We start from the raw sequence: 72,089 nt of genomic DNA on the forward strand, positions 1-72,089 counted from the left end.
ATCCAAAATAAGGAGGTCACCAACAAAGGTTAGTATCATCTGGGGTGGAGACTTCAATTTGGGCCCATGCCAGGATAGTAATAGAAATATTTGTGGTATCCATGACGAGAGTAATAGTCCCATTGTATATTTAGTCATACGACTCTGGGGAACCGATTAAATGAAACTATGTTTGAACTGGATCTGGCAGTAGCGAACAAATCCACTACTACAGATATAGTGATGGCTGCCACCTTCCTCGGGCGGGGTCTTCAAAGCTCTATAGATTATATCCTTGTCTCTAACGGAGTGAGGAATATAGACTCACTACTCACTATACACACAACTGCGCTGAGCGACCATTACCCCCTTAGCGTTAGCCTGCAGACGACACAAAATTCTAACTTTAGCCTCGCTAGCACTTTAACACAAAACAACCTGCCGTTGGCTAGGCTCAACGGATATTCGCTAAACTGGGGAAAGATTGACGCCCTAGAAATAACTAAAATAGTGATAGCAAGCACCCTCCTCCCCATCCAGAAATGCCAGGACATGGACACACCAGACAACTTCGGAGTGGTGCTAAAAGCCATAAATAAAGCACTCTGGGTAAAAGCTAATCAATCATCTAAGAAGAGGAAGGGCTGGTTTGACCACAGCTGCACGGCAGCCTATTCAAAGTTAAAACAGGCTTTGCGGAGGACAGTTAGGGTTCCTCACGAGATTACCACCCTAAGAAAATTATATAACTCCACAATAAAGACTAGAAAAACCCAGTTAAACCAGCAACTCTGGGACCAATTACACAAGAGTTCCACTCATAAAAACAGTGCTGCCTTTTGGCTAGTGGTCAAGTCCCCCTTTTTGAATAATGATGCAGATTCACCAAGAATAGAGGTTGCTATCGATGAAAAAGAATGGGTTGAGCACTTCTCCAAGATCTTTTCAAATGTGATTGGGGTCGCAATCACTCATGAAGCGAAGCCTTATGCCCAGGCTTGCACCCCTTATCCCATTAACTTGGTGTTCACAGTAGATCAGGTTGCTCATGCCTTGAAAGCTAGTAAAAGTGGGAAGGCACTCTTTTGACTAGGGTTTTGAATGCATCATGTGCGGTAGGCCTTATGGAGTCATGGTCCAAGTCAATATTGGTCCCTATTTTTAAAAAAGGGGACCGGGGGTCGGTAACCTGTTATCGTCCAATCTCCCTTTTAGACTCCTTTGGCAAAATGGCGGCCCGTCTAATCCTCGAGCAACTACAGGATTGGGCGGATGAGGGCAGGATTATATATGATCTCCAATACGGTTTCCGCGAGGGGCTGGGGACCATCGATCAAGCCCTTAACCTGTCACTCCTGATAGATAAATATGTTAATATTAAAGGAGGAGTCATCTATATGGTCTACGTGGACTTATCAGCCGCGTTTGACTGTGTCTCCCATGCTAAATTGTGGTCTGTTCTTGAAGAGATGGGGGTCCAGTCGAACCTGTTAACTTTCCTAAGGGAAATGTATTCAGATGCGACTGCAAGGGTGAGGTTTGGGCTTGGGGGAGAGCTAACCGCGTCATTTAGAGTGGAGAAGGGAGTCAGGCAAGGTTGTGTCCTGGCCCCCTTCCTCTTCACACTTTACACCAACGGTCTGGAGAAGGAAATGATTAAGGGGTGCCAAGACCTTCCCACAGTAAACAACCACCGGATTCCCGCGTTACTCTACGCGGATGACGCGGTGATACTAGCCCGTACCCCCCTTGAACTCCAAAAGGCATTGAACAGATACTCCGCTTTCATGGCAGGTCTTGACCTAAATATTAATATTGGGAAAACATTTGTCATGAAGGCGGGGACTGGACAGAAACGTAAAATGAGGAACATATATTTAAATCAGGAAAACTTGCGACCACACAAAAATATTCCTACTTAGGAGTAGTGATCGATAACAAACTTACTTGGAAATCGGCAACCGAATCCAGGAAACTCCTTTTCATTAGAACTACCGCAGCACTTGTCAATTTTTCGCGGAAACTGGGGAAAAGACCTCCATTAGAATTGGCCAAGATCTATAAAGCCAAATGTCTTTCGGTGGCACTGTACGGGGCAGGTGTTTGGGTCCATGTAGCAACAGATGCCCTACAGAGGGTGGAAAATCTTTTTCTAAGGTATCTTCTTTCGGTTCCAAAGAGTACGGCCACTTTCTCATGTCACACAGAGCTGGGACTCTCCTATATGTCTGATATAGTGAGAATCCAACCACTTTTAGTGTGGCGTCGTATCTGGACGTCGGATAAAGCCACCTTCTCACAGACGATAATCTCTGACTGCATGGCCATGGAGAATGTACATAGATCCAGATGGCTATCATATGTGAAAAAGTTCTTGGCTGACATAGGATGGGGAAAATTCTATCACAATCCCCTCTTAGTCCGTGAGGTAACAATGAAGGATTTCCATGCAAAATGTCTTAACCACCTCGAAGAACTGCGTCTTACGAGCGAGGTTATAAAATCATCGGTTAGACATACTTTGGTTATTCAAACCACTTTTGACATTCAACCATACCTAACCTATAATACCACTGGTTACGAACGCTTTCTTTTGGTACGGTTTAGGTTAAATTTTTTCCATAGATTAGTTGCTTTTCCAACAAAAAATAATTGGGTAAAAGATCTTCTCCCCTGTCCGTGTGACGGTACTTCCAACCAGTCCACAATACACACTATTCTTTTTTTGTAAGTTTTATAGTGAGTTTAGAACAAAGTGGCTTTTACCATTGTTAAAGCAAATGGGGTTTAGAAGATGCCGCCCGCATTTCTCTTTCTACAATTTCTGGAGGGAGAAAGACTTCTTATTATAATTGCCAGTCTTCTGAAATGCATTGTCCGTCATAGAAATAACTTAGAATGATTAAGCGGGACTAAGAGCTTTCTAAGCATTCACATATTCGTGGGTTATTGAGACTCTCCCCTGTTAAATGACTCCGGCTCACCAATTTCTTAAAGTAACCTGTTTTATTTTTTAATCTTTTATTTTATCCTTGTAACAAAGTGTTTCAATTAAGTATTATAAGTTGCCATAATTCCAATGGAAGGATGATCCCAACGAGGCCGTATCTATTTTGACATGCGCAAAAAGCCTATCAATGAGTACATGTAAAAATATAATTAAATTGTAATTTTTTTTTTTTTTACTGCTGAACTGTGTGGAGTGATATCCTCGATAAAATTTGGGTCTTCTCCATTTTTTATATCGTAATACAGCATGTTTTATTCTATTTTAATTGTATACTTTTATTCATTGTAAATAACTGAAAGAATGTATGCTTTTATGATTTTGCAACCTAAAGTCGAATAAAGCTTGATTGACTTGACTTGAAGTCAGGGGTATCATCTGCTTCTCACAGTCAGTCGTAACAAGCCAGGGGTGGCATCTACTTCTCACAGTCAATCATAACAAGCCAGGGGTATCATCTACTTCTCACAGTCACTCATAAAAAGCCAGGGGTGTCATCTGCTTCACACAGTCACTCTCAAAAAGCCAGGGGTATCATCTGCTTCTCAAAGTCACTCATAACAAGCCAGCGGTATCATCTGCTTCTCATAGTCACTCATAACAAGCCAGCGGTATCATCTGCTTCTCATAGTCACTCATAACAAGCCAGCGGTATCATCTGCTTCTCATAGTCACTCATAACAAGCCAGCGGTATCATCTGCTTCTCATAGTCACTCATAACAAGCCAGCGGTATCATCTGCTTCTCATAGTCACTCATAACAAGCCAGGGGTATCATCTGCCTCTCAAAGTCACTCATAACAAGCCAGGGGTATCATCTGCTTCTCACAGGTGCTCATAACAAGCCAGGGGTATCATCTGCTTCTCGCAGGCGCTCATAACAAGCCAGGGGTATCATCTGCTTCTCGCAGGCACTCATAACAAGCCAGGGGTATCATCTGCTTCTCGCAGGCGCTCATAACAAGCCAGGGGTATCATCTGCTTCTCGCAGGCGCTCATAACAAGCCAGGGGTATCATCTGCTTCTCGCAGGCGCTCATAACAAGCCAGGGGTATCATCTGCTTCTCACAGGTGCTCATAACAAGCCAGGGGTATCATCTGCTTCTCGCAGGCGCTCATAACAAGCCAGGGGTATCATCTGCTTCTCACAGGCGCTCATAACAAGCCAGGGGTATCATCTACTTCTCACAGGTGCTCATAACAAGTCCGGGGTACCATCTGCTTCCCACAGGAGCTCATAACAAGTGGAGACACTGGACCCTCACAGATGAAAGTGAGAAGACACTGAACCCTCACACCTGATACCCTGTCTCCCTCTATCTTAACAGCTCGTCTTTTCGAGACAGGGATGGAGGGCCCAGCGCTGAGCCTGCTGACCTCTTTTCTCAATCAGAGGGAGCAGAGGGTCAAGTTGGGAGAGTTCTTGTCCCCCGCTAAACCTGTGCAGTGTGGGGTATCACAGGGGTTGGCGTTAAGCCCCACTCTTTTTAACATATATGTGGCCCCACTTGCCAGGTTAGTAAGATCTTTTGGAATGGAGGTGGTATCATACGCCGATGATACCCAAATTATGGTTTCTCTCTTCCACTCGGTGAGTACCTCCGCTCTCAGCTTCAGGAACTGCATGGAGGCAGTTTCACAGTGGATGATTCTGAACTCACTGAAGCTGAACGGAGAGAAAACCGAAGTCTTGATCTTCGGTGGAGACCAGGATGTCGGGTCAAGCGACTGGTGGCCCCCATCCCTTGGAGTGTGTCCTCAGCCCACGAAATCCGCTCGGAACCTGGGCGTGATGATTGACACCTCGCTTGCTATGGCTCAGCAGGTAAATAGAACGGTCTCCACCTGCTGGGGTGTTATTAGGACTTTGAGGAAAATTACGCACTATCTTTACTTGAAAGCCCGTAAACAGACCGTGGTGGCCTTAGTTACATCCCGGTTAGATTACTGCAATGCGCTCTACTTGGGCATCAACACAGGCCTGGTACAACGCTTGCAGACTGTTCAAAACGCGGCAGCTAGGTTTATCCTTGATGTCCCCAGTTGCTCTTCTGCCACCTTAGCTAGGAAGAGTTTGCACTGGCTCCCGATTCAGGCCAGGATCTCTTTTAAGATCCTGTGCCTTGTCTACGGGGCAATATTTGGAGAAAGCCCTGAAGGTTTACGTTCGCTGTTGGTTCCATACACTCCCAGCAGAAACCTACGCTCCTCCAGCAAGAATCTCCTGACAGTTCCTCTGGTTCGTAGAGTCAGGTGGGGAGGAAGGGCCTTCTCTGTTCTGGCCCCTAAGTTGTGGAACACCCTCCCCCCAGAATTAAAAGCACAACCCTCTATAGGACCCTTCAGGAAGGTATCAAAAACCTGGCTTTTTGCAGAGGCGTATCTGTAAGCTGTCTGTCGGCTCCCATATCATGTTTTAATTTCTGTTAGGCGCCTTGATGCCCATGGGCTAAGTCTGCGCATTATAAGACTGCCTTCATTCATTCATTCATTCACAGCGGAGAGTGAGGAGACACTGAACCCTCACAGCTGAGAGTGAGGAGATACTGGACTCTCACAGATGAAAATGAGAAGACACTGAACCCTCACAGCTGAGAGTGAGAAGGCACTGAACCCTCACAGCCGAGAGTGAGAAGGCACTGAACCCTCACAGCTGAGAGTGAGAAGGCACTGAACCCTCACAGCAGAGAGTGAGAAGGCACTGAACCCTCACAGCCGAGAGTGAGGAGACACTGGACCCTCACAGCTGGGAGTGAGGAGACACTGGACCCTCACCGCTGAGAGTGAGGAGACACTGGACCCTCACAGCTGAGAGTGAGGAGACACTGGACCATCACAGCTGAGAGTGAGGAGACACTGGACCCTCACAGACAAGAGTGAGGAGACACTGGACCCTCACAGCTGAGAGTGAGATGAGAGGACACTGGACCCTCACAGCTGGAAGTGAGGAGACACTGGACCCTCACCGTTGAGAGTGAGGAGACACTGGACCCTCACAGCTGAGAGTGAGGAGACACTGGACCCTCACAGACAAGAGTGAGGAGACACTGGACCCTCACAGCTGAGAGTGAGGAGACACTGGACCCTCACAGCTGAGAGTGAGATGAGAAGACACTGGGCCCTCACAGCTGAGAGTGAGATGAGGGGACACTGGACCCTCACAGCTGAGAGTGAGATGAGAGGACATTGGGCCCTCACAGCTGAGAGTGAGATGAGAGGACACTGGGCTCTCACAGCTGAGAATGAGGGGACACTGGGCCCTCACAGCTGAGAGTGAGATGAGGGGACACTGGCCCCTCACAGCTGAGAGTGAGATGAGAGGACACTGGGCCCTCACAGCTGAGAGTGAGATGAGGGGACACTGGGCCCTCACAGCTGAGAGTGAGATGAGGGGACACTGGGCCCTCACAGCTGAGAGTGAGATGAGGGGCAACTGGGCCCTCACAGCTGAGAGTGAGATGAGGGGACACTGGACCCTCACAGCTGGGAGTGAGATGAGGGGACACTGGACCCTCACAGCTGAGAGTGAGATGAGGGGACACTGGACCCTCACAGCTGAGAGTGAGATGAGAGGACACTGGACCCTCACAGCTGAGAGTGAGATGAGGGGACACTGGGCCCTCACAGCTGAGAGTGAGATGAGAGGACACTGGGCCCTCACAGCTGAGAGTGAGATGAGGGGACACTGGACCCTCACAGCTGAGAGTGAGATGAGGGGACACTGGACCCTCACAGCTGAGAGTGAGATGAGGGGACACTGGGCCCTCACAGCTGAGAGTGAGATGAGAGGACACTGGACCCTTACAGCTGAGAGTGAGATGAGGGGACACTGGGCTCTCACAACTGAGAATGAGATGAGGGGACACTGGGCCCCTCACAGCTGAGAGTGAGATGAGAGGACACTGGCCCCTCACAGCTGAGAGTGAGATGAGGGGACACTGGCCCCTCACAGCTGAGAGTGAGATGAGAGGACACTGGACCCTCACAGCTGAGAGTGAGATGAGGGGACACTGGGCCCTCACAGCTGAGAGTGAGATGAGAGGACACTGGCCCCTCACAGCTGAGAGTGAGATGAGGGGACACTGGGCCCTCACAGCTGAGAGTGAGATGAGGGGACACTGGGCTCTCACAGCTGAGAGTGAGATGAGGGGACACTGGACCCTCACAGCTGAGAGTGAGATGAGGGGACACTGGGCCCTCACAGCTGAGAGTGAGATGAGAGGACACTGGACCCTCACAGCTGAGAGTGAGATGAGGGGACACTGGCTCCTCACAGCTGAGAGTGAGATGAGAGGACACTGGACCCTCACAGCTGAGAGTGAGATGAGAGGACACTGGACCCTCACAGCTGAGAGTGAGATGAGGGGACACTGGGCCCTCACAGCTGAGAGTGAGATGAGAGGACACTGGGCCCTCACAGCTGAGAGTGAGATGAGAGGACACTGGGCCCTCACAGCTGGGAGTGAGATGAGAGGACACTGGACCCTCACAGCTGGGAGTGAGATGAGAGGACACTGGACCCTCACAGCTGAGAGTGAGATGAGGGGACACTGGGCTCTCACAGCTGAGAGTGAGGGGACACTGGACCCTCACAGCTGAGAGTGAGATGAGGGGACACTGGACCCTCACCGCTGAGAGTGAGATGAGAAGACACTGGGCCCTCACAGCTGAGAGTGAGATGAGGGGACACTGGACCCTCACCGCTGAGAGTGAGATGAGAAGACACTGGGCCCTCACAGCTGAGAGTGAGATGAGGGGACACTGGACCCTCACAGCTGAGAGTGAGATGAGGGGACACTGGCCCTCACAGATGAGACTGAGATGAGGGGACACTGGCCCCTCACAGCTGAGAGTGAGATGAGAAGACACTGGGCCCTCACAGATGAGAGTGAGATGAGAAGACACTGGGCCCTCACAGATGAGAGTGAGATGAGGGGACACTGGCCCTCACAGATGAGACTGAGATGAGAGGACACTGGGCCCTCACAGCTGAGAGTGAGATGAGGGGACACTGGACCCTCACAGCTGAGCGTGAGATGAGGGGACACTGGACCCTCACAGCTGAGAGTGAGATGAGGGGACACTGGGCTCTCACAGCTGAGATTGAGATGAGAGGACACTGGACCCTCACAGCTGAGAGTGAGATGAGGGGACACTGGCCCTCACAGATGAGACTGAGATGAGAGGACACTGGGCCCTCACAGCTGAGAGTGAGATGAGGGGACACTGGACCCTCACAGCTGAGAGTGAGATGAGGGGACACTGGGCCCTCACAGCTGAGAGTGAGATGAGAGGACACTGGACCCTCACAGATGAGAGTGAGATGAGAGGACACTGGGCCCTCACAGCTGAGAGTGAGATGAGGGGACACTGGGCTCTCACAGCTGAGAGTGAGATGAGAGGACACTGGGCTCTCACAACTGAGAGTGAGATGAAGGGACACTCGGCCCTCACAGCTGAGAGTGAGATGAGGGGACACTGGGCTCTCACAACTGAGAGTGAGATGAGGGGACACTGGGCCCTCACAGCTGAGGGTGAGATGAGGGGACACTGGCTCCTCACAGCTGAGAGTGAGATGAGGGGACACTGGACCCTCACAGCTGAGAGTGAGATGAGGGGACACTGGGCCCTCACAGCTGAGAGTGAGATGAGAGGACACTGGGCCCCTCACAGCTGAGAGTGAGATGAGAGGACACTGGGCTCTCACAGCTGAGAGTGAGATGAGGGGTCACTGGACCCTCACAGGTGAGAGTGAGATGAGGGGTCACTGGACCCTCACAGGTGAGAGTGAGATGAGAGGACACTGGACCCTCACAGCTGGGAGTGAGATGAGAGGACACTGGGCCCTCACAGCTGAGAGTGAGATGAGGGGACACTGGCCCCTCACAGCTGAGAGTGAGATGAGGGGACACTGGCCCCTCACAGCTGGGAGTGAGATGCAGGGACACTGGGCCCTCACAGCTGGGAGTGAGATGAGAGGACACTGGGGCCCTCACAGCTGAGAGTGAGATGAGAGGACACTGGACCCTCACAGCTGAGAGTGAGATGGGAGGACACTGGGCCCTCACAGCTGAGAGTGAGACGAGAGGACACTGGACCCTCACAGCTGAGAGTGAGATGAGAGGACACTGGACCCTCACAGCTGAGAGTGAGATGAGAGGACACTGGGCCCTCACAGCTGAGAGTGAGGGGACACTGGGCTCTCACAGCTGAGACTGAGATGAGAGGACACTGGACCCTCACAGCTGAGAGTGAGATGAGGGGACACTGGCCCCTCACAGCTGAGAGTGAGATGGGAGGACACTGGACCCTCACAGCTGAGAGTGAGATGAGGGGACACTGGACCCTCACATCTGAGAGTGAGATGAGAGGACACTGAGCCTCACAGCTGAGAGTGAGATGAGAGGACACTGGCCCCTCACAGCTGAGAGTGAGATGAGGGGACACTGGACCCTCACATCTGAGAGTGAGATGAGGGGACACTGGACCCTCACAGCTGAGAGTGAGATGAGGGGACACTGGGCCCTCACAGCTGAGAGTGAGATGAGGGGACACTGGCCCTCACAGATGAGACTGAGATAAGGGGACACTGGACCCTCACAGCTGAGAGTGAGATGAGGGGACACTGGGCCCTCACAGCTGAGAGTGAGATGAGGGGACACTGGCCCCTCACAGCTGAGAGTGAGATGAGGGGACACTGGACCCTCACAGCTGAGAGTGAGATGAGGGGACACTGGGCCCTCACAGCTGAGAGTGAGATGAGAGGACACTGGACCCTCACAGCTGAGAGTGAGATGAGGGGACACTGAACCCTCACAGCTGAGAGTGAGATGAGGGGACACTGGACCCTCACAGCTGAGAGTGAGTAGACACTGGACCCTCACAGCTGAGAGTCAGATGAGAGGACACTGGACCCTCACAGCTGAGAGTGAGATGAGAGGACACTGGACCCTCACAGCTGAGAGTGAGATGAGGGGACACTGGGCCCTCACAGGTGAGAGTGAGATGAGGGGACACTGGACCCTCACAGCTGAGAGTGAGATGAGAGGACACTGGGCCCTCACAGCTGAGAGTGAGATGAGGGGACACTGGACCCTCACAGCAGGGAGTGAGATGAGAGGACTCTGAACCCTCACAGCTGAGAGTGAGATGAGAGGACACTGGACCCTCACAGCTGAGAGTGAGATGAGAGGACACTGGACCCTCGCAGCTGAGAGTGAGTAGACACTGGACCCTCACAGCCGGGAGTGAGATGAGAGGACACTGGACCCTCACAGCTGAGAGTGAGATGAGGGGACACTGGACCCTCACAGCCGGGAGTGAGATGAGAGGACACTAGACCCTCACAGCTGAGAGTGAGACGAGGGGACACTGGACCCTCACAGCTGAGAGTGAGATGAGGGGACACTGGGCCCTCACAGCTGAGAGTGAGATGAGGGGACACTGGCCCCTCACAGCTGGGAGTGAGATGAGAGGACACTGGACCCTCACAGCTGAGAGTGAGATGAGGGGACACTGGACCCTCACAGCTGAGAGTGAGATGAGGGGACGCTGGCCCCTCACAGCTGGGAGTGAGATGAGAGGACACTGGACCCTCACAGCTGAGAGTGAGATGAGGGGACACTGGCCCCTCACAGCTGAGAGTGAGATGAGGTTACACTGGACCCTGACAGCTGAGAGTGAGATGAGACGACACTGGACCCTCACAGCTGAGAGTGAGATGAGAGGACACTGGACCCTCACAGCTGAGAGTGAGATGAGGGGACACTGGGCCCTCACAGCTGAGAGTGAGATGAGAGGACACTGGACCCTCACAGCTGAGAGTGAGATGAGAGGACACTGGACCCTCACAGCTGAGAGTGAGATGAGGGGACACTGGACCCTCACAGCTGAGAGTGAGATGAGGGGACACTGGCCCCTCACAGCTGAGAGTGAGATGAGGGGACACTGGACCCTCACAGCTGAGAGTGAGATGAGGGGACACTGGGCCCTCACAATCGAGAGTGAGATGAGGGGACACTGGACCCTCACAGCTGAGAGTGAGATGAGAGGACACTGGGCCCCTCACAGCTGAGAGTGAGATGAGAGGACACTGGACCCTCACAGCTGAGAGTGAGATGAGAGGACAGTGGACCCTCACATCTGAGAGTGAGATGAGAGGACAACAGCTGAGAGTGAGATGAGAGGACACTGGGCCCTCACAGCTGAGAGTGAGATGAGGGGACACTGGACCCTCACAGCTGAGAGTGAGATGAGAGGACACTGGACCCTCACAGCTGAGAGTGAGATGAGAGGACACTGGACCCTCACAGCTGAGAGTGAGATGAGGGGACACTGGGCTCTCACAGCTGAGAGTGAGATGAGAGGACACTGGGCCCTCACAGCTGAGAGTGAGATGAGGGGACACTGGACCCTCACAGCTGAGAGTGAGATGAGAGGACACTGGACCCTCACAGCTGAGAGTGAGATGAGGGGACACTGGACCCTCACAGCTGAGAGTGAGATGAGAGGACACTGGGCCCTCACAGCTGAGAGTGAGATGAGAGGACACTGGCCCCTCACAGCTGAGAGTGAGATGAGAAGACACTGGGCCCTCACAATCGAGAGTGAGATGAGGGGACACTGGACCCTCACAGCTGAGAGTGAGATGAGAGGACACTGGACCCTCACAGCTGAGAGTGAGATGAGAGGACACTGGCCCCTCACAGCTGAGAGTGAGATGAGGGGACACTGGGCCCTCACAGCTGAGAGTGAGATGAGGGGACACTGGACCCTCACAGCTGGGAGTGAGATGAGCGGACACTGGGCTCTCACAGCTGAGAGTGAGATGAGAGGACACTGGGCCCTCACAGCTGAGAGTGAGATGAGGGGACACTGGGCCCTCACAGCTGAGAGTGAGATGAGGGGACACTGGGCCCTCACAGCTGGGAGTGAGATGAGCGGACACTGGGCTCTCACAGCTGAGAGTGAGATGAGGGGACACTGGGCCCTCACAGCTGAGAGTGAGATGAGGGGACACTGGCCCCTCACAGCTGAGAGTGAGATGAGGGGACACTGGGCTCTCACAGCTGAGAGTGAGATGAGGGGACACTGGGCCCTCACAGCTGGGAGTGAGATGAGCGGACACTGGGCTCTCACAGCTGAGAGTGAGATGGGGTTACACTGGTCGTCCACGGCTGAGACAGAGTCCTCATAGCTGAGAGTGCAGATGGCGCCTTGAATGACAGCACGTGCGGCGTTACCCAAAGACCTGGACTTGACCCTGCTGACTGCCAGGTAAGGCCTGGGTCAGTGGATTCGTCACTGGCCTGGAAGCAGTGAGGTGAGCATTAGCCTGAGACACTGGGGGACACTCCCATCCCAATAAAAGTCTAATTTAAGTTTATGGGTAAGCACTTGTTTCATCACAGCTTCAGCAGTATCTAAGCCGAATTCACCCAGGAATGTGCGGGCAGCACTGGCGCAGTGACAGAGAGTGACAAGAGCAGACAACTACTCGATGACCAGTCCATGAAACGTGAGGAACACCCACTTTACTGTCCAAGGACAGGTATAAAGGCTGCGGCGTGCAGGGGATGGACACAACCTCTCTCTAAGGTACCCTGACGCACTGTGTGACCTGAGACATCTCCGAACAAAACTCAGCATGGCACCAGCATGGATGGGACCCCGCTGTGCCCTCAGGCTCCTGGCACTATTCATGGTCGTGTACCTCCAGACAGCAGGTAAGAGACCTCAGAGGTGGAGCTTGGTAAGGGGTGGAGAAACCAGCTGTCAGAAGAGTAAAGCCCTTGAGGATAGTGAATGAACTGAGAAGAACAGCCTTAGACTGACTGTCTGCTGGTGAGAGCCCGATGGGGTCAGATATATTGACTGTAGAGCAGCGAGAGTGTTGTGAAGTCAGACATACTGAGTATGAAACAGTGGGAGAACTGTGGGGTTACATATACTGACTAAGTGACAGTTGAAACGGAAAGCCCTGCTGTGTTAGAAATACTCCGTGTGCGACAGTAAGACCTCTCTGGAGATTGGTATACAAGACGTGCAACAGTGAGAGCTTTTGTGATGTATATGCTCAGTGTACAACAGTGAAAGCTCTCCAGAGTTAGAAATAAAAACTGGGTGCCAGTGAAAGCCCTGCAGTGTTAGATATACTCAGTGTTTGATAGTGAGAGCTCTCTGGAGGGTGATATGTAAGCAGTGTGCCAGTGAGAGCCCTGCAGTGTTAGATACACTCAGTTTGTGATAGTGAGAGCTCTCTGGAGGGTGATATTCAAGCAGTGTGCCAGTGAGAGCCCTGCTGTGTTAGATATACTCAGTGTGTGATAGTGAGAGCTCTCTGGAGGGTGATATACAGGCAGTGTGACAGTGAGAGCCCTGCAGTGTTAGATACACTCAGTGTGTGATAGTGAGAGCTCTGTGGAAGGTGATATGCAGGCAGTGTGACAGTGAGAGCCCTGCAGTGTTAGATATACTCAGTGTGTGATAGTGAGAGCTCTGGAGGGTGATATACGGGCAGTGTGCCAGTGAGAGGCCTGCAGTGTTAGATATACTCAGTGTGTGATAGTGAGAGCTCTCTGGAGGGTGATATGCAAGCAGTGTGCCAGTGAGAGCCCTGCAGTGTTAGATATACTCAGTGTGTGACAGTGAGAGCCCTGCAGCGTTAGATATACTCAGTGTGTGATAGTGAGAGCTCTCTGGAGGGTGATATACGGGCAGTGTGCCAGTGAGAGGCCTGCAGTGTTAGATATACTCAGTGTGTGATAGTGAGAGCTCTGGAGGGTGATATACGGGCAGTGTGCCAGTGAGAGGCCTGCAGTGTTAGATATACTCAGTGTTTGATAGTGAGAGCTCTCTGGAGGGTGATATGTAAGCAGTGTGCCAGTGAGAGCCCTGCAGTGTTAGATACACTCAGTGTGTGATAGTGAGAGCTCTCTGGAGGGTGATATACAAGCAGTGTGCCAGTGAGAGCCCTGCAGTGTTAGATATACTCAGTGTGTGATAGTGAGAGCTCTCTGGAGGGTGATATGCTAGCAGTGTGCCAGTGAGAGCCCTGCAGTGTTAGATATACTCAGTGTGTGATAGTGAGAGCTCTCTGGAGGGTGATATGCAGGCAGTGTGCCAGTGAGAGCCCTGCAGTGTTAGATATACTCAGTGTGTGATAGTGAGTGCTCTGTGGAAGGTGATATGCAGGCAGTGTGCCAGTGAGAGCCCTGCAGTGTTAGATATACTCAGTGTGTGATAGTGAGAGCTCTCTGGAGGGTGATATATAAGCAGTGTGCCAGTGAGAGCCCTGCAGTGTTAGATATACTCAGTGTGTGATAGTGAGAGCTCTCTGAAGGGTGATATACAAGCAGTCTGCCAGTGAGAGCCCTGCAGTGTTAGATATACTCAGTGTGTGATAGTGAGATCTCTGGAGGGTAAAATGCAAGCAGTGTGCCAGTGAGAGCCCTGCAGTGTTAGATACACTCAGTGTGTGATAGTGAGTGCTCTCTGGAGGGTGATATATAAGCAGTCTGCCAGTGAGAGCCCTGCAGTGTTAGATATACTCAGTGTGTGATAGTGAGATCTCTGGAGGGTAAAATGCAAGCAGTGTGACAGTGAGAGCCCTGCAGTGTTAGATACACTCAGTGTGTGATAGTGAGAGCTCTGTGGAAGGTGATATGCAGGCAGTGTGACAGTGAGAGCCCTGCAGTGTTAGATATACTCAGTGTGTGATAGTGAGAGCTCTGGAGGGTGATATACGGGCAGTGTGCCAGTGAGAGGCCTGCAGTGTTAGATATACTCAGTGTGTGATAGTGAGAGCTCTCTGGAGGGTGATATGCAAGCAGTGTGCCAGTGAGAGCCCTGCAGTGTTAGATATACTCAGTGTGTGACAGTGAGAGCCCTGCAGCGTTAGATATACTCAGTGTGTGATAGTGAGAGCTCTCTGGAGGGTGATATACGGGCAGTGTGCCAGTGAGAGGCCTGCAGTGTTAGATATACTCAGTGTGTGATAGTGAGAGCTCTGGAGGGTGATATACGGGCAGTGTGCCAGTGAGAGGCCTGCAGTGTTAGATATACTCAGTGTTTGATAGTGAGAGCTCTCTGGAGGGTGATATGTAAGCAGTGTGCCAGTGAGAGCCCTGCAGTGTTAGATACACTCAGTGTGTGATAGTGAGAGCTCTCTGGAGGGTGATATACAAGCAGTGTGCCAGTGAGAGCCCTGCAGTGTTAGATATACTCAGTGTGTGATAGTGAGAGCTCTCTGGAGGGTGATATGCTAGCAGTGTGCCAGTGAGAGCCCTGCAGTGTTAGATATACTCAGTGTGTGATAGTGAGAGCTCTCTGGAGGGTGATATGCAGGCAGTGTGCCAGTGAGAGCCCTGCAGTGTTAGATATACTCAGTGTGTGATAGTGAGTGCTCTGTGGAAGGTGATATGCAGGCAGTGTGCCAGTGAGAGCCCTGCAGTGTTAGATATACTCAGTGTGTGATAGTGAGAGCTCTCTGGAGGGTGATATATAAGCAGTGTGCCAGTGAGAGCCCTGCAGTGTTAGATATACTCAGTGTGTGATAGTGAGAGCTCTCTGAAGGGTGATATACAAGCAGTCTGCCAGTGAGAGCCCTGCAGTGTTAGATATACTCAGTGTGTGATAGTGAGATCTCTGGAGGGTAAAATGCAAGCAGTGTGCCAGTGAGAGCCCTGCAGTGTTAGATACACTCAGTGTGTGATAGTGAGTGCTCTCTGGAGGGTGATATATAAGCAGTGTGACAGTGAGAGCCCTGCAGTGTTAGATACACTCAGTGTGTGATAGTGAGTGCTCTCTGGAGGGTGATATATAAGCAGTGTGCCAGTGAGAGCCCTGCAGTGTTAGATACACTCAGTGTGTGATAGTGAGAGCTCTCTGGAGGGTGATATACAAGCAGTGTGCCAGTGAGAGCCCTGCAGTGTTAGATATACTCAGTGTGTGATAGTGAGAGCTCTCTGGAGGGTGATATATAAGCAGTGTGCCAGTGAGAGCCCTGCAGTGTTAGATATACTCAGTGTGTGATAGCGAGAGCTCTCTGGAGGGTGCTATGCAAGCAGTGTGCCAGTGAGAGCCCTGCAGTGTTAGATATACTCAGTGTATGATAGTGAGAGCTCTCTGGAGGGTGATATGCAAGCAGTGTGCCAGTGAGAGCCCTGCAGTGTTAGATATACTCAGTGTATGATAGTGAGAGCTCTCTGGAGGGTGATATGCAAGCAGTGTGCCAGTGAGAGCCCTGCAGTGTTAGATACACTCAGTTTGTGATAGTGAGAGCTCTCTGGATGGTGATATACAAGCAGTGTGCCAGTGAGAGCCCTGCAGTGTTAGATATACTCAGTGTGTGATAGTGAGAGCTCTCAGGAGGGTGATATGTAAGCAGTGTGCCAGTGAGAGCCCTGCAGTGTGAGATATACTCGGTGTGTGATAGTGAGAGCTCTCAGGAGGGTGATATGCAAGCAGTGTGCCAGTGAGAGCCCTGCAGCGTTAGATATACCCAGTGTGTGATAGTGAGAGCTCTCTGGAAGGTGATATGCTAGCAGTGTGCCAGTGAGAGCCCTGCAGTGTTAGATACACTCAGTTTGTGATAGTGAGAGCTCTCTGGATGGTGATATACAAGCAGTGTGCCAGTGAGAGCCCTGCAGTGTTAGATATACTCAGTGTGTGATAGTGAGAGCTCTCTGGAGGGTGATATACAAGCAGTGTGCCAGTGAGAGCCCTGCAGTGTTAGATATACTCAGTGTGTGATAGTGAGAGCTCTCTGGAGGGTGATATACAGGCAGTGTGCCAGTGAGAGCCCTGCAGTGTTAGATATACTCAGTGTGTGATAGTGAGAGCTCTCTGGAGTGTGATATGCAAGCAGTGTGCCAGTGAGAGCCCTGCAGTGTTAGATATACTCAGTGTGTGATAGTGAGAGCTCTCTGGAGGGTGATATGCAAGCAGTGTGCCAGTGAGAGCCCTGCAGCGTTAGATATACCCAGTGTGTGATAGTGAGAGCTCTCTGGAGGGTGATATGCTAGCAGTGTGCCAGTGAGAGCCCTGCAGTGTTAGATACACTCAGTGTGTGATAGTGAGAGCTCTCTGGAGGGTGATATACGGGCAGTGTGCCAGTGAGAGGCCTGCAGTGTTAGATATACTCAGTGTGTGATAGTGAGAGCTCTCTGGAGGGTGATATGCAAGCAGTGTGCCAGTGAGAGCCCTGCTGTGTTAGATATACTCAGTGTGTGATAGTGAGAGCTCTCTGGAGGGTGATATACAAGCAGTGTGCCAGTGAGAGCCCTGCACTGTTAGATATACTCAGTGTGTGATAGTGAGATCTCTGGAGGGTAAAATGCAAGCAGTGTGCCAGTGAGAGCCCTGCAGTGTTAGATACACTCAGTGTGTGATAGTGAGAGCTCTCTGGAGGGTGATATACAAGCAGTGTGCCAGTGAGAGCCCTGCAGTGTTAGATACACTCAGTGTGTGATAGTGAGAGCTCTCTGGAGGGTGATATATAAGCAGTGTGCCAGTGAGAGCCCTGCAGTGTTAGATACACTCAGTGTGTGATAGTGAGAGCTCTCTGGAGGGTGCTATGCAAGCAGTGTGCCAGTGAGAGCCCTGCAGTGTTAGATATACTCAGTGTGTGATAGTGAGAGCTCTCTGGAGGGTGCTATGCAAGCAGTGTGCCAGTGAGAGCCCTGCAGTGTTAGATATACTCAGTGTATGATAGTGAGAGCTCTCTGGAGGGTGATATGCAAGCAGTGTGCCAGTGAGAGCCCTTTAGTGTTAGATATATGCAGTGTGTGATAGTGAGAGCTCTCAGGAGGGTGATATGCAAGCAGTGTGCCAGTGAGAGCCCTGCAGTGTTAGATACACTCAGTGTGTGATAGTGAGAGCTCTCTGGAGGGTGATATACAAGCAGTGTGCCAGTGAGAGCCCTGCAGTGTTAGATATACTCAGTGTGTGTAAGTGAGAGCTCTCTGGAGGGTGATATATAAGCAGAGTGCCAGTGAGAGCCCTGCAGTGTTAGATACACTCAGTGTGTGATAGTGAGAGCTCTCTGGAGGGTGATATACGGGCAGTGTGCCAGTGAGAGGCCTGCAGTGTTAGATATACTCAGTGTGTGATAGTGAGAGCTCTCTGGAGGGTGATATGCAAGCAGTGTGCCAGTGAGAGCCCTGCTGTGTTAGATATACTCAGTGTGTGATAGTGAGAGCTCTCTGGAGGGTGATATACAAGCAGTGTGCCAGTGAGAGCCCTGCAGTGTTAGATATACTCAGTGTGTGATAGTGAGATCTCTGGAGGGTAAAATGCAAGCAGTGTGCCAGTGAGAGCCCTGCAGTGTTAGATACACTCAGTGTGTGATAGTGAGTGCTCTCTGGAGGGTGATATATAAGCAGTGTGACAGTGAGAGCCCTGCAGTGTTAGATACACTCAGTGTGTGATAGTGAGAGCTCTCTGGAGGGTGATATGCAAGCAGTGTGCCAGTGAGAGCCCTGCTGTGTTAGATATACTCAGTGTGTGATAGTGAGAGCTCTCTGGAGGGTGATATACAAGCAGTGTGCCAGTGAGAGCCCTGCAGTGTTAGATATACTCAGTGTGTGATAGTGAGAGCTCTATGGAGGGTGATATGCAAGCAGTGTGACAGTGAGAGCCCTGCAGTGTTAGATACACTCAGTGTGTGATAGTGAGAGCTCTCTGGAGGGTGATATATAAGCAGTGTGCCAGTGAGAGCCCTGCAGTGTTAGATATACTCAGTGTGTGATAGTAGGAGCTCTCTGGAGGGTGATATACAAGCAGTGTGCCAGTGAGAGCCCTGCTGTGTTAGATATACTCAGTGTGTGATAGTGAGAGCTCTCTGGAGGGTGATATACGGGCAGTGTGCCAGTGAGAGGCCTGCAGTGTTAGATATACTCAGTGTGTGATAGTGAGAGCTCTCTGGAGGGTGATATGCAAGCAGTGTGCCAGTGAGAGCCCTGCTGTGTTAGATATACTCAGTGTGTGATAGTGAGAGCTCTCTGGAGGGTGATATACAAGCAGTGTGCCAGTGAGAGCCCTGCAGTGTTAGATATACTCAGTGTGTGATAGTGAGATCTCTGGAGGGTAAAATGCAAGCAGTGTGCCAGTGAGAGCCCTGCAGTGTTAGATACACTCAGTGTGTGATAGTGAGTGCTCTCTGGAGGGTGATATATAAGCAGTGTGACAGTGAGAGCCCTGCAGTGTTAGATACACTCAGTGTGTGATAGTGAGAGCTCTCTGGAGGGTGATATATAAGCAGTGTGCCAGTGAGAGCCCTGCAGTGTTAGATATACTCAGTGTGTGATAGTGAGAGCTCTCTGGAGGGTGCTATGCAAGCAGTGTGCCAGTGAGAGCCCTGCAGTGTTAGATATACTCAGTGTATGATAGTGAGAGCTCTCTGGAGGGTGATATGCAAGCAGTGTGCCAGTGAGAGCCCTGCAGTGTTAGATATACTCAGTGTATGATAGTGAGAGCTCTCTGGAGGGTGATATGCAAGCAGTGTGCCAGTGAGAGCCCTGCAGTGTTAGATACACTCAGTGTGTGATAGTGAGAGCTCTCTGGAGGGTGATATACAAGCAGTGTGCCAGTGAGAGCCCTGCAGTGTTAGATATACTCAGTGTGTGTAAGTGAGAGCTCTCTGGAGGGTGATATATAAGCAGTGTGCCAGTGAGAGCCCTGCAGTGTTAGATATACTCAGTGTGTGATAGTGAGAGCTCTCTGGAGGGTGATATATAAGCAGTGTGCCAGTGAGAGCCCTGCAGTGTTAGATATACTCAGTGTGTGATAGTGAGAGCTCTCTGGAGGGTGATATACAAGCAGTGTACCAGTGGGAGCCCTGCAGTGTTAGATATACTCAGTGTGTGATAGTGAGAGCTCTCTGGAAGGTGATATGCAAGCAGTGTGACAGTGAGAGCCCAGCAGTGTTAGATATACTCAGTGTGTGTAAGTGAGGGCCCTGAAGTGTTAGATACACTCAGTGTGTGACAGTGAGACCTCTCTGGAAGGTGATATATAAGCAGTGTGCCAGTGAGAGCCCTGCAGCGTTAGATATACTCAGTGTGTGATAGTGAGAGCTCTATGGAGGGTGACATACAAGCAGTGTGCCATTGAGAGCCCTGCAGTGTTATATATACTCAGTGTGTGATAGTGAGAGCTCTCTGGAGGGTGATATGCAAGCAGTGTGCCAGTGAGAGCCCAGCAGTATTAGATATACTCAGTGTGTGACAGTGAGAGCTCTCTGGAGGGTGAGATACAAGCAGTGTGCCAGTGAGAGCCCTGCAGTGTTAGATGTACTCAGTGTGTGATAGTGAGTGCTCTATGGAGGGTGATATGCAATCAGTGTGCCAGTGAGAGCCCTGCAGTGTTAGATATACTCAGTGTGTGATAGTGAGAGCTCCCTGGAGGGTGATATGCAAGCAGTGTGCCAGTGAGAGCCCTGCAGTGTTAGATATACTCAGTGTGTGATAGTGAGAGCTCCCTGGAGGGTGATATACAAGCAGTGTGCTAGTGAGAGCCCTGCAGTGTTAGATATACTCAGTGTGCGATAGTGAGTGCTCTCAGGAGGGTGATATGTAAGCAGTGTGCCAGTGAGAGCCCTGCAGTGTTAGATATACTCAGTGTGTGATAGTGAGAGCTCTCTGGAGGGTGATATACAAACTGTGTGCCAGTGAGAGCCCTGCAGTGTTAGATATACTCAGTGTGCGATAGTGAGAGCACTCTGGAGGGTGATATACAAGCAGTGTGCCAGTGAGAGCCCTGCAGCGTTAGATATACTCAGTGTGTGATAGTGAGAGCTCTCTGGAGGGTGATATGCAAGCAGTGTGCCAGTGAGAGCCCTGCAGCGTTAGATATACTCAGTGTGTGATAGTGAGAGCTCTATGGAGGGTGATATACAAGCAGTGTGCCAGTGAGAGCCCTTTAGTGTTAGATATATGCAGTGTGTGATAGTGAGAGCTCTCAGGAGGGTGATATGTAAGCAGTGTGCCAGTGAGAGCCCTGCAGTGTTAGATACACTCAGTGTGTGATAGTGAGAGCTCTCTGGAGGGTGATATGCAAGCAGTGTGCCAGTGAGAGCCCTGCAGCGTTAGATATGCTCAGTGTGTTATAGCGAGAGCTCTCTGGAGGGTGATATACAAGCAGCGTGCCAGTGAGAGCCCTGCAGTGTTAGATACACTCAGTGTGTGATAGTGAGATCTCTGGAGGGTGATATTCAAGCAGTGTGCCAGTGAGAGCCCTGCAGCGTTAGATATGCTCAGTGTGTTATAGCGAGAGCTCTCTGGAGGGTGATATACAAGCAGTGTGCCAGTGAGAGCCCTGCAGTGTTATATATACTCAGTGTGTGTAAGTGAGAGCTCTCTGGAGGGTGATATATAAGCAGAGTGCCAGTGAGAGCCCTACAGTGTTAGATATACTCAGTGTGTGATAGTGAGAGCTCTCTGGAGGGTGATATATAAGCAGTGTGCCAGTGAGAGCCCTGCAGTGTTAGATGTACTCAGTGTGTGATAGTGAGAGCTCTCTGGAAGGTGATATGCAAGCAGTGTGACAGTGAGAGCCCAGCAGTGTTAGATATACTCAGTGTGTGTAAGTGAGGGCCCTGAAGTGTTAGATACACTCAGTGTGTGACAGTGAGACCTGTCTGGAAGGTGATATATAAGCAGTGTGCCAGTGAGAGCCCTGCAGCGTTAGATATACTCAGTGTGTGATAGTGAGAGCTCTATGGAGGGTGATATACAAGCAGTGTGCCAGTGAGAGCCCTGCAGCGTTAGATATACTCAGTGTGTGATAGTGAGAGCTCTATGGAGGGTGATACACAAGCAGTGTGCCATTGAGAGCCCTGCAGTGTTATATATACTCAATGTGTGATAGTGAGAGCTCTCTGGAGGGTGATATGCAAGCAGTGTGCCAGTGAGAGCCCTGCAGTGTTATATATACTCAGTGTGTGATAGTGAGAGCTCTCTGGAGGGTGATATGCAAGCAGTGTGCCAGTGAGAGCCCAGCAGTATTAGATATACTCAGTGTGTGACAGTGAGAGCTCTCTGGAGGGTGAGATACAAGCAGTGTGCCAGTGAGAGCCCTGCAGTGTTAGATGTACTCAGTGTGTGATAGTGAGTGCTCTATGGAGGGTGATATGCAATCAGTGTGCCAGTGAGAGCCCTGCAGTGTTAGATATACTCAGTGTGTGATAGTGAGAGCTCCCTGGAGGGTGATATGCAAGCAGTGTGCCAGTGAGATCCCTGCAGTGTTAGATATACTCAGTGTGTGATAGTGAGAGCTCCCTGGAGGGTGATATACAAGCAGTGTGCTAGTGAGAGCCCTGCAGTGTTAGATATACTCAGTGTGCGATAGTGAGAGCTCTCAGGAGGGTGATATGTAAGCAGTGTGCCAGTGGGAGCCCTGCAGTGTTAGATATACTCAGTGTGTGATAGTGAGAGCTCTCTGGAGGGTGATATACAAGCAGTGTGCCAGTGAGAGCCCTGCAGTGTTAGATATACTCAGTGTGCGATAGTGAGAGCACTCTGGAGGGTGATATACAAGCAGTGTGCCAGTGAGAGCCCTGCAGCGTTAGATATACTCAGTGTGTGATAGTGAGAGCTCTCTGGAGGGTGATATGCAAGCAGTGTGCCAGTGAGAGCCCTGCAGCGTTAGATATACTCAGTGTGTGATAGTGAGAGCTCTATGGAGGGTGACATACAAGCAGTGTGCCAGTGAGAGCCCTTTAGTGTTAGATATATGCAGTGTGTGATAGTGACAGCTCTCAGGAGGGTGATATGTAAGCAGTGTGCCAGTGAGAGCCCTGCAGTGTTAGATACACTCAGTGTGTGATAGTGAGAGCTCTCTGGAGGGTGATATGCAAGCAGTGTGCCAGTGAGAGCCCTGCAGCGTTAGATATGCTCAGTGTGTTATAGCGAGAGCTCTCTGGAGGGTGATATACAAGCAGCGTGCCAGTGAGAGCCCTGCAGTGTTAGATACACTCAGTGTGTGATAGTGAGATCTCTGGAGGGTGATATTCAAGCAGTGTGCCAGTGAGAGCCCTGCAGTGTTAGATATCCTCAGTGTGTGATAGTGAGAGCTCTCTGGAGGGTGATATGCAAGCAGTGTGCCATTGAGAGCCCTGCAGTGTTAGATACACTCAGTGTGTGATAGTGAGAGCTCCATGGAGGGTGTTATACGAGCAGTGTGCCAGTGAGAGCCCTGCAGCGTTAGATATACTCAGTGTGTGGTAGTGAGAGCTCAATGGAGGGTGATATACAAGCAGTGTGCCAGTGAGAGCCCTGCAGCGTTAGATATACTCAGTGTGTGTAAGTGAGGGCCCTGAAGTGTTAGATACACTCAGTGTGTGACAATGAGACCTCTCTGGAAGGTGATATATAAGCAGTGTGCCAGTGAGAGCCCTGCAGTGTTAGATATACTCAGTGTGTGATAGTGAGAGCTCTCTGGAGGGTGATATGCAATCAGTGTGCCAGTCAGAACCCTGCAGTGTTAGATATACTCAGTGTGTGGCAGTGAGAGCTCTCTGGAGGGTGATATGCAAGCAGTGTGCCAGTGAGAGCCCTGCAGTGTTAGATATACTCAGTGTGTGATAGTGAGAGCTCTCTGGAGGGTGATATGCAAGCAGTGTGCCAGTGAGAGCCCTGCAGTGTTAGATATACTCAGTGTGTGATAGTGAGAGCTCTCTGGAGGGTGATATGCAATCAGTGTGCCAGTCAGAACCCTGCAGTGTTAGATATACTCAGTGTGTGGCAGTGAGAGCTCTCTGGAGGGTGATACATAAGCAGTGTGCCAGTGAGAGCACTGCAGTGTTAGATATACTCAGTGTGTGATAGCGAGAGCTCTCTGGAGGGTGATATGCAAGCATTGTGCCATTGAGAGCCCTGCAGCGTTAGATATACTCAGTGTGTGATAGTGAGAGCTCTATGGAGGGTGATATACAAGCAGTGTGCCAGTGAGAGCCCTGCAGCGTTAGATATACTCAGTGTGTGATAGTGAGAGCTCTATGGAGGGTGATATACAAGCAGTGTGCCAGTGAGAGCACTGCAGCGTTAGATATACTCAGTGTGTGATAGTGAGAGCTCTCTGGAGGGTGATATGCAAGCAGTGTGCTAGTGAGAGCCCTGCAGGGTTAGATATACTCAGTGTGTGACAATGAGAGATCTCTGGAGGGTGATATACAAGCAGTGTGCCAGTGAGAGCCTTGCAGTGTTAGATATACTCAGTGTGTGATAGTGAGAGCTCTCAGGAGGGTGATATGCAAGCAGTGTGCCAGTGAGAGCCCTGCAGTGTTAGATATACTCAGTGTGTGATAGTGAGAGCTCTCTGGAGGGTGATATGCAAGCAGTGTGACACTGAGAGCCCTGCAGTGTTAGATATACTCAGTGTGTGATAGTGAGAGCTCTCTGGAGGGTGATATGCAAGCAGTGTGCCAGTGAGAGCCCTGCAGTGTTAGATATACTCAGTGTGTGATAGTGAGAGCTCTCAGGAGGGTGATATGCAAGCAGTGTGCCAGTGAGAGCCCTGCAGCGTTAGATATGCTCAGTGTGTGTAAGTGAGAGCCCTGCAGTGTTAGACATACTCAGTGTGTGATAGTGAGAGCTCTCAGGAGGGTGGTATGTAAGCAGTGTGCCAGTGAGAGCCCTGCAGGGTTAGATACACTCAGTGTGTGATAGTGAGAGCTCCCTGGAGGGTGATATACAAGCAGTGTGCCAGTGAGAGCCCAGCAGTGTTAGATATCCTCAGTGTGTGACAGTGAGCACTCTCTGAGGTTTCATACACAAACAGTGTGACAGTGAGAGTGATCCGGTGTTAGATATACTCAGTGTGTGACAGTGAGCACTCTCTGAGGTTTCATACACAAACAGTGTGACAGTGAGAGTGATCCGGTGTTAGATATACTCAGTGTGACAGTGAGAGTGATCCGGTGTTAGATATACTCAGTGTGACAGTGAGAGCGATCCGGTGTTAGATATACTCAGTGTGACAGTGAGAGTGCTGCAGTGTTAGATATACTCAGTGTGTGACAGTAAGCGCTCTCTGAGGTTTCATACACAAACAGTGTGACAGTGAGAGTGATCCGGTGTTAGATATACTCAGTGTGACAGTGAGAGTGATCCGGTGTTAGATATACTCAGTGTGACAGTGAGAGTGATCCGGTGTTAGATATACTCAGTGTGACAGTGAGAGTGATCCGGTGTTAGTTATACTCAGTGTGTGACAGTGAGCGCTCTCTGAGGTTTCATACACAAAGAGTGTGACAGTGAGAGTGATCCGGTGTTAGACATACTCAGTGTGTGACAGTGAGCACTCTTTGAGGTTTCATACTCAAAGAGTGTGACAGTGAGAGTGATCCGGTGTTAGACATACTCAGTGTGTGACAGTGAGCACTCTTTGAGGTTTCATACTCAAAGAGTGTGACAGTGAGAGTGATCCGGTGTTAGACATACTCAGTGTGTGACAGTGAGCACTCTTTGAGGTTTCATACTCAAAGAGTGTGACAGTGAGAGTGATCCGGTGTTAGATATACCCAGTGTGACAGTGAGAGTGATCCGGTGTAAGATATACTCAGTGTGACAGTGAGAGTGATCCGGTGTTAGATATACTCAGTGTGACAGTGAGAGTGATCCGGTGTTAGATATACTCAGTGTGTGACAGTGAGCACTCTCTGAGGTTTCATACACAAAGAGTGTGACAGTGAGAGTGATCCTGTGTTAGACATACTCAGTGTGTGACAGTGAGCGCTCTCTGAGGTTTCATACTCAAAGAGTGTGACAGTGAGAGTGATCCGGTGTTAGACATACTCAGTGTGTGACACTGAGCACTCTCTGAGGTTTCATACACAAACAGTGTGACAGTGAGAGTGATCCGGTGTTAGATATATTGACTGCATGACAGTAAAAGCGTTCTGATGTCAGCAGTACAGCAAGTGTGAGGACTTCCTGTTGGTGCTGGGCTTGTGGTTTTGGACACTGGTTAGGGTTACAGGTTGGAGAGACTGGGAGACGGGGAAGTGTAGCATTGGGGTGAGGGTTTGGAATTTCATCTGAGTGAAAGTCTATAGTTTAGAGGTCTTTTGTGCGGTTAGTGTCATGCTCAAGGCTACGGTAGAGTAGTGAAAGTTTAGCGCTTGGGTTGTGGTTGTTAACGGATCACGGCTAGAGGAATGGTTGTGGTTGTAGTAAGGGTCAGGTTGGAGTCAGAGTTATGGTTGGGATCAGGAGCACAGTCTGACTGAGGGTTCAGGCAGACCTTGGGTTTGGTGGGGGTTAGGGTTAGAAGTGGTGTCCAGCTGAGATGTTCACTCACATGAACGATGATTGGTTTTGGTCAGTAGTAGACTTGGGCTCATTGGTTTTGTGATAGTGAGTGTAAAACTCCTACATGCAGCCCAGAAAGAGTGGTCATGACTGGAGTCACGGGAACATTTGGATGACGGGTTTGTGTAAATGTAGGGTTTACGGTTAGCTTTCACTGGTCTTGTTCCTCTTCTTCGGAATGGATCTAAGAGTACCATCGGCATTAGGTGTTAGGGTTTGGTGTCGGTCGTTATGGTTTCACTATGGATGAAGACTGTAGGGTAGCGGTGAGACGTTGAATAAGCTGGTCATGCCCTTTTAGGGTGCAGTCTGGATTTAAGGTTAATGTTGGGTCCTGTGACGCACATACAGTATGTATGTGAAACAGAGAGAATGTAAGACCCCCCTTTAATTTTACTAATAAACTTTCTCTTCCTCTGTTACAGATTGCCAGATTACTCTTTTGCCACCCATTACTTTATTTCCTCCCAGCCCTACAGGTACAGTAGCAGCCTTCAGCCATGCCCTGCGTCTCCCTATTGCTCTTTGTGTGTCTATGTGTGTGTGTAAATACATGTGTGTGTGTATGTGTATATATGTATGTATGTGTGTATATGTCTATATGTGCATGTGTATAGCAGGTATAAATGGATTAATGTTAAAAAAACAGAAAGTCACTAACAAAAAAACAAAGGTTACAGTAGAGATTAAAGATAATGGGCCCAATCCACAAAGGTAAACTGAACCGGAAGTCTAACTTTAAGTCTTTCGGTATTAACAAAGGACATTTACGAGAAGTAAAGTTAGACTTTTTTCTCAGTTAAGCTTAACACCAAATCTTAACTTTAACTGAGACAAAAGTTTAACTGTACTACCCATAAATACCCTTTGTGAACACCGGAAGACGTACAGTTACACTTTCCTCTCAGTTGACCTTTTTGACTCCAGCCCAGAGTAATTATAACTTATTTTACATTAGAAAAAGCCTTAGAAACTCACTGAAAAAAGAAAGGTTAAAGTAACGTTATAGTTAGGTACAATTGCCAGTTTAATCATCTAAAAAAACAAACTGAAATCCACTAGTTATAGTTATCTCAAGTAAATACTCATGCAGTAAAGTAACTATAACTCGGGCCCCGGCCAGGCACAGTGTTGTCCTCAATAATGACATTTCAGGTGCTGCAGTCACGGTATCAATGATGTCATAGAGCATCTCTTGAGTGATGTAATATGGGTATTAGTTAGCAGTGCATGGTGAGGGCGCCAGATATAGTTTGCATGAATTCCTGTGTCCTGAAATGGCAGCTGCAACTTATCTCTTCATGTTGTGGCCAGCCAATCAGAGCATGAGCTCTGGGCGGACTCACAGGAGCCTCTTGCTCCCGCGGGAGGGCACTGGCCTGCAGTAAAAAAGCCCCCTCAACCAATCTGATGGCTTCATTTTTCAATTTGCGAGACCACTGAACTCCCACGAGATTCTAGTGAACCCAATCATCCAGATATGCAAATATATTTTAAACCTTAATTTCTCAAAAAGTACTGAACGGATTCACACTAACTCACAAAAATCATGCTTTCTGGGCCAAGTTAAAGCTTACTATCAAATTTTGTGTAATTCCGTTCAGTCATTTTCACACTTTCGCTTTCCAAAAAAGTTTATGGAAAATGCATGTGGATTTTGCATTTTAGGATTTACCCCTTTTTCTCGGCCTGCGCTTAACAGATCATTCCCAAACTTTCCATGAAAGGAAAGTTTTGTAAAGATTTGACAAACAATGCTAAAGTTATTAGCAATTCAAAAAAGGCATTTCCTATGGGAAAGTATAACTTAAGTTTAACTTAAGTTAAGATTTTGTCTTAAGACCAAAACTTAAGACAAAAGACAAAATCCAAACTTTACAACTCCTAAAGGCCTTTTGTGAATACCGAAAGTTGTAAAGTTAAGATTTTTTCTCTGATCACTTTTGTGAATCGAGTCCAATGTTAGTACTTTCCTTGTGTGTCCGTGAGCAGTAGTAATATTAATACTATCCATGTGTGTCCAAGAGCAGCATTAATATTAATACTATCCATGTGTGTCCAAGAGCAGCATTAATATTAATACTATCCATGTGTGTCCAAGAGCAGCATTAATATTAATACTATCCCTGTGTGTTCGTGAGCAGCATTAATATTAATACTATCCATGTGTGTCCGTGAGCAGCATTAATATTAATGCTATCCATGTGTGTCCGTGAACAGCATTAATATTAATACTATCCATGTGTGTCCAAGAGCAGCATTAATATTAATACTATCCATGTGTGTCCGTGAGCAGCATTAATATTAATGCTATCCATGTGTGTCCGTGAGCAGCATTAATATTAATGCTATCCATGTGTGTCCAAGAGCAGCATTAATATTAATACTATCCATGTGTGTCCGTGAGCAGCATTAATATTAATGCTATCCATGTGTGTCCGTGAGCAGCATTAATATTAATGCTATCCATGTGTGTCCATGAGAAGCTGTAATATTAATACTATCCATGTGTGTCCGTGAGAAGCATTAATATTAATACTATCCATGTGTGTAAATCAGCAGCATTAATATTAATGCTATCCATGTGTGTCCGTGAACAGGATTAATATTATTACTACTTAAGTGTTCCTAAGAGCCGCATTAATGTCATTATAACCCACATATTTCTAAAGTCAGCATTAATATAATTACTGTCTGGCCGTCTCTAAAAGCAGCAATAACATTAATACTATCCATGCGTGTAAATCAGCAGCAGTAATATTAATAGTATCCATGCGTGTCCGTGAGAAGCATTAATATTAATGCTATCCATGTGTGTCCGTGAGAAGCATTAACATTAATGCTATCCATGTGTGTAAATCAGCAGCATTAATATTAATGCTATCCATGTGTGTCCGTGAACAGGATTAATATTATTACTACTTAAGTGTTCCTAAGAGCCGCATTAATGTCATTATAACCCACATATTTCTAAAGTCAGCATTAATATAATTACTGTCTGGCCGTCTCTAAAAGCAGCAATAACATTAATACTATCCATGCGTGTAAATCAGCAGCAGTAATATTAATGCTATCCATGTGTGTCCAAGAGCAGCATTAATATTAATGCTATCCATGTGTGTCCGTGAGAAGCATTAACATTAATGCTATCCATGTGTGTCCGTGAGCAGCATTAATATTAATGCTATCCGTGTGCGTCCGTGAACAGCATTAATATTAATACTATCCATGTGTGTCCAAGAGCAGCATTAATATTAATGAGATCCATGCGTGTCCGTGAGCAGCATTAATATTAATACTATCCTTGTCTGTGTATGAGCAGCATTAATATTAATGCTATCCATGTGTGTCCGTGAGCAGCATTAATATTAATGCTATCCATGTGTGTCCGTGAGAAGCATTAACATTAATGCTATCCGTGTGCGTCCGTGAACAGCATTAATATTAATGCTATCCATGTGTGTCCGTGAGCAGCATTAATATTAATTCTATCCATGTGTGTCCAAGAGCAGCATTAATATTAATGCTATCCATGTGTGTCCTTGAACAGCATTAATATTAATGCTATCCATGTGTGTCCATGAGCAGCATTAATATTAATGCTATCCATGTGTGTCCATGAACAGCATTAATATTAATGCTATCTATGTGTGTCCGTGAGCAGCATTAATATTAATGCTATCTATGTGTGTCCGTGAGCAGCTTTATTATTAATACTATCCGTGTCAAGTCCACATTTGTAAAGCGCACAATCACCCGTAAGGGTCTCTAGGCGCTGGGGGCCGTCGGGAAGATTAAGCGAGCTATTGCCCAGAGTCACATGGTGCTGGGCTGACCTGCCGCCGGAGCTGGGGATCGAACCGTGGTCCCCAGATTCCAGCGTCAGTCGCCCTGGCCGCGGCGCCACACCTCTCCCATCCGTGTGTGTCCGTGAACAGCATTAATATTAATGCTATCCATGTGTGTTCGTGAGCAGCATTAATATTAATACCATCCATGTGTGTCCGTGAGCAGCATTAATATTAATACTATCCTTGTCTGTGTATGAGCAGCATTAATATTAAAACTATCCATGTGTGTCCGTGAGCAGCATTAATATTAATGCTATCCATGTGTGTCCGTGAGAAGCATTAATATTAATGCTATCCATGTGTGTGTATGAGCAGCATTAATATTAAGGCTTTCCATGTGTGTCCGTGAGCAGCATTAATATTAATGCTATCCATGTGTGTCCGTGAGCAGCATTAATATTAATGCTATCCATGTGTGTGTATGAGCAGCATTAATATTAATGCTATCCATGTGTGTCCGTGAGCAGCATTAATATTAATACTATCCATGTGTGTCCGTGAGCAGCATTAATATTAATACTATCCATGTGTGTCCGTGAGCAGCATTAATAGTAATGCTATCCCTGTGTGTCCGTGAGCAGCATTAATATTAATGCTATCCATGTGTGTCCGTGAGCAGCATTAAAATTAAGGCCATCCATGTGTGTCCGTAAGCAGCATTAATATTAATACTATCCTTGTGTGTCCGTGAGCAGCATTAATATTAATGCTATCCATGTGTGTCCGTGAGCAGCATTAATATTAATACTATCCATGTGTGTTCGTGAGCAGCATTAATATTAATACTATCCATGTGTGTCCGTGAGCAGCATTAATATTAATGCTATCCACGTGTGTCCGTGAGCAGCATTAACATTAATGCTATCCATGTGTGTCTATGAGCAGCATTAATATTAATGAGATCCATGCGTGTCCGTGAGCAGCATTAATATTAATACTATCCTTGTCTGTGTATGAGCAGCATTAATATTAATGCTATCCATGTGTGTCCGTGAGCAGCATTAATATTAATACTATCCGTGTGTGTCCGTGAACAGCATTAATATTAATGCTATCCATGTGTGTCCGTGAGCAGCATTAATATTAATACTATCCATGTGTGTCCGTGAGCAGCATTAATATTAATACTATCCATGTGTGTCCGTGAGCAGCATTAATAGTAATGCTATCTCTGTGTGTCCGTGAGCAGCATTAATATTAATGCTATCCATGTGTGTCCGTGAGCAGCATTAAAATTAAGGCCATCCATGTGTGTCCGTAAGCAGCATTAATATTAATACTATCCTTGTGTGTCCGTGAGCAGCATTAATATTAATGCTATCCATGTGTGTCCGTGAGCAGCATTAATATTAATACTATCCATGTGTGTTCGTGAGCAGCATTAATATTAATACTATCCATGTGTGTCCGTGAGCAGCATTAATATTAATGCTATCCACGTGTGTCCGTGAGCAGCATTAACATTAATGCTATCCATGTGTGTCTATGAGCAGCATTAATATTAATGAGATCCATGCGTGTCCGTGAGCAGCATTAATATTAATACTATCCTTGTCTGTGTATGAGCAGCATTAATATTAATGCTATCCATGTGTGTCCGTGAGCAGCATTAATATTAATACTATCCGTGTGTGTCCGTGAACAGCATTAATATTAATGCTATCCATGTGTGTCCGTGAACAGCATTAATATTAATGCTATCCATGTGTGTCCGTGAGCAGCATTAATATTAATGCTATCCACGTGTGTCCGTGAGCAGCATTAATATTATCGGCATCCATGTGTGTCCATGATCAGCATTAATGTTATTGCTATCCATGTGTGTGTATGAGCAGCATTAATATTAAGGCTTTCCATGTGTGTCCGTGAGCAGCATTAATATTAATACTATCCATGTGTGTCCGTGAGCAGCATTAATATTAAGGCTTTCCATGTGTGTCCGTGAGCAGCATTAATATTAATACAATCCATGTGTGTCCGTGAGCAGCATTAATATTAATACTATCCATGTGTGTCCGTGAGCAGCATTAATATTAATACTATCCATGTGTGTCCGTGAGCAACATTAATATTAAGGCCATCCATGTGTGTCCGTGAGCAGCATTAATATTAATACTATCCTTGTGTGTCCGTGAGCAGCATTAATATTAATGCTATCCATGTGTGTGTATGAGCAGCATTAATATTAAGGCTTTCCATGTGTGTCCGTGAGCAGCATTAATATTCATACTATCTATGTGTGTCCGTGAGCAGCATTAATATTAATGCTATCCATGTGTGTCCGTGAGCAGCATTAATATTAATGCTATCCATGTGTGTCCAAGAGCAGCATTAATATTAATGCTATCCATGTTTGTGTATGAGCAGCATTAATATTAAGGCTTTCCATGTGTGTCCGTGAGCAGCATTAATATTAATGCTATCCATGTGTGTGTATGAGCAGCATTAATATTAAGGCTTTCCATGTGTGTCCGTGAGCAGCATTAATATCAATGCTGTCCATGTGTGTCCGTGAGCAGCATTAATATTAATGCTATCCATGTGTGTCCAAGAGCAGCATTAATATTAATGCTATCCATGTGTGTGTATGAGCAGCATTAATATTAAGGCTTTCCATGTGTGTTCGTGAGCAGCATTAATATTAATGCTATCCATGTGTGTTCGTGAGCAGCATTAATATTAATGCTATCCATGTGTGTCCAAGAGCAGCATTAATATTAATGCTATCCATGTGTGTGTATGAGCAGCATTAATATTAAGGCTTTCCATGTGTGTTCGTGAGCAGCATTAATATTAATGCTATCCATGTGTGTTCGTGAGCAGCATTAATATTAATGCTATCCATGTGTGTCCAAGAGCAGCATTAATATTAATGCTATCCATGTGTGTGTATGAGCAGCATTAATATTAAGGCTTTCCATGTGTGTTCGTGAGCAGCATTAATATTAATGCTATCCATGTGTGTTCGTGAGCAGCATTAATATTAATGCTATCCATGTGTGTCCGTGAGCAGCATTAATATTAAGGCTTTCCATGTGTGTCCGTGAGCAGCATTAATATCAATGCTATCCATGTGTGTCCGTGAGCAGCATTAATATTATTATACCTAGGTGCCCCAAGGGCCCTGCTATTAAGACTACTTACCACATATCTCTAAAGTCAGCAGTATTATTATGAGTGCCGCGTGACTCCAGGTATATTTATTATCCAAGTGATTCTATGAGCAGCAGCAATATTATTACTACACATGAGTATTTAAGTCCAGCGTTTGCTAACTCACTTTTTACCCTCGTTCTCCTCAGTGTCACCGACCACTACAACTACAACGACCACCTACACCACCCGGAGGAGGGACAGAGACGACATGAGGGGCTATCACATTGCCATTATCGTGCTGTTAGCACTGACCCTGGCAGCGGTGCTGACCATGTGCATCGCGGTGAGTAGTAGTGTCTGGGAAGGGGTTCATGATCCATTTGCCCCTTGCGTGGGTACCAATGTGACTTAAAGGGGTTAATGATGTTAGATGTATTGACTGACAGTGAGAGTGAGAGCGCTGTGAGGTTAGATATATTGACTGGCAGCGAGAGGGCTGCGAGGTTAGATATATTGAGTGACAGTGAGAGCGCTGCGAGGTTAGATATATTGACTGACAGTGAGAGCGCTGCGAGGTTAGATTTATTGACTGACAGAGTGCTGCGAGGTTAGATATATTGTCTGACAGTGATAGTGCTGCGAGGTTAGATATATTGACTGACAGTGAGAGCCCTGCGAGTTAGATATATTGTCTGACAGTGATAGTGCTGCGAGGTTAGATATATTGACTGACAGAGTGCTGCGAGGTTAGATATATTGTCTGACAGTGATAGTGCTGCGAGGTTAGATATATTGACTGACAGTGAGAGCCCTGCGAGTTAGATATATTCACTGACAGCGAGAGCACTGCGAGGTTAGATATATTGACTGACAGTGAGAGCGCTGCGAGGTTAGATATATTGACTGACAGTGAAAGCGCTGCGAGGTAAGATATATTGACTGACAGCGAGAGCACTGTGAGGTTAGATATATTGACTGACAGAGTGCTGCGAGGTTAGATATATTGACTGACAGTGAGGGCGCTGTGAGGTTAGATATATTGACTGACAGTGAGAGTGCTGCGAGGTTAGATATATTGACTGACAGTGAGAGTGCTGTGAGGTTAGATATATTGACTGACAGTGAGAGTGCTGCGAGGTTAGATATATTGACTGACAGTGAGGGCGCTGTGAGGTTAGATATATTGACTGACAGTGAGAGTGCTGCGAGGTTAGATATATTGACTGACAGTGAGGGCGCTGTGAGGTTAGATATATTGACTGACAGTGAGAGTGCTGTGAGGTTAGATATATTGACTGACAGTGAGAGTGCTGCGAGGTTAGATATATTGACTGACAGAGTGCTGCGTGGTTAGATATATTGACTGACAGCGAGATCACTCGGAGGTTAGATATATTTACTGACAGAGCGCTGCGAGGTAATATATATTGACTGACAGTGAGGGCGCTGCAAGGTTAGATGTATTGACTAACATTGAGAGCGCTGCGAGTTAGATATATTGACTGACAGTGAGGGCGCTGCAAGGTTAGATATATTGACTGACATTGAGGGCGCTGCGAGTTAGATATATTGACTGACAGTGAGGGCGCTGTAAGGTTAGATATATTGACTGACAGTGAGAGCGCTGCGAGGTTAGATATATTGACTGACAGCGAGAGGGCTGTGAGGTTAGATATATTGACTGACAGAGTGCTGCGAGGTTAGATATATTGACTGACAGTGAGGGCGCTGCAAGGTTAGATATATTGACTGACAGTGAGAGCGCTGCGAGGTTAGATATATTGACTGACAGCAAGAGGGCTGTGAGGTTAGATATATTGACGGACAGAGTGCTGCGAGGTTAGATATATTGACTGACAGTGAGAGCGCTGCGAGGTTAGATATATTGACTGACAGTGAGAGCGCTGCGAGGTTAGATATATTGACTGACAGTGAGAGCGCTGCGAGGTTAGATATATTGACTGACATTGAGGGCGCTGCGAGTTAGATATATTGACTGACATTGAGGGCGCTGCGAGTTAGATATATTGACTGACAGTGAGAGTGCTATGAGTTAGATATATTGACTGACAGTGAGAGTGCTATGAGTTAGATATAGAGAGTCATAGTGCTGCTGAGTTAGTTATTCTGGCACCAACTTGTCATATAGTTTTAACCTGCCTGGGTAGGGTGAGGTTGAGATCAGTCCATTACTAGGGGTGGGGTTGGGAAGGTAGAGGCCATTGGGCTCATTTCACCAGAGCTCAGGCCACTCACACCAGGTTTAGCCTGTCTAACTGCACTGCCCTGCCCCCGCCCCAGGAGTTAGAGCCGCTGTGCAACCACAGGAGTAAGTTTCACAGCTGTGGGCTGACTTTAGATATGAGTCCAGCCCAGGCGCGGCCCATGCAGGTGAGAGCGGTGGGGATGGCTGGGGAGGGAGGCGACAGACTAGAGTTAAACCACCGCTCTCACCTGAATTTGATTTTAATTGTATTTATTTATTTTGTAATGCGTTTGAATCATCCCCAAAGAGATATCTTGGCGAAGTAAGGCGAAGAGCCTAAAAGTTTCAAATAATTCCGTTTTTAATAATTTCCTAAAATTGTAGTGGGCAGTGCATTCGCGGAGGTGTAGGGGAAGTTTGTTCCAAATATGGGGGGGAGGAAAGAAGTAGCATGGCCACCTGAACGCGTTTTCTTAATGCGTGGTATAGTAAGAAGAGACTTATTCACTTATTCGTAGCTCTCAAAGGCCTTGTAGGTCGATAGAGGATACGTTTCTCCTTCAAGTAGCTCACTCCCTTACCATTAAGCGCTTTGTGCGCTAGACAACAGATTTTAAAGGTGATACGCTTCCGCACTGGCAGCCAGTGCAGTGCCCGTAATAAAGGGACCAGGCGTGGGCCGCGCCTGGGCTGGTCTCATATCTAAAGTCCGCCCAGAGCTGTGAAACCTGCCCCTGTGGTTGCCCAGTGACCGTAACTCCTGGTGGGGGAGGGGAGGGGAGGGCTGTTCCGCTCTTACCTGCACGGGCCGCGCCTGGGCTGGTCTCATATCTAAAGTCAGCCCAGAGCTGTGAAACTTACTCCTGTGGTTGCCCAGTGGCTGTAACTCCTGGTGGTGTAGGGGAGGGGAGGGCTGTTCCGCTCTTACCTGCACGGGCCGCGCCTGGGCTGGTCTCATATCTAAAGTCCGCCCAGAGCTGTGAAACCTGCCCCTGTTGTTGCCCAGTGGCTGTAGCTCCTGGTGGGGGAGGGGAGGGCTATGCCGCTCTTACCTGCACGGGCCGCGCCTGGGCTGGTCTCATATCTAAAGTCCGCCCAGAGCTGTGAAACTTACTCCTGTGGTTGCCCAGTGGCTGTAACTCCTGGTGGGGGAGGGGAGGGCTGTTCCGCTCTTACCTGCACGGGCCACGCCTGGGCCACCCCCCTCTACCCACCCTGCCCTGTGATACGTGTGGATGTTGAGACTGTTTGCTAACCCTTTTACATCATTCTTTTTCAGTCCATCTTCCGCAAGATTCGCTCTCAGCCGTGAGTCCCAGATGCTGATCCCTTGCAGATGTGGAGAACAGGCGAAGCTCCTGCCTTGCCACCCTGTCTGTGCCACTCCCGAAGAGTGCCACCCCATTAGGGGTGGACCAAACCTCATTATTTATTTCACAAGTAAAACTACATGTATTTCCAGAATTGTGCGTGGGGGGTAATCTGCATGAAAATGAACACGAGGGATTGCTTTTGTGCGGGGTGTCCCTTTCTGCAGAAAAACAATCCCGCCTGCAACGGAGGCTCAATTACAAAAGGTGCAAGGGTGCCTGCGTTGGCGCTAGGCAGCAAATTGTGTGCGTCTGCGCACGGGGAAAGGACGGGAATGCTCCGTACTTCATGAAAACAGTGCCTTCCTGCCATTTCACGCTGGCGTAGGGCAGTGCAGCCAGAAGACTTGTGGTGCTGCCCTGCAATGAGGCCCTAAGTGCGATTTACCATATAGCTCCCAGAAGCATAGTGCGAGCGTTGAGAGTGGACAGGAGGCACATCCAGCCTCACAGGCCCCACACCACATGTTCCTTTAGAACGAGTTATGCAGAAGTAAATAACACACATAGAGCCTCAGCATTAAAAAACTTTAGCAAAACAAGATCAGTATTCTGTGTGCCCCACAGAGCGTCTGATGGTGTTTTGTTCTTTTGTAAATAACATATTTTGTTTCTGTTGCCCAACATTGGATCATTGTGCGTTACCCAGCGATGCTTATGTTATGATTGATAAACTGGTGGTGTTAATAAAGAATCATTAATGAACCCACAGTGAAGTTGTGTGGTCTGTGAGGGATGGGTGGTCTGCGGTGGGACCCAGCTATCTGTAGACTGTTACACAGAGATTATTGTATTATTATCAAGGCTCCCAGTTTTCCACTTTCACAGATTTTTAGAGGTACATATATAGAGAACACCACCTATTTCTCTGTCTTTATTTATTTTGTGAGTGAATTTTGATGGTGTCAGACATGACTACTTGGCCAATAAATGCAAAGACAGAAACACAAGGTTGGTTGATAGCTTTATTTCGATATGCAGATATATCCTAAAAGCATTACATACATATTTAAAACTGCAGATCATCAATTTAAAAATACATTCAAGAATTTAAAACAAGTACAAAATACCGATGATACATACAAATAAGTTAATTAAAAATGGATTAAATTGAAATAGACAGTCTTTTGGAGCGAATCAACCAAGCCCATCTTAAAAGTTTTGAGACACCACAAACTATAGGGGGGGAAGTGTCAGTTAATAAGATACGTAACGCCACCAAATGCTGGCGTGTCCCTAGTAGTCTAAATAGAGGTTTGAGCCAACACCTCCTTGGACGGGAATAATCAGGGCATTCAAAAAGGATATGTGTCACCGTCTCGGGCCTTGTAGAACAGAGGGCACAAAATAGCGATAGCTGCACAGGCATTTTCCATCTGGAAAGGAGAACCCCTATCGGAAGAGTGCCCACTCTGAACTTAAAGTAAAGAGCCCTATCAACTGGCATGGTGATCAAGTCCAGATAGGGTTCATAGGCCACCACGTCCTTGATTCTTAGAAAGGCTGCGGTGGAGTTGCAGTGACGGGGGTTACCGATAAGTTGAGAGGAGAGCCATTCCCAATATAGTTTTTTCAGGGTAGCTTTGGGTGGGGCAGACTTTGTAGCCCAAGAAGCCCACAAACCCAGTTCCCCCAGGAGGTTTTTGATATCCCTTAAGCACTTAATCTTGTGCCAGCCCCCCCATTCCCATCACCTCAGACAGCCCATCGGCATAGGATTTCAGTTCTGGGACCCTCCACAAGTGGGCCCATAAAAGCAGCGGCCGGAGGCGAGCCTGGTCCCTGATTGATTTACAGCCCACGTCCAAGAACACCGGAACTGTTGGGGTGCCCAAGGGGAGAGCCAATAGGTCTTTCAAAAATTTGCTCTCCGACTTGGATAGAGCCTCCTCTTGCTTTATAGATGTCAATTGCTGGTGCCACGGACTGTTTGGATGAGGCGCGATACTCCCTTAACAGCGCACCCCCCACCCTTTTATGGCTAAGAACCATCTTGTTGATATGGGGTGACCAGCTCATAGCATCGCTCATGCGTATTCCCAAGTAGTCGAACTCAGAGACTTTCTCGAGAGGGACAGAGTTCAAGACTGGAGCACGTCCTAGTTTCCGTGGTGGGTGCATGATCAGGTATTTAGTCTTGTCCACATTAATCACCAAACCCCTTGCTGAACAAAATTCCTGGAATCGATTCAGAAGCTTCTGGAGACCCTGGGAGTCTTGGCAATGAGAAAGGTGTCGTCCGCAAACAGCAGGGTAGGGATCCGTACGCCCCCCAGGGAGGGTGCATCTGCTGGTTCTTGAAGCAGGTGCTCTACCACACCATTAACGTACAAGGAGAATAGTGTGGGGGCTAGCACACATCCCTGTCGGACGCCCCTGCAGATCGGGATCCTGTCAGTCTTTTCCCCATTCTGGCCCCAACGCACCTGGGCATAATTATCTGTGTGGAGTTTGATCAGGAGCGACAGAATGTAGGGGGGCATCTCAAGACCATGTAGAACCCTCCAGAGTTCCTCCCTAGGAACCAGGTCAAAGGCAGTCTTCAGGTCAATAAAGGCCAAGTAAAGACTGCCTTTGCCCAGCAACACCACCTTCCAATGCAATAGCATCAGTCTGAAGACCTGTTCAATGGTCCCTGTGCCTGAGCGGAATCCCGCCTGAAAATCAGACAGGATATGGTTTTCATCCACCCAATGAAGAATCCTCCCCAGAATCACCTTCCCCACCACCTTTTGTGTCGAGTCAATCAGGCTTATCGGCCTATAGTTCCCAGGGTTGTCCCGACATCCCTTTTTAAATATGGGGACAATCTCTGCCCCTATCCGAGATTCAGGGACAGGTCCTCCCTCCAAGATGGCATTCAGAAGGGCGGTTACCAATTTACCCCATTCAGTCGGGTAGGCTCGAAGTAGGTCCCCTGGGAGCCCATCAGGACCGGCTGCCTTCAGGGGTACCAGGGACTTAATTACATTCGCAACCTCCCGTGAAGTAAAGGGGTCGAGAACGCTGTCCTCTGCGAAGAGTGCAAGGGAAAATGGCTCATTGAGGGACCCTTCTACCGGTGAATATAAGGACCTGAAGTGGTTAAACCAGATCAGGGCCGGGATAGTACAAGTCCTCAACGTGCCCTCAGGTCTGTTCCTGGATCCCACCAGATTCCAAAAGCCCCTGGCATCCTTTCCTTGACTAGCATGCAAAAGGTCCGCCCAGAACTTTTCCTCCCACTCCTTTTTTGCTATTTTTAAGGTTTGGGTGTAAATCTTTCTAGCCGACCTGGTCCTAGTTTGGGACTTTGATTTGACTGCTTCCACCAGTGCTTTCTTACTAGCCCCACATTTATGAGTATACCAGCCCTCTCTTTTCAATGGGCGGGCCCGAGTATTGACCCCAGTATGTCTAATTGGAGCAATAAACAATTTGCTTATAGCAGTGGTCAAGTCACAAAAAGTCCCAAACACTTCCTCAGGCCCACCCTCGAGAGAGTCCAATTTACATTGGGCTGTTGCCAGAAGAAGTGTTATAGCTGCAACCTAGGGTGAGCTTTGCCCACTTCAGCCGCCTGCCGCAGTTCGAGACAGATGGTTCCCCGAATTTAGCGATGGTGCGGGCCAGGGGCCCCTTTTGCCCTCCGACCACCAGGGAGTCAAAGCGAGAGAGAGCAGGTTGTGATCGCTCTCAACGGACGTGATAATTTCCATGTCCCTCACCGAGCTCCATAGGCACACGTCAAGCAAGATGTAGTCAATTCTTGACGTGTGGTTGGGCCTGTTATAAGTGTGGGCTCCCACCTTATCGGATCTTGTCCTCCCATTGAGGGCCCTCAGATCGAATTCCATGCTAAGAGTGTTAATCTGGAGTGCCACTTCAGTCCACCTCTTGATCGGGGTTAGCTCTAAGGCCGGGATCCCCCTCCTTTGGTCCTCCTCCTCCAGATCCATGGTATCGTCCGAGCCCAAGGGCTCGAACGTGCAGTTTAGGTCGCCCGCAACCAGGGTACATGATTTAAATGGAGATGACCTTAGCAGGCCCTCCAGGAGAGCAATAGTGGGCGACTGTCTACCTCCCTTTGTGCCCCGGGCATAGATGTTATAAATGTTCAAGATGGCACGACCCCGGGCGTCTTTTTAATGTAATGTTAAGGAGATCAGGACAATTGGTCTGGTGCTCCTCGACTCTACAGTTTAAGGAAGTTGCCACCCAAATGAGGAGGCCACCCGAGGGGCGTCCCCTCCCAGATGCCGGATAGACAGCAGAGATAGAGTAGGAAGAATATCCCACCTTATGGGTGGGCTCCCTGCTCCATGTCGCCTGAAAGATGCAGATTGAGTACTCTTCCACAAGGGCATTCCAGTCCGGCAGTGCCAGCTTCCTGTCAATTCCAGCCACGTTCCAGCTGAAAATCCTAAGAACTGGATCCGTTACAGCTGGAACGCGGCTGGGCACAACATCACAGCAGACATCTGCCCTGACCAGAACGAGAGGTCCACTGTCCTCTCCATTGTTACCCTGCCCCGCACCAGGTTCTCGGATGACAGATGGGGCTATATGGTTTAATGTTGGGGTGGATGAGCTGGTCAACAGTACAGTAGGAGAGGCAACCCCGCCCGCTTTGTAATCCCCCAAGGCCACCCCACAGGCAACATCAAGTCAGTAACCCGAAGAGCCCCACTTCCAACCTGGCCAGGCTGCCTGTGGGTGGAACTGTGGTGCCGCCGGAGACTCTGGGCGGCCACTATAGCTGTGTTGTGACTCAGCATAGGGTGAGCCGATCTAATTCATAACATGCCACGGGTAGAAATAAGTTAAATCCACAACATCGATGCCTAGACTGCCCGTTGCATGGTTATGGTTACAGATTGTGTGTGCAACTCTACTGTCTTTAAAGTTGACTACCACACAATCTCCTTCTAGGCGTTTCTTGCCATGTCCTACCCAGCCCACCCTACGTACTCCAAGAATCAGCCCCTCCAAGCCCCAGGTAGCGGTTTGTTGGATTTCAACCAGTGCAGAGTTTTATTCTTTAAGGCCTGGTGGGTTACGAGCTGAGCATCCTTCAAAGGGGGGACATTAATGAGAACAGCAACATATGGGTGGCACTCTGGGGGGAGATGTACAGGTGGGCTCCTTGGAGTCGCTTTCGGCGGTATGACAGTTGAAGAGCCAACTCCCAGACGGCTCGCAGCGGGTTTAGCCTGGGGAGCAGGGCCAACTCCCCTGCCATTAGCCGCTACCTGAACCAATCGTTTGGACTTAGCCGAGTCCCCATCAGCTGGCAACTTAAGATGGCCGGATTTCGTAGTTGAAGCTTTTGGTGTTTCAAGGGAGCTTGAATGGACCTGGACAGTATGGGTGATGGTCCCAGGATTAGCCATGGTAGGAGTTGTAGGAGCAATGATTGGGTCCTTACAGACTGCAGTAGTAGGTGCAGTCATTATCGAGGGTGGAGCCTGCACTACATCACCGGATAACCGCTTACCCATGTTCCCGCCCGTGCTGTCCTCCCTAGCTCTTGACTGGAGTTTGATAAGGGTTTTCAATGAGAAGAAGTTGTCCAGTGTAGTCTGCTCAAACCTGTCTAACCTTTCCCCCAGACCCTTAACTTGGTCAAGGAGCGGGACTAGTAGGGAATTAATCAGGTCCTCAAATTGTTTGAAAGAAGCTGGGTCATGCAGTATTACCTGCGCAACCTCAGGTGTAGTGCCTAGGGAAACACGCCCATCTCCCATCTCGGGGTTCACCGAGGCTGAACCATTGCCTGATTTAGGGGCCAAGTCCTTTACAACAAGCTTCCTTGAGCGCTTGTGCAGTGCGGTGGAAACACCCTTCCGCAAACTCACAGCCCTTTTCATTTTCCTTTTCCTTTTTATGCAGACTGGTGGGTCATGGACCAAGGACGGCAAAGTCGGAGCCTGTGGAGGACCTTGGTGTAGCAAGGGCAAATCCCGGTCGATGGAGAGGCGCGGCGGATCTAGGGTGCGTAGACCCAAGGCCGCAGGACTGCCAGTATGGGATGACGATTGTGCGACCAAACTCTCCAACCTGTCGATGCTTGCTCTAATAGCGGCCAGCCGTGGCTGTTCGACCAAGCCCGAAGGGAGAGGGAGAGTAGCGTGGGTAAAGGTGGGCGACTGGGCCAGCGCCATTGCCCCAAGCGAGGAGCGTCTGGCCGGTAAGAGTTCCTGTGAAAGACGTCGCTCCGTCATCACAATCTCTTTCTCTATTACAGCAGCTACTCTGGTGATGAATTTGTCCATTGTGCCTATCGTCGTACTCCCAGGACCCCCCCACCCCCTCCCGTTAGTATTTTCCCCGACCGAGTGGACATCGGAGTAGCTAGCCCCTCAGCCAGTGTTCAATCACCTTCGGTACCTGAGGTATCCGATGACAGGGGGGTGGCCCAGCCCAGCCTCTGACAGCCCCTGACTGCCACAGACTGCCCGCCCTTTGCCCGGGCTTCGCTCGGTGTCCCACTCGCGTCCCGCTACGCGGATCCGCTCCTTAGTAAAGGGGCGTTGCGGGCGGGGGGAGTGGTGTCCAGGGGTCGCGGCGGCAATTTCCGGCACTGCACAGGGGCTCCTGGTCGGTGTAGTCCCTGGCACTTGCTCCACCTCCCAAGAGGTCCTCGTTGCTCCCAATGGCCGGAAGGAAAGAAGACCCGAGCAGCCCCTCGCTATCCACGCGAAGCAGCACCCGCGGAGCGGGTGCGGCGAGAGGTGGAGTGGAATAGCGGTACCCCCTCAGGAGAGGGTCGGCTCCGGTCAATTACCATGAGGCCCACGCTGAAGAGCCACAGGTACGCTCTGATTTGGTGTCCCACCTGTTTGGCAGAGCCCCCGGCCTTTTACACCTGGCCAGGCAGGGGTCGCGGCGGCAATTTCCGGCACTGCATAGGGGCTCCTGGTCGGTGTAGTCCCTGGCACTTGCTCCGCCTCCCAAGAGGTCCTTGTTGCTCCCAATGGCCGAAAGGAAAGAATAAAAAAACACAGTTGATGGACAGAATGTAGAACAATGTCATACATTCACCCCAGTACAAGGATCTGGGCCTAAATCCATCGGTTTTTTGCACTCCACACCACCCTGGGTTAGACACTGGCTATATGCAAATCAGCTCTGACCCTGTGCCTGAAAGGAAAGAAGACCCAAGCAGACCCTCGCTATCCACGCGAAGCGGCATCCGCGGAGCGGGTGCGGCGAGAGGTGGAGTGGGATAGCGGTACCCCCTCAGGAGAGGGGATAAAGGGTCGGCTCCGGTCAATTACCACGAGGCCCACGCTGAAGAGCCACAGGTACGCTCTGATTTGGTGTCACAAACACAAGGACGTTATCAACACTTAAGTGACCGGTTTTATTAACAGAGCATTAAATAAGTGCAGATCTGCACAAGTGTGTGCTAAAATGCATATGTCATTGTTAGAAATGGGATCCCTGACTGGCCAGGGCTTGCGTCAAAGTCAGTCAGAGACCACCACTTCCACGTCAGGGAAAGGGAGTTACACGCCAAGATAACCCCTGCTCACCCCCTTGGTAACGTAAATGTAAATGTATTGCGACTTATATAGCGCACGTATCACCCGAAGGCATCAAGGCGCTTGCTTAGGGAACCCGTCCTGGTATTCCCCTGTGAGATACCCCAGCAGGGTATCCACAAGGTGAAAGCCAGGCATCCCACCACGAGGGGCCGTAGTGGAGATTAAGCAAGCTATTGCCCAGAGTCGCAGAGTGTGACCCCGTGAGTCGAGTAGGCACCGGAGCGAGAATTGTCGAGTCTGTGGAATTTTTGAGCCCGAGTCCCGCCGAGGTGGGGAATCGAACCCTGGTCCACGGCTGATCTCAGCTTCCGAGTCTGCCGCCTCTAACCACTGAGCCACGCAGTAAGGCTAACCTCGGAGGCAACGTGAGTTAAGTGTTTGCGCACGCACCCCCAGCAACAACACCCAAGGCCCACCACAAAGGAAACTCCACACAAGGTTATGTATACAAATAGCCTTTGTATTACACCAAAACACATTAGATAAAAACACACACTTTACAATGTGCCAACAGGCACGGGCAGAATTTACAGGGGATATGTACAAGACAGGGCCACCTGGACCACTGTCAGGAATAAGCAGTTTTAGAACTTAGCACTTGGTAAAATTAGCACTTAGAACATAGAATATAAAATCACTGTAGCACAAATTAGAACATAAAGCACACAACCAGTATCCACTGGTAAATGTTAAGTACCACCTACGCAACCCTAACCACCTTAGGAAAATATTGCGCAGGAAACCAGGACCTCCCTAGCACCACCTATACTAGGAGAAAAACAACCTCCTAAGTATCACCATACATTTAGGGGTATAGGCATAGGAACATTACACATAATGCATAAACATTCAGAGGTGTAGGAACAAGGAACATGATGCATAAACAACACATTCAGAGGTGCAGCAAAAGAACAATTGCGCAAAACTCACAAAAGTCACTACCTGTGACGGTCCCTAGGCCAACTGGCCTTGTAGGGGCTAGGACGCCCTGTGTCCCAAAGTCAGGGGCAGGCTGTAGGCAGCCAAGAAGAAATTCTATTCTATTCTATTCTAAGGTTTTGGTAAAGCGCAAACAGCTGCCCCAGCGAAGAGGCTTCCCGGCGCTAATGAAAAACACAGAATCCCACCTGAGCGGGGAGAGGAGAAAAGAGGATTAACTAAGCAGAGGGGAACAGGAAAGTCTTAATACCCATTCGGAAAGTAGGGAGGCTGTCCAGGGAGCGGATATGGAGAGGCAGAGCATTCCAAAGCTTGGCTCCCAAGACCCTAAAGGAGCGTCCTCCAATGCGGCAAAGCTTAGTGCGGGGAACGTTCAGTAAGTATTGGTTAGAGGAGCGCAGATCACGTCGTGGAACGTAAGGAGTTAGGAGGGTTTGTAGGAGAGTAGGACTTCCCAGTTTAAAAATTTTGAAGGTCATGATGAGGGCTTTAAAATGAATTCTGGAGTCAACGGGTAGCCAATGCAATTTGCGGATCGTAGCCCTAACCGAGCAACTGCGGGGAAGGCCGACCAGAGCTCTTGCCGCCGCGTTTTGCACGCGCTGTAGTCGTGCTATTTCTCCTTTGTTGGCGCCTAAGAGGAGGACATTAGCGTAGTCCAAGCGAGAAAGGATTGTTGCTTGGAGGATAAGTTGGCGGACCTTAGCATCAAAGAAGCCAAGAATAGGGCTAAGGCTCCTCAATAGACCAACACAGGTGGCAGCCACTCACTTAGTATGAGTCTGATAACTGAGAGATGCGTCCATCCAGACTCCTAGATTTTTTACTAGGGACTTAGGAGGGGGAGTGGGGCCTAGGGATGACGGCCACCTGTGCTCATTCCAAAGGCTGGTGTTTTTGCCAAGGAGCAGCACTTCAGTTTTTCCCGCGTTAAGCTGTAAATAGTTATCCGTCATCCATTGAGCCACGGCCGCAAGGCCCTCCCTGAATCTAGATGCCGCGATGGAAGGACCTTCCGAGAGGGTGATGGCCAGCTGAGTGTCGTCGGCATACGACACCAGCATCAGCCCCCATTCTTTGGCCACTGCTGCAAGTGGCTGCACGTAAAGGTTAAAAAGAGAGGGGCTCAACGCAGAACCCTGAGGGACTCCCTGTGTAGAACGGTGGGGTTTGGATAGGAATGGGGGAGCTGATACCCGGAAAGATCTATCCTTGAGGAACGAACGGGCAAGGCCAGAAATTCCTGTCGTCTCCAGACGTTTTAGAAGGATGTCATGGGATACCGTGTCAAAGGCTGCGCTGAGATCAAGAAGAATCAGCGCAGCACTTTGACCAGAATCTAAGATCGTCCGGAGATATTCGGACGTAGCCAGGAGGGCGGACTCCGTACTGTGGCCCGGTCTGAACCCATTTTGGGATGGGTCAAGGATGTTGTACTGGTTCATATGTTGGGACAGGATACTATTAACATGTGCCTCTGCAAGTTTGGACAGCCATGGGAGCAGAGATATGGGTCGAAAATTTCCCGGCTTTGATGGATCTAGAGTGTTTTTTTTTTAAAATGGGTGAAACCCATGCTTGTTTCCAGGCTATTGGAACACTAGCTGAGGAGAAGGAAAGATTGAGTATGGCGGCCATAGGAGGCAAGAGGAAATCAAGCGAGTCCAAGAAGTGAGTAGGACTCATAGGATCCGCAGGGGAGCCTGATTTCACCATTCTGCACAATTTAATAAGGTCGTCAGAAGCGATGTCAGGAATTTGCGTTAATGGAGTGCAGTTAAAGGTGCAATCAGTGGGGTTGAAAGGATTAGGGGAGTGTTGAGGGAATGTTTTGTAAATATTTTGAATTTTCTCTATAAAATACGTGGCGAGATCCTCACACTGTTGCGCAGACGAAATACTGGGGGAGGGTGACCTAGTGCTCTGAAGTTCTTGAACTAGTTTAAAAACTATTTTAGTAGGGTTGGAACTCGAAGTGATTTTGTCTGCATAGAAAGCTGCGCGTGCCATGCGAATAGCTTTATGATACAATTTTAGTTTAGATATATAATTGGTTTTGTCATCACTGTTAAATTCTCTTCTCCAGAGACGCTCAGCTTTTTTACAGTCCTTGCGCATGGATTTAAGGGTGTCATTGTACCAAGGATTAGATGGTAAGGTACGCCCTTTGGTCCATTTAGCTGGGATGAGAGTGTCCAGTCCACCCGTAATCCAGTCATTAAAAGCACTATAGGTCTTATTAATGTCCAGGTTTGACCCCGGATGAAATTCACTGAGGGTGGCGTGGAGATCACTGGTGGATAATTTGTGCCATGGTCTTTTAAGGCGGCGGGTTGGTTCGATATTACGCGTACGACCATTGACTAGTACAGTCAGTTTAATGAGGTAGTGGTCCGTCCATCCCATAGGTATAGGCAGCTCTCTTATAGCTTCCTGAAGGTTGGTAAAAACCGGATCTAAGGTATGTCCGGCTAGATGTTTAGGGGCCTGAATTAGGGAATTTAGCTGAAGGGCGGACAGATCAGCGAGGAGGTTTTTAATAGTGGAGTCGTTAGACAAATCAAAATGAAGATTGAGATCACCTAATATGGTGAAATTAGCAGATTTGGTCACAAGTGCGTTAGCTACCTCAAGAAGGGCTTCGATAAATCTAGAAGCTGGTCCCGGTGGGCGGTAGATGTAAAGGCCAGACAAGGCAAAGTGAGGGCTGGTTGTAATTTTAAAGCGAGCGCATTCAACGCCTGGGAGATCCTCTTTTGTGAATGAGCAAGAAAATTGCTTTTTATAAATTACAGCAATGCCACCGCCTCTTGCGTCACAATTTAAAGTTAACATGTGATAGTCGTCTGGAAGCGTGAGGTTGGGTATGGCAGATGTGCCATCACGTAGCCAAGTTTCACAGAGGAAGAAAATGTCTGGGTTTTCATCAAGTATGAGGGAGTTAACCTCAAGATGATGTTTGGTGAGAGACCTGACATTAAGCTGAAGAATCGTGAGGGGGGTAGTAGTAGGGGAGTCTCGCTTTCCTAAAGTGCAGCGAGGGCTAGTAGCAGTAAAGTGGCAGGAGTTACATTGGAGGCGTGTGTAACCAAGAGTACCTGTAATGTCAACACATCTCTGCCCAGAATTCAAGGCAAGGAGGTGTTCTCTATCGTAATGAAGAGGTACCTGAGGCAAAGTTCGACCAGGGGGACTGGCGAAAGGCGATGTCGTGGCGATGACGGGCGCAGACGGGCTTGCCTTAGGCGCGCAAACGGCGCGCCCGCTGCTCGTCCGGTGGAAACACATGTTTATCAGGTCGGGGGGCGTGGCCTAGAAGTGGGCGTGTCCTCACAGCACGCTGTCAATGGCGGCAAGAATTGTTTTCAAAGCGGCACTTCCGCTGCAGCGCTAAATCGGCTGCACTGTCAGCTCGAGGGTAACAAGTCCTAAGGCAATCAGGGACCAAGTAAGTGCAAAGGTTTTTTAAAAGCAGAATATTCGTAACACACAAAGATAAAATGTAAAGTACAAGCTCCAGGCTTCCGCCTCAGGAGGAAAGGTGTTTTCTGGCCAAGAACGCTCGCATTCAGCGTTATATACCAATAAGGGGGGGGGCGTGGCCTAGAAGAGGGCGTGTCCTCACAGCACGCTGTCAATGGCGGCAAGAATTGTTTTCAAAGCGGCAGTTCCGCTGCAGCGCTAAATCGGCTGCACGGTCAGCTCGAGGGTAACAAGTCCTAAGGCAATCAGGGACCAAGTAAGTGCAAAGGTTTTTTAAAAGCAGAATATTCGTAACACACAAAGATAAAATGTAAAATACAAGCTCCCGGCTTCCGCCTCATGAGGAAAGGTGTTTTCTGGCCAAGAACGCTCGCATTCAGCGTTATATACCAATAAGGGGGGGGGCGTGGCCTAGAAGTGGGCGTGTCCTCACAGCATGCTGTCAATGGCGGCAAGAATTGTTTTCAAAGCGGCAGTTCCGCTGCAGCGCTAAATCGGCTGCACGGTCAGCTCGAGGGTAACAAGTCCTAAGGCAATCAGGGACCAAGTAAGTGCAAAGGTTTTTTAAAAGCAGAATATTCATAACACACAAAGATAAAATGTAAAGTACAAGCTCCCGGCTTCCGCCTCAGGAGGAAATGCGCCAAGCCTACACGTGGCAGCTGTCCACTAAGTGTGGGCAGCTGAATCCAATGGGCAAGTCACGTGGGAGCCTCTCAGGCTCTGGCCAGGAACACCCGTGGCCCTGTGAGCCTCGTGGGCTCGAGCAACCTGCTGCCAACTGTGGGGGCAGTGGCCCGCTGCCAGCTGGGGTCGCTCTACCTCCCTAAATGCACCCTAGATCATTGGAGTCCCTCGTGGGGGGACTCGAAATAAACAAATGTGCCCCAAGCCTCTCGGGCTCTAAAGAATTCAATGCCCCCGTCGTAGGAGTCCCCCACTGGGGACTCGGAACGCACAATTGCCCGTGAGCCTAGTGGGCTCCAAGTAAACAAAATGCAGGTACCCCTTTAGCCGAGGGGGGAGGGGGCGGGCACCGGCAATGTGCCTCTACGCCCCCCTCTGTACCAAACAACACCGGGCTCCACTCAACGGATATCTGGGGGACGTCTCCTCCGGTCTGTCTCCTCTGGGGCGGAACCACTCTTCCCGGTGTGGGCTGACGGAGGTCTTCTGCGGAGCCCGGTCCGTCACGCGCCAGGTAAGCTGCAGGCGGGGAGCGGGGCTCTTTTTACACAGGAGAGCCCCCGCTAGTGCTGATCTCTGGCCTGGTCCGCGCCTGAGACCGGAGCTGCGCAGCGCTGCCCGCGAGCGGGGGAACAGCGGAAATGGAGCCCGCGAGGCTCTTCTTTGTCCCAGCCGGCTCCGCCCACCGTCAGGCGTGGGCGCCGGCTCCTCTCTCCCTCTCTTCTTGTGCTGCAAGGCGGGGTGGCACCCGTGTGGGCACGAGAATTGGCACAAGTGCGGCGTGGGCAGCCGCGATGAACAGAAATTGCTCCCCAGCGCTTTGTGGAAATTAAAAGCGCTCCCAAGCGCTAGTGACACGATAAAGCTCTACCAGGCGCTTGTGGCATATAGAAGCTCTCCCAGGCGCTTAGCAGATAATTACAGCGCTCTCAAGCGCTATAATGGGAAAATAAAACGCTCCCAGCGCTATAGGCAAACAAAGGTCCACCAGTCCAGAAAAAGTCCTCCTAGGACTGCAGCAAGATTGGGGGGGGCAAGGCTGGGCCCAGAGCCAGCTTACTGGGCCCCCAGGCAGGGAGGCATTCCAAGTGGCGGTCCTACTGGCGCCCAGCAGCAGCAGCAGCCGCCCTCAGATAGGATCCTGGAAGAGAACAATTTTCAAGGAGACACAGCCCCTTGTTATACATGAAATTCTTTGTCTGGCTTCAGGGTGAGGGAGAAACCAGTCGCAGCTGGTTTTGGAGCACCCTTGATGTGCTCAACCACCCTTAGGGAGGCTAGGGTCATTAGACGCACCACAGAGGGTGGAGCCAGCATTGTGTGGGGAAAGCCTAGCCCTATTCAGGACCCAAGTGCACTCCTCCCCAGCCATCAGCATGCTAATCTCCACACTCACCACCGGGCAGACCCATCATGACTCATGGAGCCTGGCACCCCATCCAGCTTCAGCTAATCACACGCCAGCACCTTTACAGCACACGCACAGCCATGTCTAGAAGTGGCACTTCCACACTAGACACATACACGCCGCATACATAATTTCGCAGCATTCAATCAAATGAGTCCGCACATACCTGACTCGAGCCTGCACACCCCACACATCAGGAACTACCAGGGACACGTACATTCCCCATGCATTCCTATGGGAGGGCAGGCCTATCCCACCACATGCACTCAGAGTACGCACGCACTTTCCACTGGGACACAGTGAAAGTGCGCAGAAACTAAAAATCACCACTACTGGGTCACATTCAAAAGCAAAAAGTTTAGGGGTGAACCTGCCAGAAGGGCCAAGTCCAACAGTCATGTGAATCGATTGAGAATGAGTAGTGCATTATATATGGATTCTTATATCACTAAAATCAAACACGCATCCATCTGTGGGGGTCTATTTATTAGTTTAATAAATGTGGAAAAATACTAGTTTAAGGTTAATTTTTTTTATAAAATACAGAATAAATATAGCTAAACACAGATAGAATCATCAAAAATGTAAACATGGATAAATACAGCCAGAAATGTCTGAAAAATAAATAGCCTAAGCTGGGAGACCTGGTCCTGATTGATAAACTGTTGTTGTCAATAAAATATAATTGATTAACCCTAGTGAAGTGGCCTGCACCAGACTGGTGGGTTCAACTGGCTTCAGTGCTCTGGTTCATTCACACTCAGGGTCCTATCACCGCACATGTGCTATTTGCGAACACACTCTCAGCATACACATGGAGGGGGGCATATTTACAAGGGCATTGCCCCAATGGAGGGCCACTTTTTACGACGCTCCGGTGGCACAATGCGCCGCTCCATATTTGCAAAGCAGTGTTAAGTCACTTTGCATGGCTCAATGCTGCTTTGTACATATCGCACCCTTTGACGCAGGTATCTGCGTGAGAGGGGGGTGCAATGGGTGTTACTGTGGGCATTCCAACGCAACACCCATTGCTTTTTGACGCTGCACCAGTTTTAACAGGATGTGTAAATCTGAGTCAGCTCAAAAAACTAACGCCACTAAAGAGCAGGTGTTACACTGGCGCAACGAGCACCAACACTTTTATTTCTCCTCGTTTTTGCTCTTTCTGTATGTACTGCATTCTGCACCGCACACCGAGGGAGCAAACCGCCTTTAATGATTGCTTATCAATAAAGGTGCCCCTTCCTGCACAGCACCCTTCTCCCTGAGCGCAGAGACCATTCCCGTATCTCGGGCAGATACAAACCACGACAACAACATGACCACTAAGATGATGCTGTGCCTTGAGAAAGACCTTCGCCTGCCAGCCATTTGGGCAAAAGACGTGTCAGCTGTTCGTTGGTTACCTGTATTTCTGGCATGAAATAAATATAGCATGTTATGCTTTAAACAGTACATCGCACTTTGGGATTTCTTACCCCAGTTACTATTATATGTATATGTCTAACCTTTCTCATGCCCAAAACAATTTGGTGGCTCTTGTGGGTAGCCACTTGACAGGTACGTGCCAACCATTGAATTGGGACTTGTCCCATTTCGATGGAACCCACCAACCCCAACATAAACAATCTTCCAGGCAACACAGGCACCCGTGCACCATGTGCCTGAGTTATGATGATACATAATGACTTCTATATCAGTTGCAGCAACTATGAAAAACACATGAGAAATGTGTTGATATAAACGAAACAGGTTAACTCATTACACAAAATGAAACCCAAATTGGATGATATGTGAACAGTTCCTTGTTTTGTAATATTTGCTGCCTCTTAATGCCATACTGTTATTTGTTGGTGTTTGACACAATACTAGATACACTTAAGCGTGCGCGGGCACACACACCCACACACACGCACAGACACACACAGAAACAAGCAGACGTACACAAGCATTCTACACATTCCCTCTAAGATCTACTGAGTGTCCTGATTCTCTCCCTTTTCTCTCACAGAAAAACAGGCACACACACACACAAGTCGACAAGCGCACAGACATAAGCAAAACTCGCAAAAAGTCTCGAGTGGGAATTGCCGCTGTCCACGTGCTACCTCCACACCTGTGTTTGTACAAATTCACACAATAGTGTGAGTGTGATTAACATTAACGAAATTTGATGACATCTCAAAGAACTCAAGTGGCTTCCAATAGAAATGTGGGCGAACTTCAGAACAGCCTGCCCCACCCACAAAGCCCTTCACACAGGCAAACCTGAACATCTGGCGGCCAAACTAAAAAAAGCCGGCCAGAACAGGACCCTCGGAAGCTCCAACACCCTACTTCTTATCCCGCTAAAATCACGAAAACAAAAAACCGCGGCCAGGTCCTTCTCCGGAAATGCGCCCAAAATATGGAACTCTATTCCCCCCCACATCAGAACTATTCCTTCTTTTGCTAAATTCAAAAGCCAGCTCAAAATCCTTTTCCTCGATTGATCCCTAGCGAACAGATCGGAGCAGCTCGGAGTGCTGAAAGTGACACGGCACCTCTCTCGGATGCGGGTTAACAAGACCCTGAAATGGAACTCCTCAACATTGCCTTTACTATCACTCTTATCCGGAATGTCTTGCTTTATTGTAATATGTTCTGCTCTCATTTGCTCTGCTCTGTAACTGTCGTGAAGCGCTCCGAATCCCTCCTATCAGGCTAGCGTTACATAAAACTTCTAAATAAATAAATAAACAGTACAGGGCCTAAATGGGCCCTCCACTGTCAAACACAGTGTGGTTGTGAGCACAGGGACATCATCATGTAAATGATCTCTTGCTGAATAGTTCAACAGCTGCTCTGCTCAGGACTATAGAAGCACCTTGGCGGTCAGATAGGTTGCAACCATGACAGCCGAGTGCTCATCAGCACTAGCAGCCAGTGAGGAGAGTATCACGAGTACTGGTACTCTCCTCAGCAGTATTTAGAAGTGCCGGTACTAACAGGAATAAACATAATAGGTGCCGGGACTCAGTATCTGTGAGTACCGGCCCCTTTGATTCCACAAACCTGCTGCAAAGTGGATATAAAAGCATTGGGGAGCAGGCTGAGGCTTATGCACCGGGTGCATCTCTCACCCCTCCCTGTCACGCCTTAAATATCTTTAAATCATATGCTCCGAAGAATCTTCTGATGATCTCCCACACTTTCACCTCCCTCCCTGGTTGCTGCCCTTACTAAGGATTACTGCGTTCAACTGCCCTCACACCAGATGGATCGCCAGACAGTTGTTTAAATACATTTTAAACAATTGCCAGGATCTTAAAGGAAACTGCTTTCATTGGTATACAACGGTTAGCACGCATTTTTTACAACGCAGTACCGTTACCACGCTACTTTTACCACGCAAGTCGTTACCACGACTTGCGCTGGGGGGCGCTCCAGGATAGTAAATAGTTTAATTTACTATCCAACTCCTTCCCTAGAGTCCACGGGGACTGGAGTTGGAATAGTAAATTAAAAAATTTACTATCCAGCGCCCCTCCACGCAAGTCGTGGTAACGACTTGCGTGGTAAAAGTAGCGTTGTAACGGTACGCGTTGTAAAAGTACGCGTGGTACCGTCGTACATCCTCTTTCATTGCATGTTCAGTTCCAGTTAAAGTAATGCAAAGTGCTGGCTCTGCAGCCTGAGTTGTGCGGCAAACAGCTCAGACTGTAAAGACATGCGCCCCTCTGTGTATGCTGAGCATATAGGGCCTGATGTAGGAGCCCTAATACCGGTCGGAAACGGCCGAATTCGGCCGTTTCCGACCGGTATTACGGTTTTCTTATGTAGGGGGCTACATAAGTACAAATTCGGTAATTTTACCGATTCTGTACATTTACCGATTCGGTAAAATACCGAATCGGTAAATGTGCAGAATCGGTAAATAGAGATGTAGGTGACACTCTGAAGAGTGCCACAGGCCTTCAAGAGTCGGTATTTTACCACCCAATCCAATTGGGTGGTAAAATACCGAATCAGGTGTGCATGCACATCTGTGCATGCACACCTGTGCCATGTGACACAAAGACATGCCCTTAGAGCATGTATGTGTGCCACATGGCACACAAGCCTGTAATTGGGGAGCTAGAGGGTGTCAAAGTGACACCCCCTGCACCCTTGCAAGAATAGGTAATTACCGATTCGGTAAATACCGATTCGGTATTCCACATTGATTCCTATGGGCTTCAAGGCCCATAGGAATCAATGGGGGATACCGATTCGGTATTTACAGAATCGGTAAATACCGAATCTTACAGATTTGGTATTTACCGAATCAGAATTACCTACATTTCCCCCCTCTAATTTACCACTTCTTAAATATCGAATCGGTATGATTCGGTATTTTAGAAGTGGTAAATTAGATTTACCTACATCGGGCCCATAGTGCTTAGAAATGAACTGATAACGTCTACATGCTTTAGGTGGTGATTAATGTGGATTTTAGTCACCTAAGCCAATTATCGACCTCGGAAACATAAACACCTGACCGACAGTGAAGGGTCAGTCTAGACCCTGCACTGTTATTCACAGCGTGACGCACGTCAAGCCCTCTTAGACCCCTGCAGTCTGGGGCCAATCACATGGGCGCTGCTGGAATCTCCAGCAGGGACTCTGCGAAAGGCTTGGCGCGCTTACAAGCTCCTGAGAAGTAGAGCGGTGTCTACCCTGTGCTTCAAGAGACACCTCACCGGGGCCTGCAGTGCCGACTATTAGGGTACCGGTACTCTCTCTGGCTAATGAGAAGTGCTGATACGGAGGGCCAGAAAATTCAGAAGTGCCGGTACTCAGTACCGGTGAGTACCGGCCCATTTTAAGCACTGGTAACAACAAACATCTGTTATTCAGCGCCAAGAGACCCATAGTGGTGAACGCGCGCTTTACAAATACACGTTATGTTATGAGAAGGGAAATGAGCGGAGGGCAGAAAAAAGTGGCGAGTTGAAGAGGGTAGATGCGTGTGAAGAAGCAAGAGAGGATAGATGAAAGAAACAGAAAAAAAGACAATTGTTGGAGAGGAAGAGCTGAGACATAGGAGAGACAGTTAATACATTTTGAAGAGAAGAGAGGGAAGGGAGTACAGATGGGAGAGAAAATAGGAGAGGTGACAAGGATTGAATAATTGTCAGAGAATCACATGAAGGGGAGAGAGAGGCAGAAGAATAAAGACACAGGGTGACAAAGGTAAACAGGAATGGAAAAGGCAGATAGATACAGAAAGATCGACAGAGAGGGGAAGACAGACGCAAAGAGAGAGAGAGAAAGAGAGAGAGAGATGGATGGTAGGAAGAGAGACAGGGCGAGAGGGAGGGAGAGAGAGATGTATGATAGGAAGAGAGAGAGATATTTGGATGATGGAAAGAGAGAGAGGGAGAAAGAGAGAAAAAAAAGAGAGAGAGAGATGGATAAGAAGAGAGAAAGAGAGAAAGAGAGAAATAGAGAGAGGAGGGGTAATGCCTATGCCCGGGATTCCCTCTCGAGGAAAGGCAGCACAGAGCTGCAAAAGCCCCCTCACACTCCACTTCTTCTGGGGGGTCAGAAATACAGGGCCTCTAGAAAAGGAAAACGAAAGCGCTCCGTGAACAGTGTAAATAAAGCGCTCCCCCAGGCGCTTGGCAGGCTAAAGTTCTGGAGAAGTCCTTAGGAAGGCGAGGGGCCAAAGGTTAGGCCCTGGGGCCAGCTCACAGGGCCCTCCAGGCAGGGAGGCAGTCTCCAGTGGCGGTTCCTCCTGGTGCCCAGCAGTAGCAGGCCCCCCTCAAGTTAGGATCAGGGAATGAACATTTTCATGGAGTCACAGCTCCTCTTTTATACACCTCAATCCTTTGTCTCAGGCTGCAGGGCAGGGGGAGAACCAGTCGTAGCTGGTTCTGGAGCCCTTTGTTGTGCTCAGTGTTAGAAATGGGATTACCAGTTGGCTGAGGCTTGTGCCAAAGTCAGTCAGAGACCACCACTCCCAAGTCAGGGCAAGGGAGTTACACGCCAAAGATAACCCCTGCTCGCCCTCTAGGTAACGTGACGCGAGCAGCAAGGCTAATCTCGGAGGCTATGTACGTTAAGTGTTTGCACACACACCCAACAACAACACCCAAGGCCCACCACAAAGGAAACTCCACACAATGTTATATATAAAAATAGCCTTTGTATTGTACCAAAGACATTAGATAAAAACAAATACTTTACAATGTGCCAACAGGCACGGGCAGGGGATTCTTTACATGGGACAGGGCCACATGGACCACTGTCAGGAATGAGCACTTTTAGAACTAGAATATTTGTTAGAAATAGCACTTTGTGGGTCATAGAATAATAATCACTGTAGCATAAAATAGAAAATAGAGCATACAACCAGTAATCACTGGTAACAGGTAAGTACCACCTACCCAACCCTAACCGCCTTAGGAAACTATCACGCAGGGAACCAGGACCTCACTAGCAACACCTGTACTAGGAAGAGCAACCACCTAAGTATCACAATACATTTAGGGGTATAGGCTTAAACATTACACATGATGCATTACAAAACATTCAGAGTTGTAGGGAAAAACACATGATGCATAAACATACATTAGGCAGGTTAACCACAATTGCGCAAAAATATCACATAGGGCATAAACATAGGACCTGTCCCCAGGCCAACCTGGCCTCTCTGGGGCTGAAACTCCCTGTGTCCAGAAAGTCAGGTCAGGCTGCGCAGGCAGCCAAAGAGATTGCGCAAAAAGAACCAAGCCTAAACATGGCAGCTGCCCACTAAGTCCTGGGCAGCTGTAGAACCAATGGGGCCAAAGACACTTGGGGGCCTCCTGGGCCCGAGGCCTGAACAACTGGGCCCTCAGGAGCCTCTTGTGGGCTCTGCAACAAATATGGCCCCCTTAGGGCCATGTGGGCTCGAAAGAAATGTGCCAACAATGGGGGGAGCGGCCCGCTGCCAGCTGGGGGCACTCTACCTCCCTAAATGCCTCCGGGGTCGTTGGAGTCCCGCTCGGGGGACTCGAGATTAGCCAATGCCCTTGAGCGTCTCAGGCTCTTAAAACAAATAGGCCCCACACGTTGGAGCCTCTCGTGGGCTTGGGACAGAAACCAATGGCCCCCTTCAGAGCTCCCTGCCCGGCCCGTCACACACCAGCTTCTCCTTGCTCCTCCTGCTGACGGCTGGCGGTGGGGACGGAGGCTGCGACGGCTGCCTCTCTTTGGAGCCTCCAAGGCTCCCTCTCACTCCTGCCTCACAAGCAGGCGGGCCGGGGCTCTCCCTCGTTCTCGGGCGCTCCGGTAAGGATGCGGCAGACAGATCACTGAAATATTATCGACGGCCAAAATATCGAGATCCCAAAATATCGTTGACTAATTATCGACAGCAAAAATATCGAGTTTCAATACTTATTTTAATAACTACAAAAATATCGAGTAAAAAATATCGAGTCTAGAAAATATTGACATCAATAATATAGACAAACAATATATCGACTAAAAATATATCGTTTGTAAGCTAAATAAACCTAACACTACAAAAATATCGACTACAAATATATAGACAACAAAAATATTGTTTTTGGAGATTTATCAATTTAGGATTATACACATTAAATATGTAAAATACAACATAATTCGTCTTGTAAAATACATTACAGAATCCAAATTATATATTACATATTAATTTACATTTTTTTAACACATTTAAATGTGTTAACATTTTTATTAAATATCATGAAAACAATGCAATTAATATGAAAATGTTTCTAATTCATTCTACATATATTTTCACATTATTATTACATATATTTAACAACATTTTATTAACTAACCTGCTTTAATGCAGAACTCTTCACAAATCACTATTTCCACTTCAACAAACAAACCAATTAATTGTGAAAAAATTCAAACTAGCCAATAAAATGCTCTCTTTCTTTAAACATCCAATGAAATTAGAGAACACAAAAAATACACACTATAAAAGGAGTACATGCCTACTACCATTTGTTGCTGCAAAATCTAAAGAAAATAGAAGGCAACTCTTTGATCAGCCAGTTCCTGATAAATCTAGATAATAAATCAAGATTGCTACAAAATTAATCAAGTAAGTTAAACTTTATTATTATAATGCACAAGTACTAGGCTAAAATGTTATGTATTTCTCCTAACTGTTTAAATAACATTTATTTATCTCATTGAACATTTCTTTTATATACATCTCCTAAACACTTCAAAAAACGTGATCCTATTTATTTACCACTAATTACTATTTGTAAGTATATCTAAATGTTCTCTAACACACCAACTGCTGTTCTTAATAACTATTTTCTAATATCCATTCATTATTTACTCTATCTTCTTAACAGAAATTCTGAAAACATCCATCAATTCTACTCAACGAAATTTTAAGACTACACAAATTAAACAAGTAAGTATATGTGTACATTTCTAAAAGGCCCTAAAATACTACAGCTATTTTCTAAACACCATTTCTTGTTTATTCTATCTTCCTTACAGATATTCTAAACACATCCTACATCTACTAGACTAAAGGCAAAGACTATTTTAAAAAGTAAGTATATTTGTAAAAATCCTAAAAGGCCCTCAAATGCTAAAGCTATCTTCTAAACACCTTTTTATAGTTATTCTATCTTCTCTACAGATATTCAGAAAAGATCCTACATCTCCTCTACCTAAAGCTAACACTACACAATTAAAACAAGTAAGTATATTTATGAACTTCCTCAAAGTCCCTAAAGTTATATATCTGTTTACTAATAATCATTTCTTGTGTATTATATCTTCTCTACAGATATTCACATTACATCCTTCATCTACTCCACCAAAGACAAACACTCAACTATTTAAACAAGTAAGTATATCTAATAATGTCCTAAAAATTCCGAAATTGCTAAATTTAATACTGCTTTCTCCTAAAAAAAATCTAAACATTGTTTATAAATCGCTTATAATTTTTTACTCTGCCTACCAACAGGAAAACAAGAAGAACATACAAGAAATAATTTGACAAAAACAGTTTCTGCATTTCTCAAAACAAGATTTACCAACTGTAAGTATAAACAGTGAAAGATAAATGTGTAAAACACTACCAATAATATTTTACACTAAAACATGTTTCTTTCTAATCTTTCCCAGAACAAGTATTACAAAATGACTGAAGGTGCAGAATTTGTAATGTCACAGAAAAATAAATTGTTGTTATGTTATATGGGGTATGTTTATAATCAAGAAAGACAAACAGGAAGAAAAGTATTCTGGAAATGTACCAAATACTATTCAAACAAATGCTATGGTAGGGCTACTACTGAAGACACAAATGTATTATCTACCAGGGAACATAATCACCCCCCAATGTCACAGAGATAGAGATAAGGGATGCTTTAGAAACTATAAAAACAGCTAGCACAGGGAGTGACAAACCTACCACACAAATCCTAAAAGAAGAACTGTTAAAAATTCCTGCCCATGCTTCAGGGCAGCTACCCTCAATTGAGTCCCTTAAACAAACAATAGCCCGCCCAAAAAGACTAACTACCACAACTCAACCTAACCCTACAACTTTTGAAGAAATAATAATTTCCCCAGAAATGGGCGTAACACACAGTAATGACAAATTTGTACTTTTTGACAATGAAAGCCTCACCAACAGAATCATAATGTTTGCAACTGCAACAAATTTAAAAAAAAAATACAACAATGCGACCAATGGATGATGGATGGGACTTTTAAACCATGTCCCAGACCATTTTATCAACTATATACCATTCATGGATTATACCATCACTACAATATCCCTTTTATTTACTGTTTGTTACCTAACAAACAACAAAATACATATATAGAAATATTAAATGTTATCAAAAATGAAATCAATAATTATTTTCCCCCAAAAATAATTATTGATTTCAAAATTGCTATGATCAATAGCATTTTGAAAACATTTCCCCACACAGCAATCCAAGGTTGCTACTAACACTTCAACCAAAGTATATGGAGACATCTCCAAAAATCAACCTTAAGCATTCAATACTCAACTGATAGCAACTTTGCATATCAAGTAAAAAAATTAATAGCACTAGCCTATGTTCCAGTTACTGATGTAGCGGAACACTATAACTTACTAATTGACAGCACATACTACAAAAAGTATGAAGACAAACTGGCCCCATTACTGGACTATTTTGAGGATACTTGGGTGGGAAGGTTACATAGATCTGGGCACCGACGCCAACCTACATTCCACATACCTTGGTGGAATGTATATCTAAGTACATTAAACCAAGAGGCAAAAACTAATAACAATGTGGAAGGATGGCACAATGCATTCCAAGCTACCACTAACAGAGCAAAACCCACCTTCCAAAATCTAATAAAAGCTTTAAAAAAAGAACAAAGCTACCAAGAACTAAGGATAGAACAATCTGTTACACAAATTGGCCCTAAACTAACTAAACAAACAAAACAAATGTTCAGACTCCTGCAAAGCCAAGTGACACTATATCCTTCAACCAGAGGTCTAGAATACCTATCACTGATAGCTAAAAGCCTACTATAAAGTATCAGACCAAAATTAACAACAACTTCTGATAATTACTGAAAATGTAAAATAAATAACCTTTTTCATTAAATAATAAATAATACATATTTGTGAAATATATTTGTAAAATTGTTAAAAACATTTAGTTAACAAATATGCAATATTTATAATAACATCATACCATGCAATGACATTTTAATTTATGTAGCAGAAGAGGAGGTCATCCAGCCACGTATAATCCATACAATACCTTACAATCCAGTACAAATCCAATTTCGGAGACCCTCAAAAACCCGAAAATAATTAAACATTTTCAAAAAAGCTCCAGGAAATCCCGATAATACAAGTGTGGACACTTTATTATTTAAAGTGATATACACACACCTTGTAAAAAATCAATAACGCATATTCTTCTCCCAATCCAATGCGACACCCTACAAAAACCAGAAAAATAGTAAAAGATTACAAAAATCGCTCCAGGAAACGCGGACTAAACCAAGTGTGTTAAATTCATTTAAAATATGAACATACACACACTTAGGGCCCCATTAGGATGTCGGGCGGATTGCCTCCGCCAGGGTGGCGGTGGCCACCGCCACCCTGGCGGAGGCAATCTGCCCGACAAGCACTCCCGTTTTCCCCTCCACCAGATTAGGATGGCGGAGGGCACAGCGGCGGACGGAAAGACCGGCCGCCGCTTTACCGCCGCGGTCGCAAGGCGACCGCGGCGGTAATGGATTAATATGGTGGCGGTGTCCAATGGACACCGCCAGCCATATTACAATGGCACAAAGTGGAGGCCTTTCCGCGGCGGCAATGCCGCCACGGAAAGGCAGGTGGGGATTGCTGCGGGGGCCCCCTGCAGGGCCCCCAGGTTGACACCACTGTCAGGGGGCACATGGGGGGTACCTATGGTACCCCCCCAACATTTGCATATGCAAAGCGGCAGGCACCGCGCGGTGTCTGCCGCTTTGCATATGCAAATGCAAAAAAGCATTTTTAGCATTGTGGCGGGTGGTGCAGAGTGCACCGCCCGCCACAATGCTAAAACTACAGGATGTGCCCGCCACTGTGGCGGGCACATCCTAATTCCCCCCACGGGACCCCCGCCCTTATGGCGGGCGGTCCCGTTCCCCAATATGGTGACGGGCGGACAAAGTCCGCCCGTCATCATAATGACCCCCTAAGTTTATAAAAATAAGCACTATGTTATCGTAATCCATTCCAAACGAACAACCATAAAAACCCGAAAAATCGTGAAAAAGAATAAAAATCGCTCCAGGAAATCACGAAAAAAGGAGATAAATGTTAAAATATTACATTTATTAGTAATACAAGCTTATCTCCAAAAAAAACCCGCATCCTTCCATGGAATTATCCTGCAAAGTTCCGGAACCTGTAAAAAAACATACATTAAGGGGTCGATTCCGATCCGTTAAAATATTCCGCCGTACGAATCGCATTCGTATCAGGATCCGTACGAATGGGAAAATTACGTCCGACCTGCGAATTCTGATCCGTTACTGTCAATTTCCATACGAATATCATCGAACCGTCCGAATCACAGTCGCAGATCCGTACGAACATGCATCGGGAATCCTACCGTACGGTTCGTAACCAGCCCGTACAAACACACAAGTACGATCCTCTACAAGAAGCCTGACAGTTATTCGGACGGAACAACGTATTCGGACATAAAAAATGATTTGTTCGTCAAATATCGGGTCGCATCAAGCAGCGTCAAACCATACCACACGTGTACCCCTCGCACAAGTACGCCACGCACACCCCCCCTACGCGAACCCCCCAACCGCCAATGGCCCATACAAGTCTATCGCACGCACAAGTACGACACGCACCCCCCCTACGCTAAACCCCCCACCCGCCAACGGCTCGTACCAGTCGACCGCACGCACAAGTACGCCACGCACACCCCCCTACGTGAACCCCCCCAACCGCCAACGGCCCGTACAAGTCTATCGCACGCACAAGTACGACACGCACACCCCCCTACGCTAAACCCCCCACCCACCAATGGCTCGTACCAGTCGACCGCACGTACAAGTACGACACGCACACCCCACTACGTGAACCCCCACCCGCCAACGGCTCGTACCAGTCGACCGCACGCACAAGTATGACACGCACACCCCCCTACGCGAACCCCCCACCCGCCAATGGCTCGTACCAGTCGACCGCACGTACAAGTACGACACGCACACCCCCCCAACCAGCCCACGCGAACAGGCCCAACCGCCAACGGCCCCTACAAGTCTATCGCACGCACAAGTACGACACGCACACCCCCTACGCTAAACCCCCCACCCGCCAACGGCTCGTACCAGTCGACCGCACGCACAAGTACGACACGCACACCCCCCTACACGAACCCCCCACCCGCCAACGGCTCGTACCAGTCGACCGCACGTACAAGTACGACACGCACACCCCCCCCAACCAGCCCACGCGAACAGGCCCAACCGCCAACGGCCCCTACAAGTCTATCGCACGGACAAGTACGACACGCACACCCCCCTACGCTAAACCCCCCACCCGCCAACGGCTCGTACCAGTCGACCGCACACACAAGTACGACACGCACACCCCCCTACGCGAACCCCCCACCCGCCAACGGCTCGCACCAGTCGACCGCACGTACAAGTACGACACGCACCCCCCCCAACCAGCCCACGCGAACAGGCCCAACCGCCAACGGCCCCTACAAGTCTATTGCACGCACAAGTACGACACGCACAACCCCCTACGCTAAACCCCCCACCTGCCAACGGCTCGTACCAGTCGACCGCACGCACAAGTACGACACGCACACCCCCCTACGCGAACCCCCCACCCGCCAACGGCTCGTACCAGTCGACCGCACGTACAAGTACGACACGCACACCCCCCAACCAGCCCACACGAACAGGCCCAACCGCCAACGGCCCCTACAAGTCTATCGCACGCACAAGTACGACACGCACACCCCCCTACGCTAAACCCCGCCAACAGCTCGTACCAGTCGACCGCACGCACAAGTACGACACGCACACCCCCCTACGCGAACCCCCCACCCGCCAACGGCTCGTACCAGTCGACCGCACGCACAAGTACGTCACGCACACCCCCTACGCTAAACCCCCCACCCGCCAACGGCCCCTACAAGTCTATCGCACGCACAAGTACGACACGCACACCCCCCTACGCAAACCCCCCACCTGCCAACGGCTCGTGCCAGTCGACCGCACGTACAAGTACGACACGCACAACCCCCCCAACCAGCCCATGCGAACAGGCCCAACCGCCAACGGCCCCTACAAGTCTATCGCACGCACAAGTACGACAGGCACACCCCCCTACGCAAACCCCCCACCCGCCAACGGCTCGTATCAGTCGACCGCACGCACAAGTACGACACGCACACAAAACGCCTACACCCAAAGCAGCACAAGGACTTACCAAACAGGTCGCACAACAACACTGAACATGTCTCCTGTGTACACTCCATTGAGAATCACTGTCTTGGTCACAGCCAAACAGAGGTCAACAGCAACACCCACCCCATATAACACCCCCCAATTCAAATTAAGCCACACCCACTATTAGACCAATAAAAGGGTCCACACACACAACCCATCATCCTTTGCAACATACCCATTCTTGCGAGGAAACAGAGAGCACACCAATGATTGCAGCCACATACCTTCACACATACACCATCACATCTACACCTACACCACCCCCTTCACAACCACACACCCTCATCCATACACACCATCATACCCTCAATCACATACACCCCACACCATGACCACAGCCAAGAATCCAAAGTTCACTAACCCGGAGAATGAGATACTTACAGATGAAGTCATCAGAGTCGAGCCACAGCTGTTTGGCGCATTGGTCAGACAGACCAGCCTGGCAGAAAAAACATGACTGTGGGAGAGGATTGTAGACCGGGTCAATGCTGTTGCACCCATCCTGCGCACCAGGCAGGAATGCCAGTCCAGGTGGTATGAGCTGCGGAGGATGGTCAAGAAGAAAATGGACCAGGACTACGCCTCTGCACACCACACAAGAGGCGGCGGTCCCCGCAGACCTCCTGTATACCATCCCTGGGAGGAGAGAGTCATGGCCCTGCTGCCACCGGTGGGAGTACATGGAATAGAAGGAGCCGTTGAGTCTGGTGAGTGTACAAAACAAACATGTCACATGGGTGGACTTACAACAATGCCCAGCAGCATGGGGTGGGTGGCCATGAGTCCTAGCAGGACACAACTAATAGTGGTTTGTTGCAAGTGGGACCCACAAAGGGTGGAAGGTGGAGGGTAGGAGGCTGCTCTCATCCCATATGTCCCAGGGCCTCACTCAAGCACCATGCCCAATGTACAGGGATAGGGAAATATCACACAAGATAGTAGACCACAGCTCCTAATCAATTTCATGTTGCGGACACACCTTCCAGAGATGCAATATTTTGTGACACAGTAAGGCAGTGTAGCAAGCAAGCATGCACAAACAACCTGTCTCCATCCCTGTCTCCCTCTCCCTCTGTGGCCCTCTCCCTCTGTTGCCCTCTCCCTCTGTTGCCCTCTCCCTCTGTTGCCCTCTCCCTCTGTTGCCCTCTCCCTCTGTGGCCCTCTCCCTCTGTGGCCCACTCCCACTGTTGCCCTCTCCCTCTGTTGCCCTCTCCCACTGTTGCCCTCTCCCTCTGTATCCATCCCTCAGTGTTCCTCCCTCTGTCACCTCACCGCAGCTCCCTGGGCACACACACAGTTGCACCTAAGCACTGCACAGGCCTTACAAACACCATAGATCATAATGTCAAGGGATGTCTCACAAGTACCACCAGTCATCTGCTATGTGCCTGCAACACACCCACCATTTGCACTCCACACTGTACTGTGTTAGGACAGACTTCTCGGACTGCTCTGTAGTACACAATGGGCACAGGTGTAGGCAGCACAAGTCCCTCCTGTGATCACTGCAAACACAAACACCAGGACAAGGTCACACATCCTGGCCACCAACACAAAAACACAATCATGGCAGCATGATACATCAGGGGACAGCCAAATCATGAACGATGGACGCTTCCAATTCCAAAGCAAAGTAATAGCATGCCTTGTCATACCTCCCATTCAGAAAGTCATCCCCTGGGGACAGGCAATGGAGTGCAACACTGTCCCAATTGTCATGTACCACAACAAAACACTCACTCATATGAATATGCATACAACTCATACATGCACATAGCAGATGCTCTAGTCCAGGGGTACTCATAGTACGGCGCGCGGGCCAGTGGCGGCCCGGCAAGCCTTCCCTGGCGGCCCGCGGACCTTGGAGACATCCTACCAGTGTTATTAAGAAAAATGTAAGAGTGTCCTGTGTCCGCAAACACTGCCGGTTGCAGCAGCGCTCTATGGGGCCGGGCGATTCCAGCGAAGGTCAGAGTGGAGCTGCAGGGGCTCTAAGAAGGGGCTAAAGAACAACAAAGCCTCATTAACAAGTAAGTGGTCTTTTAAAGACCTGTTAAGTGCTCGGGTGCGGTGGGAAGCTGTCTCAGGCCTGGCTGACACACACGCACGCCAGGCGAGGTGGAAGAGGGAGGGAGAGGGGGGAGAGGGAAGGGGGTGAGAGAGGCAGACAGGTGGGAGGGAGACAGAGAGTGACAGAGTGCTTTCCTCCAGTATTTAACTATCGTTTTTTTTTCTAACTCGGGGCTCCACCTCTATGCATTTTAATTACTGATTGTGTCCAGAAGGCAGGGTTTGAATGGAGGAAGCAGCCTATTAAGTAATAGTGAAGTCTGTGTTTGTGCAACGTCGTGGAAGCGTGGCCACAAAACTGTCACACAGAAGCAGGATTTATAAGTAGCTCGTGAAGTGGGGTGTTTGAAAATGTGTCGGGAGCAGCTAAGGAAGACATATATCTAGATTTAAATAAACATGAAAAAGCAGCAGCAGTCTCCTCGGAGGCCCAAAATTATGTGAGGCACTTGAATGATAGAGAGCTCTTTCACTGGAGGAGGCCGAGACCCTCACATGATGAACTGCGCCGAGAACATATCAAGAGGGGGAGGGATCTGAGGTGAGGACAGCCACCCGAGGTGAGCCGGAGAGACCACCCCCGTGGAGGGAGCGGGGTTCTCGTCACAACCTTAATGGTGAATACAAGTGGGGGGGGAGAGGGGGCTGCTGAACCCCTCCCTAGAAAAGCTCCGGGGATAAACTTTTCCTTGGAGGGGTGGTTTCATCTTACGAAGACCCTCACAGGAAGGGCAACAGCGAGAAAGAAATATGTCCTGGATGGGGAGGGATTCTCGACAGCAAGAGACATTTCGTGGGAGAGTGAAGGCATCTGAGGGTGGGGAGATGTGAAAAAGCATCCGGCTAACACCTCACCGTGCCGGGAAGGGGAGTGAGGGAAGGGGAGTGAGGGAGGGAAGGGGAGTGAGGGAAGGGGAGTGAGGGAAGGGGAGTGAGGGAAGGGGAGTGAGGGAGGGAAGGGGAGTGAGGGAAGGGAAGTGAGGGAAGGGGAGTGAGGGAAGGGAAGTGAGGGAAGGGGAGTGAGGGAAGGGAAGTGAGGGAAGGGAAGTGAGGGAAGGGGAGTGAGGGAAAGGGAGTGAAGGAGGGAGGGAATGAGGGAAGGGGAGTGAGGGAAGGGGAGTGAGGGAAGGGGAGTGAGGGAAGGGGAGTGATGGAAGGGGAGGGAGTGATGGAAGGGGAGGGAGTGAGGGAAGGGGAGGGAGTGAGGGAAGGGGAGTGAGGGAGTGAGGGAGTGAGTGAGGGAAGGGGAGTGAATGAGGGAAGGGGAGGCAGGGAGTGAGGGAATGGGAGTGAGGGAAGGGGAGTGAAGGAGGGAGGGAATGAGGGAAGGGGAGTGAGGGAATGGGAGTGAGGGAAGGGGAGTGAAGGAGGGAGGGAATGAGGGAAGGGGAGGCAGGGAGTGGGGGAGGCAGGGAGTGAGGGAAGGGGAGTGAGGGAAGGGGAGGCAGGGAGTGAGGGTGGGAGTGAGGGAAGGGGAGTGAGGGAAGGGGAGGCAGGGAGTGAGGGAAGGGGAGTGAGGGAAGGGGAGTGAGGGAAGGGGGGTGAGGGAAGGGGGGTGAGGGAAGGGGGGTGAAGGAGGGAGGGAATGAGGGAAGGGGAGTGAGGGAGGGAGTGAGGGAGGGAGTGAGGGAAGGGGAGTGAGGAAGGGAGAGGGGGATGAGGGGGAAGGGGAGTGAGGGGGAAGGGGAGTGAGGGTGAGGGAGGAAAGGAGATGAAAGGAGAGGGAAGGGAGAGGGAGGGAGAAGGTAGGAGAGGGAGGGAGAGGGAAGAAGAGAGAAGGAGATAGGTAGAGGGAGTGAGACAGTCAGAGTGAGGGAGAGAGCGGGAGAGGGAGGGAGTGAGAGGGAGTGAGACAGTCAGAGTGAGGGAGAGATAAGGAGAGAGAGGGAGGGAGTAAGAGGGAGTGAGACAGTCAGAGTGAGTGAGACAGAGGGAGACAGGGAGACAGGGAGGGAGAGAGGGAGAGAGAGAGAGATAGAGGGAGGGAGACAGAGAGAGGGAGAGAGAGAGAAAGAGGGAGATGTGTGTGTGCCGGGTCTGGTGGCTCAGTGGACGAAGGCGTCCGCTGCAGGGACCTGTGTTCAACCTCACGGTCACAGTTTTTCTGTTGCTCTAGCCCCGCCCCCTCCCCCACTGACCCCTCCCCCACCGGTGCGGCCCTCGGACACAAACCACACTGTAAATTTGGCCCCCGAGAGAAAGTTTGTGAGTACCCATGCTCTAGTCCATTGTGCCTCTCAAACAATGCACGTGTCCCATCTCATGAACTTTGTGTATGCACGTAAGTACTGACATGGACATGGGTATCGACAAGGTGATGCGTGTTTGAGAAGTGCCAATTGCAAAAGCCATGATCTATAACTGTGTGTCTACAGGTTCAGGGGTGTTGTCATTGTTTGGCCAGCACAAGACAGCAAAAGACATCCAAAGTAGTAGATGACATGCAAAATAATGATGCTCTGTCTCTTACATCAACACGCTGCATATGAACTCTGTGCATGCATGACGCAGACATAAGGATGTACACCGTATCCTGGATGTTGCGTGAAACTGAGCAATGCTTAACACGTGTGGTGCCGGCAACACAAGACACAGCAATGGCTGTGTCAGTCATTGACAAGACAAAGGAAGAATGTTAATACACCCGAGTACATTTAAAATTTGTACCACTACATACACATCTTAACAATGTCAACAAAGGAAAGCTTGTTGAACTGTGATGCTGATAATGGATAAGTAAACAAGATGTCACTTGATAGTGCCTCAACAGTGTCTGTCTCTCCCACACACAGGGGAACGTGCGGAGCTCCCCCCCAACCAGGGGGGAGAAGGATCCCAGTCCCAGGCTCAGCAGGACCTAGACCCCACCAACAGCGCCGTCCCTCAACGTACTGTGGATGACCCCAACCAACCTGGCTCCTCTGGATCCCAAACCCCTGCAGCAACTGAACCAGCTACATCTCAGCCAACCACCGGACCCATTCCCACCACATCCCAGCAGACAGGTCAGAGCCCTGCCCATGATCCACAAGAGAGCCAGTCTGAAAATGAGGGACACCGTTTGTCGGGCGCCCCTGAGGTTGGTGACGACCTCCACCCTGCCAGCAATCGGGGGGCCCGTCGAGCGGATGTGCCCACTAGCGCAGGCCGTGCTCATGTGGGTCAGGGTGGTGGGAGTGGTGGAAGGTGGAGGCGAGAATCTGGACAGTCAGCTGCAGCACCCGGTATGCCTGAACTCGCTAACATCCTGGAGGCATACCAGCGGGACACCAGGGAGGTAAGCCAGCTTGCGGAGGCCCTCAACCAGGTCAGACAACAGCAGGCAGAGCAAATAGCCAGGCAAGACCTGCATTATGGACGGGTGGAGGCACACCAGGCTCAGCTCTTGATGGTGCATCGGGACATTTGCCATATGCTACGTCAGATGGCTGCCAACATGCGGCCCCCTCCCTGTGTCACAAGGCCAGCAACATCACGGCAAAGTGCAACACAAGCCACAGGGAGGGAGGAGGAGGAGGAGGAACCCTCTGACGTAGCGTCCCATGCACCGTCCATGCCTGCACGTGAGGGTCCCCCAAGGAGGGTGGGTCGTCCACGGCGAAGACGTTGAGGGGCAGTGGGCCATGGACATCTCCCAGGACACTGGACATGCCATATTGGCCCTGGGTGCAACAGCATCCCCTATGAGACTCTCCCACATGGACTTGCTGGTCACAGTCTGCCCAATGTTGCCAAGCACTGTGGCCTGGGCTCTGGTGACTCAAACTGTAAGGCATCTCATCTCCAGCAGTGAACTTTGGATTCCACCCCTTCCTGTACAGCATCTATTCACGTTTCCTGCACAAGAACGCCCAATAAATATTCTACACCTCATACGCTTTTGGTGAGTTATCTTTGAAACAGCATAAACAGATATGTGGGTGCAAATGTATGAAATGCAAGGGTATACAACAAACTGCAGTCAGCCTCACACTTCAATCAGATTCTGAGTGAGGACACACATTGGTCAGAAATTCCTATCAACTACATACATGGATGGAAATACACACCTGCATGGGACAGTAAATGCTGGAGGGGGGTATGGATCCCAAACATTCTATCACAGGCTGACGCAGGATAGTCACTTTGAGGTGTACATATCAGTGGCACAAAAGTAGTGGTCCACGTAGGGAGTACCTACAACTGTGTCCTCAGGTATGTGAGCTATCATCAGCATGATGCAGTACTGTGGATGTGATGTGTGGTGCACAGGACAAGGCTGGCAGGACAGACTGTGGCCAATGGGCTGTAGCACTCTACACAAGCACACCTGAATAGGTGACCTACCCCTATGTAGCTACAAGTACTATACTACTGTAATGGTAGCTATGCATACAGAACAACTACACACGTCTGACAAATACCTACACCACAACGGGGAAATCACACCACACCCAAGAGACATGCTCATGGTGTGTGTTACATGTGGCAACTGGACTCACTGTGACAGCTATGTTGCAGTGGTGTGAGCAGGTTGTGTACAGCCATGTGACTGTAACCAAGCAGTTTAGTGCTATAGTGGTGTTATTAAGGTAACACTGTACAATATTGTGCCGTGGAAGGGGGGGGGGTGTGCTGGACACGGCACATGACCTGGTGGTACGTAGACCCGATGTCATGTGAATCTGCATAGTCGTGCCAGTATGTGTCGCACACACAGACATAGCAGCAGCAATGGCTGAGTCCAAAGCATTGTGATACCAGGATGATGAATGTCTGGTTTTGTCTGTGTGTAGGGTGGCAGGAGCATGCACCATAAAATGATGGAAGGAGGGTCATCCTGTAGGTGTCAGTGTTCCTGAATGGTGTGCGCTGCATGGTGGCTGTGTATGCAGAAGCAGCAATGGGTGAAGACATGACGGCAGGAGGGGTGTGACAACTTGCAAAACAAGCACATACCACGACGCCATTGGCAAGCCACAAAGTGACATGTGTATGTGAAGGCTGGAGGGTCTGCCTCACTCAGGGTCACTGAGAATTAAATGGCACAGTAATCACCAAGATCACAGTCACAGGATCAGGGCCATTACGGACAAGTGGGGCACAGGACACACAGTATCATCAGGTGTAGACTACAGCTAC

At 48.8% G+C, this 72,089-nt stretch overlaps 1 protein-coding gene across 1 annotated transcript; it reads left to right on the forward strand.

Moving 5' to 3' along the window:
- Nucleotides 1-12,560: 12,560 nt before the first annotated feature.
- Nucleotides 12,561-37,523, forward strand: LOC144752951 (uncharacterized). The gene is made up of 4 exons (XM_078640762.1): nt 12,561-12,711; nt 26,721-26,774; nt 33,449-33,585; nt 36,728-37,523. The coding sequence occupies exons 1-4, from the start codon at nt 12,633-12,635 to the stop codon at nt 36,758-36,760; spliced, it is 303 nt and encodes a 100-aa protein (XP_078496888.1). The 5' UTR covers nt 12,561-12,632; the 3' UTR covers nt 36,761-37,523.
- The last annotated feature ends 34,566 nt before the right edge of the window (nt 37,524-72,089 follow it).

The sequence above is a fragment of the Lissotriton helveticus genome, chromosome 5_1 (genome assembly GCF_964261635.1).
Source record: "Lissotriton helveticus chromosome 5_1, aLisHel1.1, whole genome shotgun sequence".
Lineage (NCBI taxonomy): Eukaryota > Metazoa > Chordata > Amphibia > Caudata > Salamandridae > Lissotriton > Lissotriton helveticus.

Bases quoted from the DNA above. Each gene is read 5' to 3' on its own strand.
- LOC144752951 (XM_078640762.1), top strand. From the start codon at position 12,633: ATGGCACCAGCATGGATGGGACCCCGCTGTGCCCTCAGGCTCCTGGCA. The intron at 12,712-26,720 runs GTAAGAGACCTC...CCTCTGTTACAG, and splicing joins CGTGTACCTCCAGACAGCAG to ATTGCCAGATTACTCTTTTG. The intron at 33,586-36,727 runs GTGAGTAGTAGT...ATTCTTTTTCAG, and splicing joins TGCTGACCATGTGCATCGCG to TCCATCTTCCGCAAGATTCG.